This window comes from Glandiceps talaboti, chromosome 16, assembly GCF_964340395.1.
Source record: "Glandiceps talaboti chromosome 16, keGlaTala1.1, whole genome shotgun sequence".
In the NCBI taxonomy this organism is placed as follows: Eukaryota; Metazoa; Hemichordata; class Enteropneusta; family Spengelidae; genus Glandiceps; species Glandiceps talaboti.
Window position 1 is genome coordinate 3408707 of NC_135564.1, and position 60948 is coordinate 3469654.

Genomic DNA, 60948 nt, shown 5'->3' on the forward strand with positions numbered 1-60948 from the left:
CATATATTTCGTTCACTGGTCAAAACCTCTTGGTATACCATCCCCAGGGGGTGGTTTATTGCTTAAGTATTCTTGTATAGGTAATGCTATTTTTGACAGGATATTATATTGCAAAGATATTACACATTGAACTTTTTAGAGTCGCTTGTATGTAGCTGTCTTAATCATTGCTCGATGTCAGACTTTAGAACTAATAATCTAGTGAACATTTTATTTGTATCCTAGGATATAAACATAAAGACATCTGTGAAACCATGGAAATGAATGAAATCAATTATATAATCAATTCAATCAAATAAGCGTAGAATTTGCTAGCCCTCTTTTTGACAGATGATGGGTTTTCCAGACATGTTTATATCCGAAATTAACCTGATTAAAAAAAAGTTAATCTGTTTCTATACTGATAAAGACAAAAGTGTATTAGTGTGCCTTTTAGTAAGAACGAACAATACAGAGTCTGCTGTTATTTCAACAAACATCACTCGTCGTCGTAAACCACAGGCTCTTTTACGGCACCGTACAAAACGCGCCGTCAATAAGTCGCGGAAGAAATAACAGCTCTGGTGTCCGAGAGTGACATCACTAAGTATCAAAAGTAACACATTTAGCCATTAATATTTGATTGCAATTATATAAAAGCTACAAATTATCAATACGTATTTTTGTCATGAAGACTTCAAAAAACGTTTTGAAAGTAGAGAGAAGATGTTGAGGCACAATCTCCCTTGACACTCTCTAGCTATTCTTGATTCAGAGCACCCAGCCGTAACTTAAATACATATATTAACACAATATTACTATGCTAAACAATGCGCACAAATTCCACAATATTCGAAAATAGAACAGACACAGATTGACTATGAAGCTTCCATTTCCTTGCCCGCATAATCAAAATGCCTTGACGCTACGAGATACTGACCCTGTATTAACTTTTGGTTATCATGCAAATAATCTGACTAATCTTGAATATTAGTTCAATCTGTATGTAAATTAAATGTCAATGTTTGTTTAGCAGTTCATGGAAGTGTACTCCGGCTTTGTACTCGCCACTTCTTTATTCTATAGTAGTGTCTGCTAGCAAAAATCATATAGAAAGTCAGTGAGACATATCGCCAAATCTAATGGACTGGTTAATATTTACTTGTCGTTTGCTATTTGACGGGCATAATCTGGAAATGATTGCTTAGGTGGTTGGACGGCAGTCACTGTAATAATGACATTCATGAGAGTTTAAGTATAGCAGATTTTGTACTGTGATAACCCTCAATTGATATCATGTTATACGATTGTATTTCGTTTTAAAACCCTATTTGAATTTTCTTTTAAATGTGTAACGTATTATGTTCTTGTTTACATCAAAGTTTTACGCTTGTTGATTATTTGATAATTGTATCATCATTGTTGATAAAACATGAAATCAATATTAATAATATAAATATGGAATCTATACTCCGAAACACAAATACTTCTAAAAAATGTCATCAATCAAGAAATGGAAGAATTATCGCTATAGAGTATAGTACTTGTATGACACTAAAATATATGGAGACCAGAGCTTTGTATTTATATTACTACATACAACATACTGATTTGAAATTGATTGTGCTCTCGGAAACAATTGATCAATTAAGTTGGAGGGGGGGGGGGGGGTGTCTGAGGCCTAACTAAAAGAAGTTGGGGTTTCCTATCCGACATTTGAACTATTGATCTCGTCCCTTATACAAGTCCCCAAATTGTCACATTTCTTATTGATAAATGGGGAATACCGATTTATTTCATTAATACAGGAAAAGCATTCACAAAAAAGGGGTTTATTTTTGGTATCTTGCTAGCGGCCTGATCACTTCTTCGCCTTCAATAACATTCACACTTCAGTCTTGGTGGTCATTAACCATTACAGGCCAGACTGAACTGACTCTTGAGTCATTTCTGCCATTTAATGTTTTACCTTGCGTTTTGATCAAATCATTTATTTGATGTTTATTGGCTAATATTGAAAGGTTACCTAGTTAGGCAAATTGATTACATTTGGGGTTATAAGCCTTGGGAGGATCCGTATTACTTGATATACGATGCTATTAGGAATTTATTGACCTTCACTTGCCGAATATTGACACTTTTACATTCCTGAGAGTCGCTATTAAATCGAATAAGGCCCAATTTATTATTTGAAAGTTAATTTTCTGACATGTCTGCCTAAAAAGCAAGTACATATATTGTAAAGTCTGAGTTTCAAGGTAAATCTTACTATAATATTTCCATTAGCCAAAGCAAGTGCGTTAAATGTGTACCTTAAAATCATTAAACAAATCCATCAATAAAAGTATCGTTTGTTTATACGCAAACAATCAACATGACTGAAGTTTACGTTTTAATTTGTGAGCGACAATCCTTGGTTGTACGAGTGGCCTATAACCCCTCGTGTCTCAGTAAAACACATTTCACTTTGATACGTTCTTGTGTGTTAAATCGAATTGAAATGTTTACGGGCGTCTATATTTTCTTCTCCATGTTGTATGTCAGTCAGACAGAGATTTGATAGTGTAATATAACTTGGTGTGTTATGCCGGCCTCGGCGTCGGTCATTGCACTTCAGGGTTAATAATAATACGGGTAAAGAAACACGTGCAAACCACGTCATTGAAGTCTGAGTGACTAGCGAGGAAGGGAACGGAAAAGCCTGCATTGCATCCTAATTACTAATTGACAAAACAAATGCAATCGTATTCTTTAAAAATGAGCTTACTTACAATGCTTAATACAAAATCAAAGAATTTTCAATCTCCTTTCTACGTACGAATCGTTTCCGGGAAGAAATCTTATTTCTTTTTTGTGAAGCGACTTTTCGGAGGGACTCAAGGCTAGCTGATAAAAATGAAAGGTTAATTGCATATATATCACACCAGAATCGCTGCTCATGACAGCAATGGCAGCCGCCAACGTATATATGAATATATGAATAATTTCTTTGGTTTAAAGGACACTACTGATCAATCAATATCTGACAGAGATAGATACCAAGGCTTGGTGTCAGGAAATAGGATACTTTGTACTACGAAACGTCAAACGTTTTTACCCAAGTCACGTCTCTGGACAACGGTGATTCAATTATGATTATCATAACCCAGTTAGGCGTCATGAGCTTGTCCATTTGTAGAAAAAATAAAGCATGTGTAGATATTTACAACGTACATATAGCGTTGTTTGGATATTCCTCAGGTGCACGCGGATGTAATAATTCATCGGTTACGACTATAATTTGATAAAAGCTTCAATGTTAGCAGAAATTCACAGATTACAGAGAAAGAATGGCAAGGAACTGCATCTATGAGTCCATTAAGAGTGAAATAATGAACGGCCACATTTATATTCGATAAGCCGAAACTAATTGAGAAAAAGACGTACTATTCGCATCGTCACTTTGTCACAACCACGCCCTCACTTTTGTAAGTTTGGCTAATCATTTCCCATGTGTACATTGGACTACTGGAAACTCAAATATTACAAAAGTACAGCAGTACATTTGTATTCCCACAGCGGAAATTTGGAAATGGAATTGAAATTAGTAAAGCTTTTGAAAATCCCATTTTACAAACATACCAAGCTTGTAATTATTCTAAACAGCATTGGCATTTAATGTGAACTCTGCAGCTAGGTTACGTGACGTACTAAGCAATAGCGATCGGTTGGCATAGCCATAGGCATGCATTACAGCACATGTTGAATATATGATGCAAACTATGATAAGGCCTAAATCTAGTAAAACGAAGTAAAATGAAACAGTTGGGCCATAAAATACTGGAATTTCGGGCTGCGTGTATGAACACACAGTGTTATTTGTTTCTGTATTGTACACACTTATAATTGAGAGATTGAATTCAGTGGTTGAAGAAAAGAAATGCACGTTGCCCCAGCAACGTACGCAAGAACTGTGAGTCCTTTGCAGATAAGCGAGTCTTGTAACTGTTGTAAGAAATTCAATAGGTGAAGTTATCTTAGCTGTACTCAAGAAATGGCTTTTAAGAATTTCGCAGGTTTCTTTAAGAGAACCAAGCTTTGAGTCTTTGTCTATTCGATTTAATTTGAGGCTTGAAATGTATGGATTGGATTGGTTCTAGCAAACTATCGTAAAAAATATTTCACCTGTACTTTATGTGAGTCGTGAAATGCTAATCTGTACTTGTAGGATTGGTTTCGTATATATAGAGTGCTGTTAACTATTGATCATTTGTTTCTTCAAGAATTGGAAGTACATAATGTTGGTCTGTAATGGAGGAGGTACACATACGTTGGCCTGTAATAGTAGAAGTATACATATATGTTGGCTGTAATATTTGCATCAATATCTAGACACGATTTTCGTTTTTCTATTCACCACACACAGGATCTTATTATTGTTGTTTTCAATCTCCGTGTCATAAATTTGTTACATACCAATATTACATTTATAGAAATATTACTTAAATACTATAAAACGATATTTATCATTGATAACCCGGTGTTGCGACAATGAATGATATCCTCGTTAACAATATGGTCTTGTATAAAATTGTAGTGATATACTCGTCTTTCAATACGTTTCCCTTGTTCGAACACTTAGTAGTCGCAATGTACGTATTTTCTAATCATGGTAATCCTGAAATAGTTGTTTACTTAGGATGAATTGGAACAGAAACATATTACTGTATTTTGATCGATTATCATTTTCGAACGTTTCATATTACAATACAGCTGGTGGTGGTGGCGACAGACAATATTCATATGCCTGAACATTCACCCTGTCTGTTTCATGTTACGACCAATTCATGATTTATCTTAAATCATATCTTTCGCACCAACAGGATCTCAGTATCATACCGGAATTTCGAGAAGGCAATTCACTCTGTTTACGTAAAACAATATCGAAAAATCCTTCCTGCAATTCCATTTTGCTGGAAATAGATAATGTGGGAGGCACCGTTTAATAGGGGAAAAGAGTGTACAGTTTAATAATTGCGAAGTTTTAGCCAATATTTGCTTGGATAGCAAAGGTTTGTGTTCCTTTAGTTTTCGGTCACACGTAGGACTCTCATGACTGACATTGCATTAATACATTTACAGCCGGTAAACACATACATAATATTTGAAACTAAACAACGGGTTATAAATGGCCGTCAATTTCGTGTAACAATTCAATGATTGAATATTAAATGTTTGCTTACGTCACTGCGTGTGCACACTTTTAGTGTGTTTAAATGCGAGATAAACACATGTACACAAACTGAGACCTTAGTACATTATAAGTCTAAATCTCAAAAGTGTCATGAACAAGCTGAGTTTACGAATAATGTCTACTCGAGTGAAAATATTTACATTAACCCTCCATTAAACTATTCATAGTATGATGCCAATGTCAATGACGGCATTAAATATCGTCTACTAGCATTGTTAACACAGTTGAAGGCATAATTAGTGTTCCCCCTGGTCATTTCGGTACATATATACTAAATTATGTCATGTATTGTGGTAGTATACCTGATTTGAGTTCTGCTAATAGAAACTGATTTTTCAATATGCTTCGGTAAATAGAATACACGGGGTGCATTTCAATATAGAGCAAACTTTGCCCCTCTGAAGCGTATAACCTCATCGCATACCATCTTATGAACAGTAGAGGAAATGCTCTACGATTTCAAATCTACCCTTATATACATCTGCAAACATAAATGTCCACTTATAATCTACATTGTACATTAATTTTTATTAATGAGAGATTTGTCGGGAGAGAAATACGTATTGCTAGAGCCATCAGTCTGTCACTATCTGTAATACATTTTGAAATCAGATACTTTTTTCTGCTTGTATTTCGTATGTATCTGTTTACATCAAAACAAAAGCCAGATTATCATTAAATTGTACTTACCGATTATTCAAGACTATCTCTAAACTTTACCATATCAAAGCGTGTTCCTGGGCCTAACAGTATTTTTTCAAAGAAATCAATAATCTGTGTACGGCGGCCATATTGGATTCTAAAATAGTTTAATTTTGATTTCATATCACCGATATTTCAAAGTTTGTACGGTTGCCCCTGGATTTTTCTATGATTATAACTGAGAATTGGTTACAGTTTTCTTGAACTTATTAAACAACAAAGTATTCTTTAAGAATTTTATTTTCGATGTGCAAACTACGTTAAAACAGTTTTACATTGCATTTTATACATTTTTTTTCTACAAAGAATCTGACAGGTATACTCTGAGTTCTATATTGAAATTTGGGACTGAATTAGAACTGCCATTGTACAGAGTTGATAAACAAATTAGGCTTTATTCTTCTGTTGGCTTGCTATAGTGCTTATAAAGACGTTTTCTTGACGTCGAATATCACAAGAGTACTCTGAACTGTATTCACGTATTGTAGTGAAAATTGGAGTTTTGTCACTAATAACAGTAATTTATTTAGTTTCCTCTATGGTCTTTGCTATCTTCTTGGTAAGCTCACCTAGACGTGATAAAATCATATAAAATATTTGGTAACAGAGCTAGCAAAGTCTACATAATCTGGTGAGAGAAGAGGGGATAAGTGTCTACGTGTTTTATTGCACAGAGCGATATTGTGAATGATTGACATGTTATGCTCATGTTATATTTATTTACAGGAAAGGAACAGTCTGGAGTGAGTTTGGGGTCTAAAGACCAAACTTGATTTTTCTAAGATGAATTGGGGTTGGTTTAAATTGCTGACGGATTCAATTGCACAGTGCGATGTTAGGAACGAAAGGGATTGACATGTTATGCTCATGTTGTATCTATTTACAGGAAACGAACAGTCTGGAGTGAGTTTGGGGGTCTAAAGACCAAACTTGATTTTTCTAAGATGAATTGGGGTTGGTTTAAATTGCTGACGGATTCTATTGCACAGAGCGATGTTGACAACGAAAGGGATTGACATGTTATGCTCATGTTATATTTATTTACAGGAAACAGTCTGGAGTGAGTTCAGGGTCTAAAGACCAAACTTGATTTTTCTAAGATTAATAAGATTAATTGGGGTTGGTTTAAATTGCTGACGGATTCAACTTCATTATTAGTTACAAGAAAATAGGTCCTTCATCGGACTTTGTCCGTACTTCATACGTTATATTGTATTCATTGGAGTCGTTAACAGTACATGGATAAGTAACTTCGTGTCATGTGTGGTTGTCGTGTCTCGTATTATGATGTCACGAGATGGAGGAGAATATCATGATAAAGAATCGTCCAGGAATACTGGTCACAATATTTACATTTCAACAGGATGTGGAATTCATCCCCTACTCCTCCCAGGTCACAAAGGATACAACGTTGTGTCACGTTGTGTCACGTCACGTCACGTCACACCATACACAGTCGTTGAACGAGTGGCAAAGTGTGTTCACCGTTGTTTAACAGAAACAGTGAACATACTTCGCCACTAGTTCTACAACGACTGTTCATAAATTCTTAATTGCAAATAGAAATGTGATTGTTCGGACTACCCAGTATTAATAACAATTTTTGATATATCAACGATGAAAATGATGATGCATGTCTTTCAGTTCAGTAAGAGTCAACCCACTAACGAAAATTAATTGTTTATCCTAACTCATGACACAGAACTACAGTACATGCTCTCTTGATTTCCATCCATCAAAGTGCAACGTTAGTATCATCGAGTAATTATTCACCCTTGAATCTAAGGACACAGGTTGTCCTGCTGTTTAAAATAACATTTATAAGAGTTCCTTTGGGTGAAATCATCCCTGGCTGCAACATACGCATGTCAGTATTTGTTATGACAGTAAAGATTAAACAAGCGTACATCGGTTAGACTGACCCTGTTCAATGCGCAGACTCCATACATACTCTTTCCTATCACTGATGAAACACGCGCAGACGACATTTCACTATAGATCGACTAACTGGTGAGCAAGGATGTATGTACAACGATGCGGATGTTTTGGTTTTTGTGTTTCTATTGCCGTCTGATTCAAGGGAGAGAGTTTCATCTTGGACTTTTACTACCTTGGGATGGTTTCTGGCCTGTAGGAAAACACGCTGCAGGTGCTGCTTTAGTGGCCATAGACTACGTCAACGAACAAGTAGAGTTATTTTCAGCGCTTCACCAAAACGGGCATAATCTGACGCTAAGTTGGCGCGATGACCGATGTGATGTTGGCGTCGGGCTGTCACAATTGGTCGATTTATGGAATCTCAAAAATAACGATAAACACATTGATGTTTTTATTGGTCCTGGATGTAGCATAATATGTGAACCTGGAGCTCGTTTGAGTACTCAATGGCAAATACCTATGGTGTCTTGGGGTTGTTCCAGCATTGCTTTGTCAAATAAAATTAAATACCCAACATTTGCGAGGACAGTTGCACCGTACATAAAAGCAACAACATTTTTTCTGGAAATATTGAAACATTTTGAGTGGAGTCGTGTGGCAATAGTATCATCATCAGAGAATTTATGGGGACGGACGGCCGAATCTTTAAAGAATGTTTTCTTGGACAACAACATTGAAGTGGAGTTCCATGTGTTTTATACCACGGGGGTTAATGGTACAGGTGACGCTAAAACCGATTACCAGGCTTTACTCGAAGCAAAAGACACAGCTCGCAGTAAGTACCCGTTTGTTAGATCCTTTTAAAACAAATAATAACTGTCACAGTTGATAAATCAAAACCACATACGAACTTATCATCCTTATAAAATAAAGTGATTGCTATGTTACGTTGCAAAAAGGTAAGGCCTTTATATGGATGATAGGATGGTGAACCTAGCAGAGAAAAGTGTGAGCAATTGATTGTGACATCCTAGCTGTCACGCTGAAAAGCCGACCCGACCTCCACAGAGATGTGCGAACATATGATTCAGCTCATATCTGTTGCCCTTTGCTGGGAATATGTCACGTTGGTTTTAGTAAGCTTATCGCCTTCTCTTTATTTTTAATTCTTCTTGTCGTGAAGATTACTATTTTGGACAATTAACAGGCGACTAGTGAATTCGATATTCCCATAAAGATGCCAGGCGAAGAAACATGGGGAGTACAACCACTGACGATATATACTACATTAATGAAGCTACATGCCTACGCTATTGGCAGCACCGCGGTTTCAGCAATGTTTTAACACATTCAACAGATTGTCGAAATTCTTTCAAAGTCAGTGTTTGCAAGAAAACGGGCAACTAGAAAGATCTACATAGGAAGCATAAACAGTTTAAATAATCCAATAGTAACACATATTACATACTATACTATTAAACTTGGGTGAGAGATATGTGTAATGATCGCTAAGGCGTCAGCAATGTAATCGGGATTTGAAGATCATTGAATGTCCCAGAGGTCCTTGATTGTGACATGAAGTTCGCCTATAGTTGTCCTGGTATTAAACTCTATACGAGTGTTAAGTGTAGCTTGACAGACAATCGGATGTGAACTGTGGCAAATGGTCTACTCAGAGTAAAAGCAATGTTGTTCACAAAATTGACTTACTAGAGGTAGATCACAATTAAATAATGGAAACATTTCGTAGGCTACACTAAGCAATACATGGTGAAAGTCAACACGTTAAGTGAATTAATTCACGAAATGAATGAATCAGTATTGGCGAATAGGAAAAGTGATAATAATGAAATTAATGATATCATATATTACACTGTTAAATGTCATTAATTTGTATTGCGTCAGTAACAATAATATATATAATAAATAAAATCAATGTGGCAGTAAAACAGTATGACTAACAATGAACTATGTATAATATTATTTAGGTCATTTCTGATAGCATGGACAGTTCTCTATATCAGCATATACTCTGTACTAGCCGTTCTACTTACAAAGTCACCAAAGAAGCTAAAGACAGTTTTGAGAAATAAATTTCAAAGAGATTGGTTTCAATTTTCAGTTTTTCACAGTTTAATGGAATGATAAATGGCGAAGAGTATCCCAAACAGGTCAGCATGAAATCAATTATCTTGTCTACTATCGGTATATGTTAACATTTAGGGAGGCTGTGTCGTGGGTGGTGCCACAGATACAGATGGGTTCTGAGTAGTGCGTTCTTTGTGTATATGTAAAAACAGTGTCTACCCTTGACCTTGAAATTTGTATATAAACATAGTATAAATAATACCAAGAAGTCCACGATATAGCAGCATAGAAATATAATACGGTATTTCCCGTTGTGGGTTTTAGTTGAAAGGGAATTATCTGTTCATGCCATGATATTATTGTAGTTTCAGATGTTTCGAATTACTGGCAAATAAAACTGTCACCATCGTGTTCATGGAGCACGTGTTATGCTGAGAAATGTATGTTTGAATAATGAAACGCACTCATAATTATACAAAGCACTTCGTTGTGAAGAGGAACATCTGTTGGCATGAACAAAGGAGACAATATCATCGTTGATGAAAACATGGGGGAAAAATAAACGTCACAGGAAAAAATATTCAGAGGCACGAAATTAATACAAGACGATATATTTCCGTCAATGCCGTCGACATTTTGATCCATACTCACGATGACAGACATTTAACCTACTTTAATGAAAGGTCGTGTAAATTTTCAACATGTTAAGTTAATGTTTGGAATTCAGGCTAATAGGTTTACATAGGAACTCTCACTAAGTTTAGATTTGGAACTTCGGTATATATTGAACGACTAATACTTGATATAACCGTCGACATTTAAGATTACTGAGGCTACGACCATTGGGATTACAGTGCCCGGAGCTTCTCCTCATTGATTCCTAGTCCTTGATAATTACTTTATGTACGTTGATCCCTCGAGTCAACGATTCAAAGAGATTGAAACACTATGTCGTGTCTAAACTCCAAGAGGACATCTCTTCTTGGAGTGAATCTGGAAGTTAGCGCGACCGCAATCCTCTTAACACATATATTCACTAGACGATTCTGTTTTTCGACAACACACGTTTGCAACATGTATAGCTACTAACAACAAGTTGTAGGGCTTCGGGTACAAAGTTCTTTCGCATGAAAAAAGTTTTTGAGCAGAACAACATTTTGTCACAAAATGAGTTGTACACTTCAACCTTACTCACGACACTGAATCAATGAAACAGTTAAAACTTCTTTTGGAGAATAAGTAAACTGGAAGCCCGTTAAGTTGAAACAAATAGCAGTCTGGCTTGATGAATATCTTACTAAACTTTGCTTCATTGTATCTTCTAACTCGACAAATTTTTTTACTGACATTGCTACATCATATTGTCTGACACAATAAACTTGATACACAATTATTAAACATCACAATATGTATGATTTTGCGATATTCTGTTACTTGATAAGACTGACATAGCTCACGCAAAGAAAATATAGTAAATTTAGTACACAAGATTTTTGTCACCCTGGATGATTTAAAGAAAAAATGTTAACAAGATATGTGTAGAGCCAGACGATAAAAAGTAGTCAGTGAGATTTTATTTGAGCCAAAAAGACAACGCTTATTTCAAGTGAACCGCTTTCATTGTACACATTAGTTTTCGTCATGGTATACCTCCATGCTGTCATCCAGGTAATGGCGTTAACAAACCATATCACGTATTAAGTCACTACTAGTGAAAACCTCAACAATTAGTGTCCTGCAAAAGTTAATCCATCGTCCGATATGTAAGGTAACAGTCTGGATGAAGCATGGCCGGCACATTGTCAAGTAAAGACAAATTCTTAAATGTGGTGGTCATGTTGACACAAATTCTATAGTGATTCAGATCGTTTGTTCGCCTGTACAGCGATGAGCTTCTTCTTATTTACATTTAGCACTGGCATAGCATGACAGAAGATAATTACACTCTAATGATCTCCCTTACTAAAAAGCTCTTGCTTTTATAAGATAGCTATCATGTTGAAGGTCATCGAAATTGACCTTACCCTTATCTTTCTATCCTAGTTATTGCATTAGTAGCTAAAGGCGTGATAGACACGGTAAGAAACTCTTTGCTGTACACGTACGTGCGTCGTAATGTAGCATGTCGAGTATCACGGACTCGTATCTTATGGCGACGGATATGTTTGTCTCAGTGAGATACTACCTTTAATTTGAGAGAGTTGGTCTGTGAAATTAGATTCGTCAAGGGCTTGTTTATGTCTGCAAGATAAATGTGTACCCTTGAGGACGGGTTGATTTTCAATGTGTTTGATACATTGTATCTGGCAGTGATTAGCAATATCTACATGATCACATTTATCACGATGTCACAGACACAGACGCACACGCTCACAGAGAGACAGACAGACGCACACACACACACACACACACACACACACACACACACTGAAGTTTGTCTTAGTAGACCAAACACTTGCCCCCCCCCCCCCCAATTGCTGTTCACGTGACCCGTCGCAATAAATTACACGTAATTGCATGATAGATGCGACACTAGTTTTCGAAATCTCTGTGCTCTCACGGGAAAATTATACAAGTTTGGATTTTTATTGTTCGTGATGTGCATTTAGTATTTGGGTCGACACAATAATTCATTGAGTATCGCTTGGGACCTATCTTCAAAGAAAACTACATTCTTACATGTTTTTCTCAAAGTCCTTGGTATGAAAGCGTTGATGAAGGGTTAATAACATGCCAATCTTTATGTTAATATTGATGTGTCTGTTGCCAAGTGTAGTGTACTGTCACGAACCTCGTGGATCGACGGACGCACGCGTGGACAAACGATTGATGGTTACATAGCTTTGATATTTAAAACACTTTAGTATAAAAACAGAAACAACATAAAATTGGACGTTGATGACATATGGTGAAGATAAAACATTATTGTGAAAATCGGGATGTGTTGTTGCCGTAGAACAGCCAGGTGAAGAGATTATAAGTTGGCAAGTATTTCGAGAACCAGAGAAAGTGCATCTATACACCACAATTTTCCGCCATAATTATAATGTTATCATCAATACACAATAAAGCGTCATAACATGTATGACTGAAAATTGATACTTCAACAGAGATGACGGCCACCCCGAGAGAAACACCCTGTCGATCTGTTAGCAAAATGATAAAGGCGTTGATATGCCTATATCAAGTTGTAAAACTTAATTCAGACGTGTGCAGGAAAGCTTCAGACATCATAATTGGTAATACCGATAATACATTTTAGTACACCATTATGAGTTATGTTGTGATGGTCATACTAATACGATATAAAACTCTCAACATGAATCACTCGCCTCTGGGATGGCGTCGATAAATCGATAAATGACCTTCTCGTATGTACCGGGCATTATTGTAGTTGTACGTGTACTTTTTAACGCAAAACTATTTAATAGGATCTAATTTTATCTTGCTACGTAAAACATGAATTGTCATTTTCATAGAATCTACGCCCAAGGATGTGAATCATATGTGATGTTGTCTGTTATTTTGTTTTCAATTGAGACGAAAACGGAGTAAAATATCACGACCGCAAAATGGTGGAAACGCCAAAGGGATTTCCTTTCACAAAATATACCAACGAATACATTAAGAAACTATTTTGGACGTTTATACGAAAATATACTATTATTGAATATTTGTCGTCACCAGCATCACATCTCCAAGTCCCCCCTCAGCAAGCATTTAGTCTGATTTAGGTTTGTTATACAATCGATATCTTGGCGTCAAAGTTGTTGTGATGGAAACTTTTTCAATAATGTTTTGTTACACTGGCAAATACGACAAAGTAATTTAACCACTGAAGGTGTGGAAATCTTCGTTTTGAATGACAGGCGAGCCAAAGCCCTGTTGAATGGTGCATCATGGGACATATAGTCTTATTCTTTACATGACTTAGTCACTGTTGTAAACAATCTGTTACATTGAAATCACAAATAATCTAGTCATGGGTATCTAGTCCCTTGCGGACTATTCAACCGGAATAGAACTGTTGTTCGGACAGGAAGGGGACCTCTCCCCTTATAACGATGTAGAACAAGTTATCAAAGTTGTTTCACGTGTATAAAAGCGTGATACTCGTTTTCGTTAAGGATGTTTTCTGTGTTATAGTGTCTTGAGGCAGTTTTCGTATTTTATTTCCATTTCACAGCATGAAAGTTGCATTAACAAACACTGTCACGATGCGTGAAGCGTGCATTGTCTTTTGTAAAAGTGTTCTTTAATGACATAGGAGCCATCAATTGTACTCCATGAGGGATTGCCTCTCGAGGCAAGAAGAAAAAACAACCCCAAATGAACATTTAGTTCAGTAAAACTTATAACAGCAACGATCAAATGATTGCCGCTGTGCACATAGCAAAAGTGAGTTCTTTCTTATTTCAGAGTAACTTGTGGAGATCTAAAAGTTGTCATACTAATAAAGTACACGCCACAACAAAAAAGGAACTAATACCAAATTACTTCATACAATACCCAACACGAGATAAAGCAATAACCTTACTTTCGACCAGCAATCAACTTACACTTTTTCATTTGTCTATCTTTGTATTTAAAGCGTTCCTACTCAGAGAGAAGACGTTACTATCTTTGTAATTTTTATTCATTTGTCACTGTGTTCCAAAAGTTACTGTAATATTTAAACTCTTTTCGTCGAATGATGGGCGGTGGCCCTATTCTTTTGAAATAAATCAATCACGCCACAAATAAGCTTACAAAGAAATTATTGAAAATTAAGTTTGACAAACCATGGTAGAGATAACTATATTTTGCAATTGCGAAGAGTACCAATAGTTCCCTAGCAAAGTTTTTGGAATATAAACAACATATATATCCATATTTGTTGCTGTGAAATAGCTGCCAGTTATTTAGCTATATAAGGAGCTTTTTGTGCTGTGTTTTTTTTCAACGAGTTTGCGAATTTCTGTTTCAATATCATTTTACGAAAATCTTGGCAAAATCTTTCTTCAGGCAAAGATCCATTGGACTTAAAATTAATTTGATATCATGAAGACCGGTCCCAGAAAAGAATATTTGGACAAAAGCAAAAGATCTGTTCATTAAATGCACATGCGAAAATGCTTCCTGACTTTTTTCGATAATGGGTTGATAGTGTTGCCAACAGGAAAGCATTGAAAGCACCATATAATTAACTACGTAATGTAAGATATTAATCCGTTTAGGTGTTATTATTCCACAGTCGGATTAGTGATACAGTTCAAAGCGCATCATGGAAAAACTGGAATATTTGTCATTTGCCTTCAGGACAATACATTACAATCCAGCTTTCCATCTTTTTACGTTCACTAAACAAATTCAGCACAGTCTATATTATTGTAGAGCTGTAGCGGACAGCACGCTATCACTATTCTCTATTGATATCACTGATATCAAATTATGAATATCCCCAATATATGTTTACATTTCTCATTTGAACTGTTTTTCTGGCTGAGATGGCATTCATTATCAACGTTGCCACAGTGACATTGGTTTGACATATGTGTCTATATTAAACCTAAACATTATATTGCAAGTAGTCACAATATTAACGTGTCAATATAATTTCGTCATTTACAGTCGATAAAACTACCAAATGAAACATCTGACCTTTACCTCCAAGTGATCAACACTCTTCGGTATTGAAGAGCGTATTTGTCTTATCAGTAACATTAAATGTGCGTGACGGACTTTTCATGGAAGGGTTATTACCGTCAGATAATGTCCACTTTGCGAATAATTAGAGATGATACCTATCACAACCGTTGGACACTGCATGCTAAGGAAATGTTGTTACATTTAATCTCTAATACTACAAAACTCCATCCATCCATCCGTCCGTTGTGTGTGTGTGTGTGTGTGTGTGTGTGTGTGTGTGTGTCTGTCTGTCTGTCTGTCTGTCTGTCTGTCTGTCTGTCTGTGTGTGTGCGCGTGCGTGCATGTATGTATGTATGTATGTATGTATGTATGTATGTATGTATGTATGTATGTATGTATCCGTATGTATGTATGTATGTATGTATGTATGTATGTATGTCTCTGTGTGTGTGTGTGTGTGTGCGTGCGTGCGCGTATGCGGATATGTATGTATGTATGTATGTATGTATGTATGTATGTATGTATGTATGTATGCGGGTGTCTGTGCATGGATGGATGGATGGATGGGTATGACTTTGTCTTCAAATATCAGTACATATTGTATCCCCTCAACTATAAAAATCATAGTACATCCATACTTTGAACTGTTGTCATTTATTTTGGTGTCAAAGTAACATTCTATTAATAAAAATAAAAGCTTTTGGTCATATTGGAATGATTGACTAGAATACCAAAGTATTTCATAATTGAGGATTGCTATGGCAACAACTAAACAACGAAGCTTAATTTTTGCGTTTGATGTTGATATGTAGTCCGCTAATTCCGAAGTTCAAAATATGTCATACTTTTCAAAGTTTAGGTAAAAGCGTAGCATTTAATGTAACCATTTAAGTATACCTCCATTTCGCATCAATATTTTTTTCTTCTGTTTTAAATTTTTCAGAAGTAATCGACTATATGCTTCGGTAACTTTATGGTATTCGTGAGCTATTTGTAAAAGGTCAATTAGCTGTTTCCCCCAAAAAATATATCAAATTAAATAGTTTTATCTGTTATTTTCGTTTCTATGGCTATGATGCCATAGATTGTTTCACCACTGCTGATGCTTGGTTTAAACAGTAAGGCCAAAATGAATAGACAAAACACGAAATTCGTCCCCGATAATACACAGGTTTAAATACTTGAATTCAATACTTCGTCATATGTTCAGCAAAGGATGAACAACATATAATAATTTACTGAATTTGTTTCGGATAGCCGACCAGAATGTCCAAGTGGAAAGAACAAGGAGTATGGTGTTATATTTCTGCAAACTCCTTTCTCTAGAATTCCAACCAACCTAAGGAGTTTGATGAATGGTTTTCTCTTCATGACATATGATGCTAACGGCTTATCTGGATTTCAAATTAACAAAGCAATAAATAGGAGATATGTCTGGAGTTTCGAGTACGCAATCTTGCCTTTGGGTGCATGTCATATCTCCTGACACACGACATTATGGTTCTTATGGCACCACACATGCAAGCATACACATCAAAGTAGTAGTAATACGGTGTTATAGCAACTAAATGGGAAATCCATGTAGGCATCAAAAGATCCTTTGTAATCCATAAGTTGTTGTGACCACAGGGCAACAAACTCGTAAACATTGGATGATATATAGAAACTGTTATCGTTCTCTGAGGCTGTATGATATATTTTAATGCCCAGTCGCAGATTTGGAAATAATATGGATTACCGAATTTCTTGTAATCGTTTTCTGTCGCAAAAGTTATCATACACAAAGCGATCATAATAGGTTTCTTTTTCTAACGATTCGAATATTACTCACTAAGAATAGAGGAACTTCCCTGTAATAGGAGCAGCAAGAGATGATGTGGTAGTGGCTCTGTTTATCATCGACTAATGTGAATAAGTAAACAAAATACAGACCCATCGTGCATTCAACGCTAGGGTATAGAACATGGTTTGATCTAAATCAGAGCAGGTTTCATTAAATTACACAACACAACACAACACAACACAACACAACACAACACAACACAACAGTATGAGTCAGATCTTTAGTTTCTTGAAGGTAAACAATCACCACGCAAGAAATTGATACAACGTTATATCTACAAGAACATGGCCATATGAACATTTCAGAAAAAATCACATAGTACATATTTTTGAGAAGAACTCCAAGATACCTAATGCCATTCGTAAGATTATTAGAGTTATGAGATAATAGACCAATGAGAGAAAGAATAAACCCTGCCAAGTATGATGTAATTTTCGCAACTGTTACACCGCTGACAGGTTCTCCGCCCGATGAAATAGTAATGAAAAGGATGCGGACGAACAAAATCCCTTTTTATGACGTCTATAACAACTAATGATGTAATAAAAGAACCATTATACATCCAGGAAACGGATTCTTTCGTGATGAAGTGAACTCATATAGAGTGGCAAATCTGTGTCGTATACGAGTTAACGGGTCATCTTGTTAAGTGTTAAAATACACGACTACCCACTTTTCTCCCTTATCATCATGTTTCATCAGAAAGCTAGTAACTATAGTTATTTAATGGATGCTAGCCTTCAAAATAACTTGATTTATTTAAAGTTTATGTGTCTTTTTATTACATTATTACACTAAAGAAAATGAACTTCACTTTTGATGGTCTCGTGTATATTGTAATGCCTTCAAGCGTTCTTGCAAAAAGGCTGAAATTCATTAACCTATAGTTTTTAAGACTAATCACGGGTTATATAACATCAGGTGTTAGGGCTTCTACCTTTTTGTACAGGCGTACTAGTCTGTCTAAAGTGGACTCAGAGAAAGACATGAAATGAATATTTGCTGACAACACATTTTTTTCATGGCAAATATCCAGCACACACGAACCTTAAGAAAAGCCTCTGTTTTAGCCACTTATTAGTTGTTTATATGGTAAACATCGTCGGCTGTACGCATTTCTAGGAAGAAATTGTTTTCTACTAGGAATCAACGAAGTGTTTTTAGATGTAGGCCTATAGTTACATGTAAAATGCAAATGCTGATAATACAAAATACAAATTTTGTTAGAGAACATGTTGAACATTACTACAAAGCCCAATGTAATGCTAAAACTTTAGTCTCCATAGTATTCATCAATATTAAATAACATATAGATCTACCCAAAGTAATGTAGTCAACTCCATGCTTATAGAAATCATACATGTTGTTTCAAAGACTTAAAATAGTGAGTGTTTTGAGTGCATGATTGAATGAATGAAGGAATGAATGAAAGAACGAATGAATAGATGATTGAATGAACAAAATAAATTAATAAATGAATGAATGGATGAATGAATGAATGAATGAAAGATGAACAAAATGAATGAATGAACGAACGAACGAATGAATGAATGATGAATGAACGAATGAACAAAACGAACGAATGAATGAATGAAGTTGACATTAATTTAGTATTCCAGTCTGCTGGTATCGCTTTCGGTAATCTATTTGTTGACATTTAGATAACTTTACTTTGAAGCAAAGAAACAAACATTAGAATAGCCTAAAGGTACCTTTTACCCTCTTTATTTAAACCTAACCTTTTCACGTCATTTGGTTTTGATGTACAATGATCACGTCACACTAATTGATAATGCATTATAACAGTACACATTCTGAATGAAGGTACATATTAATATCTTGTTATTCTGACATTTCTAAAATGATTATAGATCAATAGACTTCTCTACAGCTGTTCGCAATTACTTATCCCTTTCAACCTTTCGTATTAATCTTATGCCAATAATGTTCCACACGTCATGAATTAATTGCGAAGCTGTATTATTACGTAGCTAGTGCAGCGAGAAGCATCGGTAAATGATCTCACAAATGGCTTAACATATGATATACCATAATAACATACATGACCTCAATCGATACATTCTCTCTCACTGTACTTTCATGTCGTGACTGGGAGTGATATGTGATGCACAGGCATATTTGAACGATGTCGACTACTGTTGCTAGGAGACGATATTAGATATATTAGTTGTGTAGTAATCTAGGAGATACAATATGAATGTGTAACAAGTGTTATTATGTAAATGATCTATTCAGAGTAAACATGAAACAACATTATTACTGTATGTATGTATGTAGTTACCAAAAATCTTTACACTTAACGAAACAAAGAGTGAAATTAGTACATTTTAATTTAGCACAGTCGAGGTAAATAACGACACGCTAACATGGATCTATAGTCAGCAATACCTGTTGTGTGTTGATGTTCGCAAATCATCCTTCCTTCTATAGTTGTTATGGTATTAAATACATGTACCAACAACGGCTAGATCAAATTAAACAGACATACTGTACATATTAATGTAAACAATGTAACAACTGTATACATATTTTAGCCGCATTCCCACTGTTTTGTTGGACCAATTATATATATATATAATTCGCTCTACTAACCGTATTGAGCACTTTTATGTGGTTATATCAACACTCAGTCAATTATGTATATATATATATATATATATATATATATATATATATATGAAGCTTATTTTAAACAGCCACGAATCTCACATTAGACATATATTTGTAAGTAATGATTACGCTATAGAGAAAATTGGATTGGCACCTGTATTGGTGTTTTTAAGTTATGATGTTAAGATGAAACTGCACACAATGTTTGCCTTGTATCTGGGTCGTGTCCTTAATCAAATATGTACAGGTTTGTGTACTCATTTAGTGGTAAAAGAAATTAGATTAAGAGTGCTACATCTCAGCAACTAAATCACCTCTGAATATATATACAACAGTGGCTGTGGAATTCATTACTGTTTAACAGCACGTGTTTACACTAAGCCGTTATGTGTTAATAATACCTTAAGTACAAACCTACCTCCAAGGTGAGATGCACTTTCCTATTAAGTATTGCATACGAATGAATTGTGTATAAGCTTTAGAGTTTATCTAATCATGCGAACCCTTTGATAATTGCCAACTTTACTGTAAATTTAAACATTGCACATTAAACACATTTTACCTGAAGCTAAAATCATATTGCCCCATTAACCTAAAACGTTTGAATTGCACAACTCAATATCCTTTGTAAATTGATGGGATAATCTCATCACTAGGGTGATGATCTCCCAGGAATATACAGGGATGACTGACGTGTAGCTATTCAGGAGAAGGAATGACGCATGCTCCCCTTTTTATTTCTTTTAACAATCATACCATGTTGATAATTGTGTCGTAGTATATACGATAATCTAATTACGTATTTACTTGTCAGCAAAAATAATGACAAATGTAACAGGGTCATCCGAGGCCATTGTTGAATGCACATATTCCGACTACACCAGGAATAATCAAGAATAAACCATTCATACAACAATTGGATCAAATAGATATTTATGATATAGTTCGACATACTATTGACCCCACCAGTTATTACCATCTGAAATTCGGTTCTATATGTGCATCTGCACATGTACCTCTGGTCTCATACCATACAAGATTAGTTTCATACAATTGTAGAGAGATATATGTATAAACTGTCTCACATCTTACATTTTGATTGGCCCAAAAGACTGTGAAAGTTTGATTTGTATTTCATGAAATAGTTCTTTGTTATATTATCTTAAACAAATTGCGAATGCAACAATATTGGATCCTCTCTAATGATAACATATTCTCTAATGATAAAATTAGGTATATTTTTATGTTTACGAAAATTGTCTTTCCGCTGTCTTTTGTAGACCGAACGACAAAGGTAGCTATAAAGTGGTTTTCTCCACAATATCTCTGGGGAAGCTTAATCGAAAGACCTCGATCTTTACTTTTAAAACCAAATCCTACAGAGAATGGTGCCTTTCTTCATACCATGATTCATGGATTACATGTTTTAAGTTGGGTTGTATTACAACGACACTGATGCCGAGTAATCGCCCTAGCCATTTATTAAATTGAAATGTTAAAGTACAAGAATTTCATAACTTGGATTCAGTCATTTCAGAGGACGAAACTCAACGATCATGCAAACGTATCGGGAAACAAACTTTCAGTTTGATAGTAAACATTGTGAAGAATTGAATCATTCAAGCGCAAAAACAACATACTTTTTTTCTCATGATTTTGTATGTTAAAAGGGTATACGTTCTTTAGCTTAAAGTAGGAATAATGCAACTACTCATGAAATGTGGGCGTCTTGTAAATGCATATGAAAATCTCACATCGTTTGAATCTGTACTAACACTGTTTAAAATCAAGCGGGAACTTAAGCAATCATTCCAGCCGTTGTTACTATCACGATGACGGCGTCGACTATGTGGTATCAGCAATGGTCATTGAAATAGGAATGGCTCCACAGAAGAAACCAGGAGTATCATGTACATGTCACGCTGTTTATGACTAAACTAGTTTGTGATTTAATTGAACTCAGAAGATGATCCTTAGCCCTCGAGATCATTATTTGGTGTGATTATCCGTAGCAGACGTTTTTTTTAGACGTGCAATCATTGGATTTATATGTGCCTCATCTCTTATCTGCAGCTGCTTCAAATTCGATTAATCGATTTTCAGGTTAGGAACTTTGCACGTTGTAAAGACGGGCTCAGTATAAATTTTGCCTGAAGCAGTTGTGATGTCTCATTCAACGTCATTGCTGTTTTAAAGTTACTGAATTTGAGTTAATGCTATCTCGTTTCTTTAACAAACTTCCATTTCGATGGTAGAACTTTGAAAGGTTTTGACGATAAGATTGTGATTTATTTTGTCGTACCATTAAAGCTTTACATAAATTGCTAGAACTGACATGTTTTATTGGCTTTTGACATATGCTGAGGCTGGGTTGTCGGATGTTAGAGTAAAAAATTTACATGTTATCGGACTATAAATGACCAGCCATATGTGTCTTTTGCGTTGTCGCAAATATGAAAAGACCTTTAAGTTATAGTGCGGTTTTGAGAATTGACTTTACTACATACTTTTATCCTGTTAGTATTAGAATAATGAAGACCTGTATTTTCTTTTGAAAGCTTCACAATTTATATCATTAGAGCTTCACATTTCCAAGCTCTCATTTCAAGCCTATTGTATATATTTGAGCTAATATCAGATATGCAAATTAGGTGTAAGTTATAAGCAAAATGATTAATTAAAGCAATACGACTTAAATCGTGGTATTATAATTCGTGATATGATTTATAGTAAGGTTTCAATGTAAGTGTATAATATTATGTCACATTTCTAATTTTCATATAATTAACAGATATATAACAATGGAATTTGAAGACACATTGTAAGATATGAACACAACCTAGTTTCAGCAACGACATCATATAATGTTTTATGAAACCTTACAATGTAAATTCTATATCGACAGATAATATGCTTTTACTGCTTCGTATCACAATATACAGAGAATGGTTAGACCGGCTTCATCTTTTTCAGTTTTTTTTAGTTTCTCCACGTACATAATATACATTCAATCAGGTTGAATTGATATTTTATGAAGTCAAACATCAATATGGATTCTTTCCGAACACACTTAAGTGTTCTTTCTGAACAATTACACTTAACCTTTTATGTCAATGGGAAATACGGATGTAATAAGAATTTAAGTAGTGTTTGCCTGTGAGTCAGTTGAACAACTTGAATAGGAATATTCATATTTGATATTTACGCCTAAGGTATCTTACATTACCGACACAGCAGCACGAACATGTTTAACCACAACGTCCTTGTAATGTGGTTCAAAGACATTCAAGGAATGGCTTGCCTCTCGCAGCTATTGGTCTTAAATCTGTACCTTTGATATGAAATGTCTGTATCACGATCGTCACGATGCTAGTTTGGTCATCGTCCTAATAACTATTTCACCTAGGTTAAGAAATATTGACATCATGATACTTCTTGACAACTGGTGTCATGTATAAATTAAGTGAGTTCACCTTGTCCTTGGTTGTTGCAGCAAAATCAATACAGCCCATAGCGGAAAAAAATAATCATTTGATTCTAGAAAGAGTATATATGGGACATACGAACATTGCTGTTCACGGTAAGAAATCCTCACAGGTGGATTGAATCCGTCTTGGATGCTTTTTTTGACCTTTTAACAGCTCTGTATTTATGATATATTGCCTGCAACACGCATCGCTTTATTACAGAGCCAGTTTTAAAGACAGCATATACACTATTACTGCCACACACACACACACACACACACACACACACACATATATATATATATATATATATATATATATATATATATATATATATATATATATATATATATATATATATATATATATATATATATATATATATCTCACAACCTAGTATGTACACCTATATATAATTGGACAACATTGTGAAAAACGCTGTAGTAATATGTACATGATAATATGTTGTAGATATGCACTGACAATATAATCAAAGCCACAGCGTACAAAATCATATCTGACATCATACTAAGGTCTAAAAGAATTTTTGGTTCTGGTTAGTGTTTGAATACCCATTTTATTGATTTAAATATAAATTAGTTTTTGTAGAGGGAGATAGAAATTTAATAAAGTTTTGAACAGACATTCTTGAAAGGCATGACGATATTTCCAAGGAAAGTAAGGAAAACAGTTGCACCTGTCATCACCTCACACAAGACATTGACTTCTCTGACTAGGCATAGCAGAAGAAATTTACATACTGACTTTCTATACAGACTCCCTAAGCTGGTGATTAGTTGATTTTTGAAAAGTATTGTGCTCAAAGCACGTGTCCATTTAGTTTTCTTTTTTTCTTTTTAGTCGCACTTTTGGTGCATATTATTCAAATGTAATTTTGCGCTTCAAATGTTAAGAAATATTGATTCTCTCGGAAGTTATTAAATAAGGAACATCCACGAATACACATCAGATAGAGAGAGAAAGTCGAGGGTAAAATATTGTACAGTGATATCATATTATTATTGAATCTATGGTACATCAAAGGAATTTAAATCTATACAGCTGTAGGGAGTGTGAAGAAAAGAACTTGTTTGCTACTATTCAATAACCGTTCATTTTGTCGTCTGGATGGCTTCAACATTTTTTTTGTATTCGATACATGATCGTTTCTTTGTGGACTTTACGATGAGAAATCTACGAAACTCGACATTCTTTGCTATCGACAGTGTTACGTGATATCATGATTGTGTCTAGGGAATTCGGCGATTGGCTTTCTATAATCATGTATAATCATGATACACACGACACAGAAAAATCCGTTATTTGTAAAGAAGGGATTTCTAAAATCTACTTACAGTATGTACAACTAATTCAAAGAAAGAACTGAGGTTAAAAGAAAGAAAAGGTGAAAGGTGAACTTTAATTCCCATTTTTAAAATGGAGAAATCACCGTAGTGTTAAAATACAAGCTGTATTGAGACGTGTTGAAAACACAGATAATGCACATTGAAAGTGTAAGGACCACCGGACAGGTGGACAGTTTCTGTTGACGTAACAACATTACATAGTCAATTCGAATTATTGAACAAATAGCTATCGTAATACATACTTGTCACCCCACGAGACACGTTTTTCTTTGCAAATTCCAAATATTACATATAGAGGTATTCATTACATCATTACAGGGTAGCTAGAGCAATTCCTAAAAGTATTTTTTTTCAGGATCTCGCACGAAAAGAGAGTAAAACACTTCATACAATAAATTAAATATAGACCCTTTTTACATTAGATCGTTATTCACAACCTTGAATTTCACCCGTTCGCAAGATGCAAAATGTGTTTATCTCTTTCACCGTGATATGGTATTCAGCCCCATGATGGCAATTTTAACGTCGAATTCTGTATTAATTCGAACACAGCCGTATGTTAAGTACATTTTATGACTAAATGTGAAATATTGTCACTTAAATAGGCGTACCACAATTGCTTTCTCTATTTCTGTATTCACGGTATATGCCACATTATGATATTATTCAAATCACAAAAGGCACACACGTAGCTGAACAAAGCGCACCCACATCGCCCTTCAATATCTATGCATTTTAAATTTGTTAACATTTCTATATGGTAGAATAATGTGACCATGAATGCAATAGTTAGAGCCTGATTCAGAATGTAAATCAATCTTTGCATGCTTGAATATTAATAGCTCATAGTGTGTAATAATATGTTTTTTTACCAACACAATGTCCCGTGATGGATCTTGATACTTTGTTTATTACTAACATTCAGTTTGGTATTTGTTATTACTCCATAGAAATCATGTGCACTCATTCGTCACTGTCTTAAAGAAGACCAGTTAAAAAAAGTATGTTGTAATATAGCTTCAAAAAGATAATGATGCATGATGGAGACTCCTTGAAGATGTCTTGAGCAGACGTATTATATTGTCATTCAAGAGCAAATTATCACTAAACTGTGTTTTAAGAAACTCTACTCTTCAGTGTGTATTCTTTCGTTGTATTGTTCTAGGCAGTGGTATCAAAACATGATTCCATGAAAGCATCGAAAGAAAAAGTTTGGCATACAATGTTCCTCACAAATTACACCCTTTTGTCATTCTGAAATCAATAAAGGTAGATCATTATACCTACAACAGATGGAACATAGTGAATCGTGTTCCTCTACAATTAAGAACAATGTCAGTGGCGTTTTTTAAACATGCTCACACACTCCACTAATTTAAACTGGCGTTTCCCAAAACTTGGTGATATATACAAATAAACTCGTTTTAGAATTTAATCTCCCTGTATATTGTCATCAAATGATGAGATTCTCAGTTGCACCACTTCACTTCAGGTGCAAATGGTTAAAATAGTCATCAGCACATATTTGTAAAGTCACCCATCAGCCATGCTTGACTGGGTATAAAAAGAAGGAATAAAAGTATTACGAAACCGCGTATCTCAAAATGCTCGAAACCTTCGCGTTTTGCTGTTAAACTGTAAGAGAATTCATGGCCAAGCAAAAGAACAAGGATAGAAAGATCAATAAGTGAATTGCAAATGTATGGAGAAAATACCACTTTAGACATTCAACGCGATTGCATCCGTTCATATAATTCACATGCAACAAATACATCCACAGATCACTAAATCTTAAGCTCCTTGAGGTAAATCATTGAATTATTTCATCCGGGATAAAATGCCAAGGGGTCATTTCAATTTCAACAAATTGAATTGGAAATTATATATGATAAACCAGTTTTTACAAAAAATAAGTTTGACCCCTTCCACCATGGCCACGTGCTCAACGACATCAGGTCACATGATTTTATATACACGCATAAGACTTTGGGTCGTAAAGTTTAGGCTGTACAATTAAAGCACACCCTTCAAATTCGAAGGAAATTGGAAAACTGTCGTACATCCCTGGAGTCGCCAGTTCACTTCTTTTAATCAGATAAGTTTTCGCTTTCTGGGGATTTAACATGACTGTTGTAATTAGTTGATTCGTACCTTGTCATACATGTAATTATTCATCGGCTGAAAGGGGTATGTTCACCCGACTGATTACAATCGTTATTTTCATCCGCTCCAGATGACGATTTCACGATCTGATAACCGGAACATTTACTGCAATGAATTGACGCAAACGTTGCCGCTCATGTCCACTACTGAATAACCATTCATCAAGCAGTACTATAAGTACGTCTAAAATCTTTTGGCTTGGGACCTTTTTTTAAACATGACTTGAAAACTTAAAAAAAAAACCATGACGTTCCAGGATTTCTTTTATTCGTTTCGTGTCTCAGCTGCTATTGGACTGAATGGCAAAGATATTGAAGATTAAGTTAAAAGATAAATGAATACAGCATTAAAAACATCTGCTTTTTTCTACTTAACATGAAAAGTTACCAACACTACATTGTTAGCAGGCGTTTATTTGAATTTCACGAATTTGCTCTTACAAATATTGACAAAGTACAAGAGTTGTTTAAGATATTCCGTTAAAGATACGCTCAGTTTGATAGCACCCAAATTGAATTTAGGAGTATCAAAACTTTGTACTTGGTTTTGATGACGTGTGCATGTTATATCAGGGGAGAAAGTTTATATGAAAACATCAAATATGACTGAATCACTAATTTGACATTTTTTGACCTGTATGTTGATTTTTTGACGTGAATATCATAAACAAAAGATGACAAGTCTAATATTTCAACTCATTTGATCTCTATAAATGATGATTATTTTATCACCAGCTGGAAATATTTCCTTTTCCAATTTTTTCATCAATACTCAATTAACTTCGGCAGTGAACTGAATGTTTTCGCCAGGTGTTAAGACCTCACGTTGTTATTGACAAGAACTTTGAATTGAGAACCTGATCGTGTGCATACGAAAACTGCAACCCCCGTCCGATTCATGGTAGGCTTCGCCATCCGGATACTAATTACATCAATACACTTTTGTGTACACCACTCGTCTCCTTAGACGCTAGTCGTACCCATCAATGTCTACTTGATGTCCCCTGGTTCGTCAATATTCTGCTACTATTGATTCAGGGTCTCAGGTTCTAGTCAACATCCACGTGACGTCATTGACACCTGGAGAACATTGAATAACTGAAGAAGTCAGTCGAGTCTGGACGAAATGTTGGACAAAGTGATATCTCCTGTTTGTGAAAAAACAACATTTACCACTTCAGATATATAATTTTATGGTAATTTTCACAAATATAGGTAAAGGATCCGAGTGACTATTTTGATATATAGTTTTGCAGAGTTATGATCGATAACATGTTGCAGAAAAATTCATAAATTTTTGATATATTTTAATTATGTCACCGATGTCAGTATAAGAATTCACCAATTTTAAATTCATATATTCGAAATGAAATAATATCCACTGTCCAGAATTCGAACAATAACGTCGATTAAATATTGTTAAAGAACTGAAACGAACAGACAAATAACCATAGACGTTAGAGACGCGCTGAAGTTTTTTTATGGTTTTTTGAGAACACTTTAAACTCTTTGTGTAGAGTTCGAAATGGGAAGAGAACAGCCGCGAGAAAATTTGTCTTATCCATTAGACATTACATATCCGCCCCTTGATGGGCCTGTTGCTCTAACCTTTTAATGTCATCCCCCACTGTTACCTTTCAATTCCCATTTTATCACTTGAAGCTTCAAAGCACAGACATCACTCAACGACCAAGTGTCTTGCAGACAATATGAATTTTACCTGCCGAGTTTTTACAATACCATTGTTGCCACAGCTTCTTAAGTCATGACTAAATCAAGTTATATGTCTAAGCTTGTTGCATGAATAATTCTCACAGATATAACCTAAAGAAATGTATAATACATCTTTATGGACCGACTTTAACATTGCATCGACAAATGTATAAGCATTGCTCTGGGTGTAAGAACATGCTATATAACCAGGCAACCATCGCGGCTTAACTTGTGAGGAAGACAAATTTTTCGTACCTGCCATCGTATGGATTTCAGATCTGCAATCTTCGAATTTAATATTTGCAACATGTGACAAATGAAGCATGTCTGGTTTAATCAAAGAGTGAGTTACAACACAGTGTCGATCGATGTCTCTAAATGCATTAGACTATGGTAAATCAATTTATTAACAACTAAGGTGAAACCTGTAAGATTTATATATACGAATTGTAACGTCCCTTCTATATTAATCTTTTTATATCCACGCTTTCTGAATCTTAAGGTCATTTAATCCTTTTATCCGTGTAGAGTAGTCGTGTGATACTTCCATCGTGAGCAAGCTATCGATTCTAATGTACTATATACATTTAACTGGCGTAAGTTTGATTATTCTGCCCACTACAAGACAATATTAGTAACTAATTCCTGCCATCTTAAAGGTGACAAAGACTTTCTATTCATGTGAATTGTCTAGCTGTCCATTGTGAATACATTCACCATTAAATTGATGTATTATAGCATGGCTGCTTTACATGGTGTGTATTCAAAGCTACACGACACGACTTTGTATCTTTCTTAGAGCTATCAGACTAAATTATGCTGTAAATAATCAACACTATACAGAAGGAAAGCTTGATTTCATCAGATAAGCATTAAGTTTTGACACTGCTTTCCAGATAACAAACGATGCAGCTTTTGTTCTGTCACTGCGTGATGGACTCCCACTTTTAAGTCTTAGATAATTCATTGCGCGTGGCGAAGGTTGTGGATAATTTTCTTACAGTGACTCAAAGTTAGGTAAATGGTGCAGTCACTCGGGTTGTACAATCTTTTAAAGTTGTATTAGCTACAACTGGAACGTCTTTTGGAATTGTTTTGGTAGGTACAGTAACTTACTCGTAACTCGTAATGAACCTTTATTGTTTCGCTTTTGGCGCCGTTTGCATTGAACTCCGAAGAACTTCAAGTTTGTTGATCGTGGTTTAAACCTTGGAAAAGAGTAACAAGAAAGAACATTCAAGTGTCCATAGTAGTAGTAACCGATTTGCTATACTTTAAAATCATTGCTGAGGGTAAAATGTGCATTTGATAGATCCTCTGCCCGTTACCATTGTGACAAGTGTTTGCCAAATGAATCACAGAGTTGCAAATTATATTGGCTCTAGCTGGAGTTGGTATTTTATCAGTTTTGTTAACCCCTTCGACATATTTAAGTTCTTGGAATCACCACCTATCAATGTCCCACAATGTTACAGGGTGCTCACAGAAAAGTAATCGGAGCAGTAACTTATTTCTGTTTACATACAGCCATCAAGCTAATGTAAATAGCACCACCAACGATAGGTTAAGAGATCATTCAGCTAATCAGAAGGATAGAACTGTTCCAATTAACGTTGGTTTATTTCCCAACGTGTAAAACGAAGATATTTTGCAAAAGGTTACAGCTAACATGGCTTCAAGTTCAATATATTTAGCAATCCTAAAGTATTCATGTGAGTTCAAATTCTTAAATACTGTTCCTCGACAAGAATACTGAAAATTGTTAATGACCCTAAATGATGTAATCAAGTTCACCATCTTCATTTTACTGGCATTTCCTCCACCTAATTATATACTGCTTATCACAAAACATAATCATTCAACATGGAATGTTTACTTACTTACTAGTATGCCCATGGGTTTCTATGTAATTAATTTTGTATGTACCTCCTCCAATGGAAGTTGAATGAAAGTTATGTTCTCAGCCCTGTCTGCTTTTTACGATATCTAAAAAAACTACAGATAGATTTATATTGAGCGTTGTGGAAAGACAGCCTGTGAGACAAAGACCAATTGATTACATTTTGGTGAGGGTTTGATCAATTTCACTGAAGATGGTATTAAAGCCATTATCACATAAATACGTGCATATCTTCTACTGTGTGACGTCAAACAGGGGTGATTTCAGAGCATATCACCCCTGTTCTACCGAACTATTTTTTCTCCGTACTGTTCGAGTCAATCCTACGCTACGATCAAGTTTATCGTAATAATTACGTGCTTTCAAAACGTAAATGCATACATTACGTTACATATATCCTTGGATGGCATGAGTTTGATACGTAGAAGTCCTTTTATTTTTATTTGATACATTTTATTATATTTAAAAATCACGTAGATTATCGATGTAGCAGCCGGCAAGCTTACTTACGATTTTCCGTCGCTCAGATCTCCGAACTTACACAACCCGAGAAAATATGATTAAAATGACGGCACAAAAGTCGTATTCAGACAAATTCTACTTACGTTTTAAACTAAATTCGATATTACATGTACATCGCAAGGTTATAACCGATAATTTTGGTTGAGAAACCACAGAACCGCGACCGGCCCGACCGATACCATGGTAAGCTTGACCTCGCGACAGGTCACGCGATTATGTAATTTGCATAGCCGTCGGGCTCCAATTTTTAATACGCGATGAAGAATATAGTGCGATGAAAAGATACAGTATTCGTAAAATACGATTTAAAATTTTAGAATAATAAGGGGAAATACTTAGTTATGTGATAAATATATAATTCCATGAAATCAATGTTAGTTTTACGTCATAATGCTCCTCGTATGATTCCGCGAACTACAAATTCTCGCCTACCGGCTCGAATTTGTATTAGTCCGCGGAATCATACTCGGAGCATTATGACGTAAAACTAACATTGATTTCATGGGATTACATATAATAGTAACATGAAAGACGAAAATTTAATAGCTAGTACATAATTTCATAGACATCTTCTATGCGATTATTTTGTACCAAATTGTTACATGAAAGCAACGACTTAATTAGTCTGTTGTTATTCAATAGCATTTTTCGATGAAATCGATGCTTTTTAGTTCATACCTGTAGCTTGATGAAATGGCTTTAATTACATCTTGGTGTATCTTAATTCATGAGAACGTCTGAATGTAGTATAGTACGCTTTTTAATTAATTTAGATTATCAGAAAAGAACATCACAAACCTTTCCATGTAGCATGGAATGTTTACTTATTAGATTTATATCGAACTTTGTGGTAAGACAAGGACCAATTAATTACATTTTGGTAAGGGTTTGATCAGTTTCACTGAAGATGTTATTAAACCCATAGTAAAATGAAAGACGAAAATTCAATAGCTCGTACATAATTTCAGACATTTTCTATGCAATTATTTTGTATCAAATTGTTGCATGTAAGCATCAAGTTCATTAGTCTGTTGGTATCCAATAGCATTTTTCAATGAAATCGATGCTTTTTAGTTCATAAGAATAATTGTAGATGAAATACATGTTTGGTATGGCAAATAAATGTTCATACTGGATCTACTTTTATGTCGAATCTAATTTTCAATTTTGGAAATGCAATTTATCTTAATTTTGCACTTGGTTCTCTATATTTACAATTTCCCCCACAACCACATTTTGACTTCAATTGTCCTTCAAACATGGATCCGGACATCTTCGAATTCCGAGGGACGGGTTTTAGAATTTCCAGATTCTGTTCTCACTATTAAGCGATGCATGTTTCTTTTATCTGTATGAGTCACAGTAAGATACACAATCATACTGTATTGCTATCGTACGTGATAATAGACGTATAGTAAGATTACTACTGACGTATTCATATTGTTGCAAACGCGGAAATATCCTTAAGGCCATTTTCCCCACTCTATTCAAATAACCTAGTTAAGTATTAATTACGGCATTGACCCTCTTTTGTTATTTGCACAGTCCGAACTGCGTGACATGTATTCTCACACTCAGATATAATGGTCGTTTTTATGACGATCATTTGAACACATATTAAGTTAACTTTTATTAATATACTTTCATCGAGTTTATCTAAGCAGCTAAAACATAAATTAGCTGTGTTACAGAACAAACTTTGTGTCACGTGTAGTTCACGTAGAGACAGCAAGTGTCTACATTTGCAGATTAAAGTTCGCAACACTAGGGTTTACTTTATGAGATGAATTGAGAAAATTGACATCTGAATAATAATACTGATAATACTACTACTACTACTACTACTACTAATAATACATATGACATGCATACCATTCGGAGTGTAATCACATGTATTAACTCCTGTGAAGCATATATGTAGCCATGATGGTCGATTGGCAACGGATTGCCTATGGTTAGAGTGGCCGGCTTGGAATCTTCAATTCACTTTTTAAAGCCTTGCACCTGCCGTTTGTTTCTGAATCATGACTAAAGAAGTTTGTAAAATTTGTACTACATTTTTGCCCCAGCGAACCCATCTTTATAAGCGAGGACCTGGTAATATAGAGGTTACATTATAAATATTTCAATCCTATGTGCTTACAACAATGGATTGAATGTCCTCCATGGAGTTGAGGAATAATAACGGGACGATTTGCCACTATAGAGCCGTAAAAAGTGTTAGAAAGCGCTATATAAAAGCTAAAATAATCATAATCATCACATGTATTTAAAAGGACAACAGTACAATAATTTACTTCTTGTTAATGAAATGATGTAAAACTTTTAAGTCTTGGCTCAGTTCCAACACTCTCTCAGAGTCTACTTCATTAGAACCATCGAAATATAACATATGCTTGAAAATACGTTTATACATGAATACGTGCTTTGCGTTAACAATGCCAATTTTTGAAGATGTTCGACGTACGGCAATTGAAAAGCAAGCCATATAGAAGAAAGTCCTGTCCGTCAGAAAAGCAGAATCGCAATATTCAGTACGTAGTTACGTTTTTGTTTTGTGCACATGCGGAAATAATGCAGAATATGTTTCAATAAAAGTCTGTGTTATGCCTGGAAGGCACCATTAAGTTTGATAAATAATGTACATGTCTGTTATGAATACATATTAATAATAAAATTAATGTACAGCAAAATGTACAGTAGATAAACTCGCTTGACTGATTGATCTGTGAACTAAAATTCAATCTCTCAATAGTGAGTGCGCGACTGGTTTAGTTAGCTCTTCTGATATCCTTTCGATCCGTTCCTCAATCCATCCATACATCCGTCGATAAGTTACTTCGTTACAACTAAGTTGTTTGTTTGTTTGTTTGTTTGTTTGATTGATTGATTTTATGTAAACTCGATAAATTGTTGAGCCAAAGGCTCTTCTAACACAATTTTAACTTTTCTTGTATTTTACTCAACTCGGCGGGTAAAATACAGCCTTTCTGTGTTGTCACCGCTACTTATAATTCATGTTTATTTCACATGCTATACTAGGTGCATATGGTCCTAAACAAAAGTGTATTCACTATTTATATAACAGCTACACTTTGTGCATATTGTCAAAATGTTTTGGTTTTGTGATCACTAATAGTATGTATCTATTTTGTATTTGACAGTTTTTATACTGTGTGCATATGGCCGGGATGTGCGTCAGATTCTCCTGAGTGCGTCGGAATTGGGAATGACGAATGGTGACTATTCGTTTCTGACCATGCAGGTGTCATTAAATGCAAGACATGCTGCAAATGTTGGAGTTGATGATGCTAATGACGATGAGGCTGTTTATGCCTTTGAGGGTGAGTAAAGCCTTTAAGTTCAAAACAAATGGACACTTAGATTCTTATGAACAATGTAGGCTCTATAATTATGTAGATATGGAGAAGGTATAAATTTCAACAGATGAATTACCATAATATAGTGATTGATACTGATTAAATTATTAAATACTCTATCCATTAAACATAAAGGACACGACTGAGTTCATACAAATTATGTTTTGCTGCATAGGAATAGGTACCTGTGGTATTCTACTTACTGGAACATACTTAAACATCACTTGCTACTGACACAACTCAAATTTGATACTCGGGCAAACTGCACGAGGCCTAAAAAAATCGTGTGGTTCCGATTACCTTCAATTAAAAAAAGTGCGAGACTTCACAATTTTCTCGATTTTATTATTTTTTCTCGAATATCTAAAAAAAAGGTTTAGGATCGGCACTAAAAAAGCTAGGTTGCGTCGGGTACCCGGAACCAAACCTGAACGATTCGATAACATAACTTATGTCCATGTTCTAAAACATTCATATCCCCTATTTTTACATCAATTGTGCTAACAATGCTTAATGCCGATAATAATGCCTTTGTTTTCATACATCGACATTGTCATTATGTTGCTAAGTATTTACATATGACTATAACAAAATAACCCAGCATGTGTCATTTAGAGACATGTTCTTTGCTTAGCTGTAGATTACTACTTCCCCCGCGAAAATATGGCCAAAATATGAATTCATACAAATGATGTCAGTGCGTTCCTTTAGATCCCTTCTTAGAATGCCATGCAAAAGATTTTGCTATCGAACTATAAATGTTCGCATCAACTGACATCTAATATATTCAGCATAATTTCTATCAACATCTCAGTAAATCCACACTAAGATTGTTATGGACGAGAAACTGCAAAGTGTATTGATAAATTCATGTAATGTCAATTAATGTCTCCTTTAGTACTGTCTTTCATTCCGTAATTCATTTGAAAAGTACCTCGCTTAAAAAGTGAAGAGATTACAGTTGGAAATTCAATTTCCTTAAGCATAACACTTCCTCTCTAAATGTAACGTGCATGATTGCAATCCAGTAATTCAGATGTTTTAAAGAACAGTAGTGGCCTATAAAATGTCGTGCTTTGCGAAGTATCCAATCTTGGTCACACTTGGTGGTGCCAGGAAAATGCTTTCACCTTAATTGAAATGTATAATTGTATCATGATTACAATATTTGCGACTCCTCAGTGAGACTCAAGATTGAGCTAAACAAGTCAAGAACCTTCCAGACAGCTCTTTGAACAAACAGCTATATACTGATATATTGACAGATAAATGGATTAGCAGATATAAATGCCACAGCGATTATGCAGAAGCTCTTCTCTTTTGACAAATTCTAACATAATTTACAATAACAAAGTGATGTTCATATCCTTAATCTATTCTGTACTTTACTTTACTTTAGATACATTTTGAACACGAATACACTGATTCGAATCCATCATCCTCAACACGGATTTGTTCTTCCCCTTTCTTACTTCCTTGCAATTTTTATTTGATAAGACATTTCCTAAAGCGACGAAATCGAGTGAAAACATTAATTTTACATCCAGGATAAGGCCTAATAAAATAAATTGTTTGGTTTCACGCCGACCCAAAACCTATTACGTATTCGAGAAAAAAATAATAAACTGCGAAAATTGTGAAGTCTCGCAAGAAATAGTGGATGCGGAAACTGACATCAACTTAATAAGACAATATAAAACTACTCTTTCAATCTGTAATGGCGGTACGTCTGAGAAGAAACTTATAACACAGAGACCATATAGAAAAGAACGGAAAACATAACTACCTGGACTAGACACTCACATATGAAAAAACTCCAATTCTAAGTACCCCAGCTATTCTAAAATTGAGCGTAATCAGAACCATACACTTTTTTTATTAGGCCTAACGTTGATTAGAATGCCATTTTCTGCAGGAAACTCTATATTAAACGAAGCGTGATTTATGTTTCAAGCAGTCCATGTATGATGTTTTATGAAGTGTCTATCAGTTTCTCTGACAGAAATACTGTTTCGTACGTATGCTAGTTAGTGTAAATGATCATCCACATATCCTGGAGAGTAAACGTTTGCGAAATACTTTAATCTTATCAGGTTTCGAATTTTCATTTCAGTGGATTTACGTTCGTTGTCACAATATATATGTTCCACTGATATTGGACACCATGAATACTGTAAGCTAGGGTATGAATACTGTAAGCTTGATTTTAGAAATGCAATGTTACAAAAGACAAATTTGTCAGAAGCGTATGGATTAGAATTCAAGTCTAGAGTAAAGGTCAACAAATCTACTTGCCTACAGTGGCATATTGACAGTGTCATTGAGACAACAACATATTACTTTATAACATAAGGAAAGGATGTATGACAAAATCATCTGTCTCGTACTGCATCAGTTTTAAAATAGTAATGCAAGAGAAAATAAAAGGGTAACACTGGGAAATTAGTTTACAGTGTAAACTGTACATGCATAATAAGGTAAAAGAAATAAGATCTCAAGCCCCAGGCATATGACCATGATTGCATAGAAACTTTAGTGGCTAGTTCGATACACTCATAAATAGCTTGCTACTTGTACGTGACATAAAACTCAGTTACCATCAATATAACCAGGAAGGTACGTGTCAACGACGTGGAAAGTTGCCTTGGAGGATTCAATTGAAGAATTACATCCATTATTATTCAGTTTACCAAGGTCCACTGTGAATAGTGTTGGCAATAAGCATGTTATTACAGCTTTGGGAGTTTTCAAATACCTATCATTGATGGTAATGAATTTCCTAACTACAGCTAAAGATTAAAATGTAATTGCTCCAACCTTTTCAATTACTCAGCATGGTGTTATGGTAACGGCTTCTGACGTATGCTATACTGTAGAGAACTAACTTAAATAACAAAATATGAATATATTTCTAGAAATAAATGAATTAACAATGGCATATCGCACATTGAATAGGAGAAACCAGCAACAACACAATGGTTGTATGAGAGAGTGAAAATTATAAATTATATACCACAATCTAGATACCCTTCAAACACAATCAACACATGTAAAATACTAATATTTTAGATAAAAATAAGTTTGTATTATCATTGAATAATACCTTTCATATATTTGCGATCGATCAAGAGACCCTTTACAAAACGCCTACTTCTGCAATGATATTATATAGTTGAAAAATAACCCATGAGAGATTATATTGCCATGTTGTTTTGGCATCTTTCATATATCACGTATCATTCTTTGAAAGGTTAGGTAATAATTATAACAAAGGAGATTACTAAGGCGCCTAATCTCTGCAAGCAGAGCTCGAGCTCGAGGAAGAAGTGGATAGATTTACTGTGTGGTAAGGGGAAAAGTGGATTCACAGACACTGGATACTAGGCAATTGCAAAAGGCTGAGACTAATGTTTAAACAGATAGGTCTTGAGAGAGCGACGGAAGGATGTAAGAGACTTAGGATGGCGGAGATCGAAGGGAAGACTGTTCCATGATGTACGGCCTAAAGATCTCTTACAGATTCGAAGGTCTTTGTATATGCCCTTGGAACACCATGAAGACGAGAACCGGAGGAGGAGCAGAGTTGTTTTTATGGAGTATATGAAGAAGCTCATTAAGTTATTGCGGTCCAGAACCCACAGCTGAGTTGAAGTAGACAGATGGAACTTTGTAATGAATACAATAACTAATGGTAATTTACTGTATCATAGACGTAGGCAATTCCTGGGCAATTCTTGAAATATAGCACTTTCGATTGTATTTTTAATACTTGCCTCAATAATGGTATAGGGTAAAATGGAATGTTATCTGAATGGCTTCTATTCTCTTCAAGTACACACCGACAGTACAATGAGAAATCCTAAGCACATCTATAATATTAACTGTTTCTTCGTCCTTTTTGATTAAATTACTACCCTGTTCCTAAGAATGATCTCGTACAGGTTGACTCTGTCAAACAATGTAGGTTCTGCCAGTCACTCAGTCATTAAATATTATTACACCCGTAAGGATGCGACCCTCTTTGGATCAGGCAAATATTATCTGGTTACTAAGGTATGCCAAATAAAAAAAAAGGAAATGAAGAAATAATTAAAGATCAATAAACATCATAAAAAATCGGTCCATTTTTTGTCCGAAGTACTCAGTTTAATCTGAGCTTACCATAAAGGTCAAAGACAAATGTATCTAAAATGAAACTGCTACAATGAATGAGTCACTTAAATATTCGGGGATATCCATTACATGGTATATGTATATCAATCTCGATGCCTCAAATGTGGTGTACTAGACGGTGTCGACAATGGTACTTTATTAACAACAAATATATAATAAGGCAGGGAAATCGGTGAACTTATACACTACTGATTTGAAGCAGGAAATTACGACACTGCTTTAATGAACCATAGACCTCCACTGTCTATGAATGAACACTCCTGCTAAGGCAATTAACAACGTCTGTAAGCAACAAACCTACAATGGGAATTTTGACCCATTTCATACATTCTAAGGTTGTACATTTAAAGGATAATCTGTCCTCACTTATGTAATAGAAATGGATTTAAATTCCAGATCTTTCCAAAATATTTGAAACAGAAAATCCGATATTAGTACAATCGTTTTTATAATATCAAGGTCGCCAACATGTCTATCCCCTTATACAAGTTTATGATATGTGCGATGTTTTGCGAGATATCATTTAATGTTACGTTTCTTGGACGACGCCAGTTTGAATGCCTATCTTCGGATTTTCGGTAAGTTTCGGAAACAATCGGAAGCCAATGCCTTCGGAAGCCAAATTCCCCAACATGACGCAATCTACAAGAAACATTTGATAACTGTAACCGTATAAATGATCATCCTCAAAAGAACGTATGACTCAAATTTCTCCATGTATTGAAATAGTTTTATAACGTAAAATTAATTTAACTCATTCTCATTGGCACATTTTCCAGAACAGCTACAGTGTGACTCATGAGTTTTATTGTCCTGAGGCGATGTAAAATTGTCTTGTACTCACGAAATGATAAATTCAGAAATCATGGATTCGAAGACATTGACTGGAAGGCAGTGGTTTAATGTTTCTCGGTTTTGGAATGGCATTGGTTATTGTCGAATGTGTACTTTAGTACGTGCAACCTTTTAAAATTATTATGCCCTAGTTCCTATTATATGACATTGGCTCTAGGCGTTTACTAATGATTATAATAACTATTCGTTTTCAAAAACTGAGATATGGTTGTTAATTTCACTAGCAATTTATCAACATCCATAAAATTTACAGATAGGGTCAATAACTTTGAAAATGAACTGGGGAACGAGGCATTTGATTTATGCTGATGTAGTAACTGTAATGGATACGAATTGTCGATTTGTCGTCATACACAATGGGAATTCCAATTTTTATCGTCAGAGTGAAATACGGTCTGCATTACAGCAATTTAGAAAGGATATTTTATTAGCAGCCGATTGAATTCTTCAGTGGTTATGATCACAAACCTATAATTCATGACATATGGCAATACAAGGTTAACAACAACTACAAGTGATATTTTAGTCTTGCATCAATGCAATTTTACACGTACCAGTTACAATAATGAATAGGTATGCTGTCATTTACACACTCAAGTGAACAACAGTATGTGGTTTTTGCAATCTTAATAACTTTTAAATCAGGTAATCAGAATGAGAGATCTTCTGATTTGTACATTTCTGAGCGCTTTATTATATTCCGTGATTTTTACAAAGCCCCGTCGTCAAATTTAATACACATAATCTAGTTTGTCATCCGGATATTACATATCTACCCTGTATCAAATCAAACGCATTGTATCGCTACGCTATATTTATCATTGAATGATGACTTTTATTTGCAATTTTGAAAATTGAAAAATATGATCTTTAGTAATACCATATAAATCTCATAAGAGAATACAGCGACTTTCAATTTGAAAATGCTATTCATAGTGTAATTACTCATAATATAGAACAAGCTCTTGCTAAATGAATGTAAGCGTAAGGATTCACAAGCAAAATATTTGGTTACGATTTCAAAACATGTATAAATATCCGTTAGTAAGCGCTTAACTTTTCAGTTGTTTTCTCAATAGGCCCAAGACCAATATTGAGTCGAGGTAATGTGTGTATCTTGCTGTGATTTCCTTAAAAATTCATTTCTATTAACTTGACAAGTTATTTTCTTTCAACAGGGTTGTTAGACGTTAATCTGCTGGAGCCCCACGAAGACCCCGATTATGACGATTTTAAAGTGAGAACGAGAGAGAAAATGAAAGAAGCCCCATTCTATTATGATATGCCAGATAGCGATGAGGTAATTGTATTGATTTATGACATAAACGTTAGTATCTGGATGTTAAAACCATAGTAACTGTTATCACAGTGATTCCCCACGTACGGCTACAATTTAACAAGGTATGACTTCTTCCCAACATATGTATTACCCATAAAAAACATTGAAATTGAATTGAATTGAATTGAAATTTATTTCATCAGATAACAAAAAACAAAACAATAAATAAATAAATAAATAATACATTACACTTTCAAACAAATTGGACAAAAGGAAATATACATGTGTTATCTAATGGGGACCATGAAAATAGTTCAGCAGAACTAGTCGTGTCCATGGCCCGTACATTCAATTTTAGATTAATTCAAATTCATAAATGGACGCAACGAAGAAAATTAAGTCAAAAATGTAACTCCCCATCATCTTGAGTGTTAATTTAGAGCTCATAGCTCATATCTTTCAACGAACCATGCTAGTACATGCACCTTGAAGCAATTCGTATCATAGTACTTCTTAGTTTTAACCTTTACAGATTAATTTGACACTAATACTATACCCTAGCTAATAGGATAATTTGTGCCAGGCATTTTCACAACAATTTATACTTGCATCCTGAAATGAATTTTATTGTTAGCAGTTTAATACTGTATAAAAACATTTCACTCATCTATCAATTTATACCCAGTAATCTACAGTTAATATTCTTCTTTTTATGCTTTCTAGATAATTATGGAAGGGACTATGATATATGATGCCATCTTGCTTTATGCTGCAGCGCTGAATGATAGTCTTTCGGATGGAGTTTCGGATAATGACGGATGGAACATTAGTAAAAGACTTTTCGATAGGAAATTCCAAGGTAAAACGAGAAATAAATTGGTAATCTATTCTAAGGTATCACAGTCGAAGTAACATATTAGGTTGCAGTTTCCCAATTAAAGACTTCAATTTTTGCTGTCTGTTCGACTCTCTGCTTAATAGTTCGAAAATGTATTTAGTTGTGATGAGCAGATACTTCTTTTGACATCACTGTTATATAACTAGCCAAGATATAAATAGGATTGTTCTCAAGAGGAAAGACAGCATGTAAGTATATGTTATTTACCAAATACCATAATTATATATCTTTCTGCGAGAGGTCATTCTTTGATAATAACAGCAAACCAGACGCGAGCCATTATACTGGAAAAAATGACAGAGTTGTGGAACAGTCTTTGGCAAATGACACGTTTATACGCCACATGCGACTACGAATTCGTCATTAAATATCCCGACATAATATCACTTCCATGTTATATACTGTCGAGCCTAGCATCATACATATCTAATGACTATAATGTAGTTGTTTTTAACGGCCATCGTCGGTTGTCTTCGTACATTTTTCATTTGAGGTTGAATTTCTGACTAGTTCCTTCTGACACAAAATACACGTTCTAAAAAGTTGTGACAATGTTAAAAACAATATCTTGTACGGTTTACATTGAATAAGGCAGTCGAAATGCCGTATTTCTGAATATGTTTACGTGGGGGATTTGATGACCACTTGATATAATAAGCAAATAAATGCGACAATTGGAGAAAAATAACTCGGCATATCTGCACGACTCTCGACCAATCAGATTGCGAGATTGGTGACGCATAAGGGAGTTCAAACATGTGAGTTTGTCTTTTGTCGTCTCAAAATATGTATTGAGGTAAAGCATAGCTGAATGTCATTACAAAGATTTATCTCAGTCACATAATAGTTTAGATTATGAGACGCAGTTTGATTAACCACACCAAAACGTCTAATAGAATATTGACAACTAAGTGGCAAGGGATTAGAATTTCCATGTTCTCACACTCGTATCAAAATAAGAGAAACCAATAGTAATTCGACATTGTTGTGAGCTCCGTCATCGTAACCCCCAATGCGTTCCAAATGAAATTGTTAATCCCTATGCAGAGTCATGAAATCTCCAGAACGTCTCTGTAGGTGCTTCCAAGGAGACTTGTCACCTGACTGCATGCAGATGCAATGCAATGGAAACCTTATTGGAAATGAAATGAAATTGAGTCTATAAATCTTTGATAAACATAATATCTATTTCCCTTGTTTGATAATGTAAATATTATAAGGTTATTTATGGTTTAGCTAACAAGTCACAGTTTCAAGCTTTGCAAGTGCAGTGGAATACTCCTTAAGTTCACTGTTGTATCCTTTGTACTGTGCCCTAGTTTATAAAATAAGAATCTAATATAATTATTACTTTAATTAGATTCAACATGATCTCCTTGTTGACCTTGTGTAATGTAGTAAACCAATTCCTGTGTTCACGCTTCATTCACTTGAAAATTATGATTAAAACATGTCGTATTTTTGTACCTTACAAGTCATTTTTGAAGCTTTCGGAAATATAGCAGACTATTTCTTTTGCTCACTGGTCACTCACTCGAAAATGATGGTTAAAAATTTTGTATTCTTTCTACTATACCTTGGTTTATGAAACAGGAATCGAACAGAATTATTATCTAAACAACCGAGTAGATTTAACATAACCTTTACACTAGAAATTCTCCTAAATCGATAACGTCTATATTTCATATCTTTGAGAAGCCAATCCTGCCGTCAACATCTGCTGTAAGGTATTATCAAATTTCTAATACTAATGATTTGAGCTTTTTAATAGATCCGAATTTTGTCTTCTTAGTTTCTGATATGGTTTTTTACTTTACCAGATGGACAGGTGGACATCACATGTTCTTCTCGAGCTCTTATTTCTCACAAATTCTTGATAGAGAGACAGACAGTATCATTTCCCTAACTTTTTCTTAAATTTCTTAATATCTACTTGTGCTTCAATATTCAACACAATTATATCATGCATATTTCCAACATTCCTACTTTATGGAAACCACAGCTGATATATTTAAATATTGACACAAATGTTTAATAGCTCGTTCTATTTTTCAATATTCTCTCCTATGTATATCAATATTTTTGTTCCATTTTAAATGTATAGTCTTTTAGTGGTTACCTCAGAAAAACTGGAAACGTGTTGCGTAAGTGACAGGTAAAATAAATGTAGCCTTACAACCCCTTTTAAGAAATAAAATCAATTATACAAAAGTTTCTGAAGGCGTTAAGAATCATCACAAACGTCAACCATCGAATGATAATTGTCATTAATTTGTCAAGAACATTTCTATACATTTAAATTGTCCTCATTAGTTCCTTTTGGTCATAATATATAAAATATGATACCATTTATGATGTACAATGAGAATATAGCTTAACCATTGAAGGCAATAAAGATGCGCTGGGTAACTAGAGACCGTCCAGATCATTGAGTTGGTACAAAGCATGCTTCATTGCACGTATACGGGCTAACGTAACTATATATATATAACACATACCTAGTGCAATCGTCCTCACGTATGCTTGTTGCTTAAACTAGACTAGTCAGCAATGCCCTTTGAATGAAGCCGATTGTGATTTCAGAGTTCAATATTTACCTTCTCCATTTCATTTGAAGTGTGTTAGCCCAGGTTAATTGTTGTTAAGGCAAACGTGTGAGACTGCAATGAACAGATGAACAGCAAATGTTGTTCGTTATATGGATCGTAACTGATCTTTATATTGATCTTGTTATAGGCATTACTGGTGAAGTTCACATTGACAAAAACGGCGACAGAGATGTAAACTATATGCTTAGAAACATACAGAATGGGTCTTATGTTAAGGTTGCAGAGTATTACTACAGGTAATTATTAGTACAAATACATTTAAATCATCTCTATAGTTAGAACAAGAATGCTTATATTGGGATTGGAAGTTACAAAACACGGGAGGTTATGCACACGTCGACATGGCGATTTCATTACTGACACACAGAGTTAGCCAATGCTGCCTTCCTTGGACTGCTAGTGAAAAATCGAAATTTCCTTCTTCATGCCAGATGAGCAATGGAGTACTTCAAATCATGGTAATTTGGAACGGACTATAAAACACAGTGTTGGATATCATAATAATGTAGTATCTATTGACTTGTATTTGTGAATTGGCCAAACACATGGTTTCTGTATGTGTAAGTCTAAGGAGAGTTATATAACAGTGTCCTTCAACATATGACAGTAAAGTAACAATGTATTACTTTTCGCCATGGGTAACTCTGATTAATGGATGTTAATATTTCTCGCGGTCAGGGGCACTGCTTTGAAATATCACCCAGATGCAATTTGTCTTTTTTACATTATTGGAACATCAGAACAAGCATTAATTCTCTTTCTTGAACTTACTGAATCATCTTGTCTTTTGCAGTCGGAATACTTACGAAGACATAGGTCGCTCTATTATATGGCCATCCGGTCGTACTACACCACCGAGAGATCGCCCAGCTTGCACCGGAGAAATCTGCTCGACAAGAAACTTCGGTGAGCATTCAGATTTAGAGGCTTAATATGTAGGTAGATTTTTATCTGTCACTCACAATATTAACGAAATAATGTCATTCGTATTTTTGGAATTGTTGTTACTTCTTTACAATGTGTTATTTAAAAAAAAACAAGATTATTGCAACTGTGATGAAATCAAACATCGCTATGTTTATTTATCAATTTCTGAGTTAGTTAAATCTTTTGTTATTTTATTTCTATTTGATGTAAATACATTTCGCTAAAGTCACTCTCTCCATACCGTGAAAAGAATGTGCTCTTATTTCACTTTTGAGCGAATTCAAAGAAATAAAAATGTGATTATGTTTCTTCGGATCTATTCTACTCGGTTGATTCTTAGACAAGCGCACAATATTTATCTTCTTACATTGATTTCTTTGATAATGTCAACATACAATATTGTAATCCGTATGGCATATTGTAAGACTAAAACAGATGATCTTCTGAAGAGACGACATGAATTAAAAAAGTAAAATCCATTCGTCTTAAAGGGAATGGTGATATTTTGCTGATTTGAATATATGAACTTGGTTTGCGCACTTTACCAAATATCGGTTATTATTTGTTATAATTCTTAAGTTGGTAAATTTTTACCACAAATGTTATATTAAAGTACTGATCCTCATGTGTGGTGTTTTGTAAATATCAGAACAAATGAGTACGAAAAGTCCAAAAATAAATACAAATCTGAAAGTTTCAATACATTAGATCTAGCACTGCGACGAAATGAATGATCATACTAACAATTTATGCCACATTTAAGTTGTTTCCATGTAACAAGGATCCGACTATAACTTTCTTTTTGTCAGTTCTGTATGTCTATATTGCACTTTTTGCATAAGGGAGAGAAGGTTTCGGAGGGGGAGGCGTCAGTGTATAAAAAAGTATGCTACTAAATAAGACAGACCCTTTATAATAGTAATCTATAATGTTATTCGTTGCAACTGATTAAATGTAAGCTATGTTTTACTTGGAAGACGTTTTCTATCATATTGGCCAAAATGACATCAGACAATGACAGTATTGATTGTAAATAATGTCAACTAACCTAAGACACAAATACACTTATTACCCTACTGAAACGTGTTTTTAAGGTAATAATAATGTGAAAAACGCAAGTATATTCAAAATTCCTATTTTTCAAGGAAACGATTTCTGAAAACGAATGCAAGTTCTGCAATATATATATATATGAATATAATGTGAGTGTGCCAACTTGTAGAAGTTGGAAAAGTTCACCTTATATTTTCAAAGTCGCACTTACATTTCTGTTGACAGATCAAGTCTCAGTTGTGGCTGTAGTGTGTTCCATTATCGGTTTAGGCATCATTGGCGTCATTGGTTATATCGTATACAGGTGAGTTATATCAGCTGTGAACCATACCTGTCGTGCATTTCCATAATATTACATGAAATAAAAGAGATTGAAGTGAGCAGTATACAACAGACAGCGCTACAGTTTAACAACATCATAATACTGGTGAAAAAGGCAAACATCATTGCAATATAATTGCTGCATGCCTTCTGATCATATAGACGACATACCACTATTTGGAACCTCACCCATTGCAATATCATGCTTATATTTTAAAAATACACAGTCACGTTTTATTTGTTTCTCTTTTTCTTTCATGTGACGCGTTAGCTACGTATCCACACGAAGTGTCTTTCCGAGACATTTGCGTTTTTCATGTTTTTGGTAAGGGGAAATCATCCACAGCAACAGCTGCTATTCTAAACCTAATTCAATAGATGTTTATTCACTCAATTCCTCTTCTAATTCTCGCATACTTACTATATATTTAGCATACCCCTTATACTTAGTAATTGTCTTTGTTCAAGCTACCTTTGTTTTTATTCATTTCGAATTGACAATCTTTCAGCCGTTTGTCTGGCTTTGTTGTGCTTATATTTTACGTTACTTTTCTTTCATCAAATAATATTTTCGAAGAAAAAGAGCTATATATTTCAAGAGCTATGATTCTTAGCATGCACTGACTTTGCAACTTGGGAATGTGCTTTTGTGGCTACGTTGTTGCGCGTTACGAATGTTTTTTTTGAATGTTAGGCTTTCTGTTAGATAAGTGTGCGATGGTAAAGAACGACCTTCTCTCGTCCGTGGTTAATTCAACAATTAATGAAATCTAATTTTAAAATGTTCAACCGATCAAACATCAATTGTACTGTTTAATATTAATCTACAGACCAAACGAATTCTGTCTCTAAATCAACATACTAAGGTAGTCTTCAGTAACTGCAAGGTGGGGAGGGTTAGGAGAATTAGAAGGTTTTTATATTGTATATAGTTGCATGAACAATATCAATGCACTCGTATTCACAAAGTATGGGGATATTTTGTAATGATACAGTCGTGCACATACAATTAATTAGTCCCGTAATTTCCTTTCACAAAGGTGGCGGTACTCAATGTCATTTGTGGAAAGCGGAAGTAACGTATTAAATTTTTGATAAAATTCGAAGAAATTTAAGGAATCCATTGTTAAGTGTAAGAACAATTTAAACTTGATTACACATGAGAGCAGCTATTAGACCCTGATTTTGGAACATGTACATTACTGACGACGGGTGTTGTCTCTCATTACGACTCGCCTCATTATTGGACATGAATAATTCCACAAGTGCGAGTACACATATCTATCCATCTAACGTTGTTCTATCGATTTATACAGGAATCGTAAATACGAAGAAGAACTAATGAATAAACTATGGAAGATCGATTACTATGATATATCATTCACATCCACGGGAAGTAAAAGTCACTTCGGAAGCAAATTAAGTCACACGAGTAAGGTAGGAGAAGTCAACTATTTTTAGGTTACGTTGAATCGTATATCGTTATTCGTTCGGCCTGACCGTGTTAAGTAAGTAAAGGATGAATGTCAAGATGCTATTACAGTAAGAAAGTTTCAACCGGTTGCTCACATTTAGTGAAAAAAAACTGTTGTTTATTGGTGTGTGTGTGTGTGTGTGTGTCCATGCGTTTGCGTTGGTTTCTGTTTGTACGCGTGTTGGTCTTTGTTTGAGTGCATGTGTGTTTGTTTGTTTGGTTATGCGTATAATTTTGTGTATTTGTCTCCGTGTACGTCCATAACAATATGACCTTTTTACATAGATCTTTAAATGCATACGGTTTTACAAAATATTCTAATCGCTAGAAATTCAATACAGCAACTGTATGGTGCTTCTGAAACTATATAATTATACTCATTTGAGATGCGAACACGACGAGGAAATCATGTCGTTTAGTTTTCACTTTCAGCCCTGATAGCCGTATAAAACGATTCGCCCTTGTTTTAAAACGGCCGTCGAAATTTGTGACTAAAATAATTGTAAAAATAAGAAACCCTGTCCAGCAGCGATATACTGTTTGTGTTATGACAGGTGACTTGAAATCATCCATTTATAAATGTGTGAGAATTTTTTAGATATCTTTTAGGGCCATTTAACTGACTTGATCCCATAGTATTTGTTCAAGTCTTTCAGCTGAAAACTTGTAAATTATTCACCACCGTTACTTTACATTTTAACCACGATGGCAGATACTGTAGCCTTAAGGGGAAGATTAGAGTGATTGAATTATGAATAGCACTGATAACAGTTGTATTATGGCATTTCAATATCATTTCTTGGTATTGATAGAGACTTCTAGAATTTTCCAGATACTCTTCCACGGGGTGTTATAGTAAATACAAGCTACCATCCATCCACTGCATTGTATTGATGTTGAGACTGTGGCCCTTGTGAATCTTATTTCTGTGCAAGACGTGAAGCATTTGAATTGCTCCAGTCAGTCATGGATTATTAAAAGTTTAATTATCCGCTTCATATATGCTTTGATACCATACCCATTTCAACGTTACAATGCACACGTTCAATTAGATCATTCTGATATCGCTATATAAAATCACCCCAAGACCGTGTGACGTCACAGGTTACAAATCTCCTACTAGAGCAAACGTATCTAAATCCGCCAAGTTGACAATCAGCCTAATGGCTTTAAAAAAGGCTTGTCATTGAACTCATTTGAATAGCAGAAGCATAATAACACTTGGTATGGAGGGGGGGGGGGGTAATTGTGTCAAGGCACTATTCCATACAATTGCTTTGAAAAAAATGTAACACTAGCCTTGAAATGTCATTGGCTGAGATTAGCCTTGTATTTGCATCGCATGTGATCCTGTTTATTTCCGTTACAAATTTTATTTTATGTTTAACTCATATTTAACCCCATGAGTCTTAGCGTAGCTAGAGTAGGTCCCCTTAAGTCCAAAGCAAAACATTGTCATAGTATACCACTCGTTTCATAACAAAGGGACCGTTAACAAAGGCAGTTTTATGAAAGAGTGTTTTCTATAGATTGGAGAATGGAATGAACGCTTAATGCACAGACATGGCTTCAGGTTTCATTTTGCAATCCTTTATCTGTGTTTAAGTTTAATTCATTCGGACAGTTTAACTTGGTAAAATGTGCTAAGGGCACATATTTCAGATTTCAAATGATATTCCAACGTCGATAACGTAAGAAAAATAATTTCAAGCTGATGATCACCAGGGTCTGTACGTGTAATGACCTGAGCCATATGTGCAATGGCATGCACCTTGTTGAGAAAAACAACACAAAGGGTAATTACTATTTTTTTTCCAGTTTATCGCGAAGTTCATATCTACAAACACCAATAGTCTAGACGCCGATAACAAAATATCAAGACGTCTTTAACATGTTTGAATGCTTTCATAGCTGAGGAGTGGCTACAGACAAATGAAATACACATTTTAGGAAAGAAGTGAACACCACATCAAATATTTCACCATGAAAGAACCAATCACACTGACTCTGTAGATACAAATTAAGGGAATGCCTCATATGGTCCTATTATCTACTAGTACTAAGTTCATATTCTTCGTAGAATCTCTGGTGTGATCGATACTTTCATATACGTCATTCAGCCAAAACTTGTCTTTGTTGAACACCCATCGCCATGGCGTAATGTAATGTAATGTAATGTAATGTAATGTAATGTAATGTAATGTAATGTAATGTAATGTAATGTAATGTAAACGTCTTAATCAAATACATCATGATAATGGTATCGGATGATCACGTGTAGAACAAATCATGTAATTCTATAATGGGAGGAAGGGATTTTATATTGCCACTAACAGTATTTTCAAGTGAAACTTAGAACATTTTTACGTGATATTTCTGATCGAGACATTGGACAGATAAGTAGCAGGTTTGACATTTAGGTATGTGTATTGCCTCGATTTCATGTTCGGCTTTGGAAAAGAAATGGAAAAGATACGGGAGCTCGAGGGGGAAAAGAAGATAACAGGGGATAAGAAGAGGGTAGAAATATATGGAAACAACGAGTCGAGTGAGGTCAGGAAAGAAAGGAAGGAAATGGGAAATAAAATTAGCAATGGAAAGGAAGGAGACAGGGTTCGGGGGAAGGAGGAAGAACAAATACTTCGAGAAAGGAATATAATAGACGAGAATTGTAAATAGGGATTGGGAGGAGCTACAGACGTTATAAAAGTTAGAACTGAATATGCGATCACAAAGAAAGACCCAACAGGAAATTTGTTTTGTTTTTTTATCCAAACCGAATATGTCTAAGATGTACTTATGCCACATTACTAAACATTTCTACCTATCTATCTCACGTTTTATGTCAACAGTTCAGTGGAGATACAGCTATACACAGCACTACAAACTCCAACGACGGAAATCAAATGTTCACAAGGGTCGGTCGTTACCAGGGCAACTTGGTTGCAATCAAGCAAGTTCGAAAACGGAGTGTACATGTAACACGCGATTTACTCATGGAATTCAAAGAAGTAAGGAAATGAATGTACAGGAGTACTACAGTGCACAGTTTACTGTCAATGTCTATATATTAGAGTGTTGTAGTGATTTCAAAAGGAAGAAGACACGTCATGACCACCGCTAGTTTGTAAATGTCGCGTCGGCCTTGTTTGAGAGGAAGAACAAGAACAAATTAACTGAATTAAACAGCTAGTGGAAATCTGTTTTATGTGGTATAAATGGTGCACTCAATTTTGTGTTACAGTTCCTCTCATGCATTCAATTTTCTGGTGCAACTCCTCTATTGTTAGTTTTGGCTTTGTATAGTAACACTCCCTTCGTTTGTTTTTCTACTTCATTCTAATAGTTGCGGGATATGCGACATGGCAATATCAACCAGTTTGTTGGTGCCTGCATCGACCCACCAGATATATGCATTGTCACACATTACTGTAGTAAGGGGAGTTTGCAGGTAAGCTATTCGTCAAAATTTACAGTGACTGCACGGGATATAACTTGAATTGTGACACATTTTGGCTAAGGTTAGTGAAGCCTACTTTACCGTTAAGCTAGAATGTGCAACGTGGACAAATGTTCCTGAAAATTAAAGTTATTCAATTCTAACTTTGTTACTGGTCCCTTTTTAAATAATAAACGAAATTTGGGGATTCACTGTCTTGTTTCCAAGGAAAATGACAATTATTATTCCCATACAGTTAACGGAGTGGCCATATTGGATTCTAAAATGACTAGAAATGACACATTCTACGTTAACATGTCTTAAAATTGGAATTGGGACATTTTTTTGGCAATGCTTTGTTAGGTAAAACAATTTACTCGTAATATCGTACACCTGAATTGTATTGAATCACCTGTGGGTGAACGTATTTGGGCTCCGCACAAAAACAGCGCCCACAACGGCGACCATGATATCATCCTGTTACTGCACTATTTACGGATAGCCGCATCACAGTCCCTTCACATCACAGTCCCTTGGACTGTGATAGTGGTACTGTGGCCGCAGTCATGGTGATGACAAGACGTACTACTGATTTATTTACGAATTATAGTTCACGTGGGAGCAAATCGTCACAGACGCGAAATGTATAGTTCAAGTGACTTTCAAACTGTCTGCAAGACAAGAACTCACCCCTTTACATTGTACACTGTACGAGTGCAGTTGGTGTCCGTAATCCATTGGTTAAATTGCGTTAGTGTAGGTTGTCAGTTTCTTGTTTTGAATCCAATACCGGACCACACTACGCACAGTGGCCTTTAAGCACAACAGCCACAAGTAGTATCAGCCAATTCCAGGCCTGGATGCGAAGCTCATGTTTGCTGGATTAAGGAATACTAGTATGTGTATCCGCTTAACGCTGATTAGGTACACAGAAACCTTAGCAGATGTTTAGCTGTCGACATGTAAATTAGCGACCTGTCATCACCAAAAGGTCCCTGACCTATGACTGTCATCACCATTGATCCGAAAGGTCACTAGTACTGTAAACTTAAAAGTATATTCATTCAAAATCAAACTTTCGTGACGTATGTGATGATATATATATATATATATATATATATATATATATATATATATATATATATATATATATATATATATATATATATATATATATATATATATAGTTGAGTCAAGATGTTTTAGTGATAATTTAGTTTGTATATTAAATAAATCAAATGTCAGTTCAACTCAGATAATACGAAGCAAGCATGGAAGTAGAACTACTACTTCCATGGAAACAAGTAAGTCATCATATTTGAACCATGGGGTTCTACTTCCATGCTTGAACTTGAAAAACACATTATCTGAAGTCAAGTTAAATCTGAGTGACACTGACCAGCATTTTATCGAGCCTTTTCTCAGTAGCTTCCACAAGTTTTGTGGCATCTCTTTCCAATATGATTGTATGTGTGTCTTGTTCTCTTCACAGGACGTCTTAGAAAACGATAATATAAAATTAGATTGGTTGTTCAAACTATCATTTGCATCAGACATTGCAAAGGTAAGTGTTATAAACTTGAACCTCGAACTTTGACCTGACCTGATATTGAGGTACATCATTTATTAACGTAGTGGTCGTTGCATAACAGGAATATAAATGGTTTGAAAGAATCTGACACAGTAAGACATTTTGCAATACTGTATGTCAAATTTGTAAGAAAACGAATATATTTTGTTCAAATGGAAATTCATCTGTGTTGGTAAACCATAGTATTCAATTTAACCTGTGATTTTGTATTTGGCCACCGGGGGCGCTGTTTCAGATTTTTATAAGAAATTATTCACGTTCTCTCTGACAGTCTTTCGATTTGTCCCTTTTTTCGTTCAAGGGTATGGCATACTTACACGCGTCACCAATCCATTCCCATGGTAACTTGAAATCGACCAATACACTAATAGACAGTCGATGGGTCTGTAAAATTACTGATTTCGATTTGATTAAATTTAAAGAAGGCCAGACAGAAATTAAATACTCCGAGTATGCGGAATATGCACGTAAGTATTACTAGCATAGTAACCAGTCAGCTGAGAAATCATGTCGAGTGTGGTCTACAAATTATTATGGATATGAACTGAAATTGGTCAATTCCGAAATATGGGTTATATCCCCCTGTTGAGTTCATACAATGATTCCTTTTATATGCTAACTGATAAGATATCTGATGTATATACAGTTTTATGCATCCAACTGTTACTTGTATACTATGCAAGTAATTAGTTATGGAGGCCAGTGAGGGCAACACCTGTTCTAGTCGATTCTCATACTCAGTTCTGTTTATGCTAGTTTACATATTTCAGGTTAAAAGGTCATTTGAAGAAAGATTTGAGTGTTTTCTCAGTTTGACGAGAGAAATGTGAAGTCAAAAATGATCAATATCACACTTCTTTAAAAAATCAAAGTTTGCATTAGGTCAATTATATACATCACTTTACTTATCTGTAAGTATAGGACTGAATATTTTACTGTCATTGTATAGCACTTCACCATTGAGTAATCGTGAACTATAGTGAGTCGTGAACCACACAACGGTGATGTGACTGTCAGATATAAAAAGGAAGACGTCACGTGATCCATGTAGGAAAAAAACCGCGTATTAATTCCTTTAGTTTTGGGATGTGGGTTTTGACCAAAATACGTTTTCATCCAATAAAAACGATTTCAGATTTATCAAAGTAAAAATGTGTCATGATTGTACTTGTACTATGTATACTTGTTACGTATATGCTTGTTTGGGGTAAAATCGAAAGACATTAATCTGTCACCTGGAGATAATGTAACTTCATTTTGCACCAAGAAATACTAGTAGCTCACCCAAACTTTCGCCAGGTATCCACTATGAACTACTAGTATTTCTTAGTGCAAAATGAAGTTCAATTTATGAACATGTACTGAACATTTGCCCAGATATGCCTTCATCATTCTATAATGTAACTTGTTTTACACCTTGGAGTTTTCGAGAAATGGCTTTTCCTTTTTAAATCGAAGCCTTTTGTTTAGCATATCTTAATTTTGCTGATATGAAATTGTCAATGAATTCCGAGCATTATCAATTTTGGCCAGTTTATTTTTAAACGGGTGGGGATCTGAGGCTAAACACTGAGTAAAATGAATTCACTTTTTCAGTCTACATGTTGACGTTGCTCCTAATGCAAATGATATATTTACAATATTTAAATCATTTGTTTTCAAAACAGGGAGACTTTGGACAGCTCCAGAACTATTAAACCTGGATCCCATACCACAATCAGGAACACAGAAAGGAGATGTCTACTCGTTTGGTATTATTTTACAAGAAATATTGGTTAGGGGAGGACCGTTCTGTATGTTTAATATGGAACCACGAGGTAAAGATATACAGATTCATTAATATGAACATATGGTCATGAACGTCAAAGGTTCCATGAACATTTGACTATTATGAATATTAATATTATTAATAATAATAATAATAATAATAATGATGTTAGTTTTTATATAGCCTTCCCACTCTGTGCTCAAAGGCCTTTACAATTTTTACCCCTGGCTCGGATCCATATCGGCACAATGGCCCTTTATACTTCCTCAATTCCATGGGGAGCATACAATCCATTGCCGCCTCTATAAGTATAAGTGTATAGGATTAAAGCATTCACACAGCAACCTCTATCCTACCAGGTCTCCAATTATACAGTTGGGTTGACCGGGGCACAATCCTGGTTCAAATCTTGCCCAAGGACTTTAGCTATTCAAAAACAAACGGCAGCGACAGGGATCAAACCTGCAACCTGCAAATTCCAAGTCGGCCACTCTAACCATTCGACTATCATGATTCCATTGTGATCATGACGTCTCGATAAGATGATGATTTCATGTTTATTCTCCTTATAATACATTCAAAGCTCCCGTTATTTTTAATTTACACCTGTCCTTTTATTCTTATCTTCTATATTGCCATGTTTTCATTATATTTGTTTTCTGCTAGTTCTTGTCACAGTCAACGTTTTATCATTTCTGATTAACTTGTATTAACGATACAACGCGGATTTTATCTGACAGAAATTATTGACAAGGTCAAAGAAGGTCAAAGCCCTTATTTTCGACCAAAGGTTCCAATGGATTCAGGTGATGAAAGAATATTAGATTTAATGAGGATTTGTTGGGAACAAATACCCGCCTTTCGACCAAATTTCAACACCATAACAGATTCCTTGAAGAAAATGAACAAGGGGAGGTAAGAAATTGAAAAGTATTTTTTGTTATATTGTATGTAGGCTGTAAGATACGATGTGTAGAGTTACCTTATCAACAACCAATTAGAGGTTTGCTTATGGCTGACAGACACAATGTATACTACCGTCCGTAGCTGTGGTGTATGTATAAAGACACTTCAGAAGAAAGGAAGAATCGCATTGTTTAGTGTGAATCAAACCATAAGGTCTACATTCACTAACGAAGAAACAAGTACAGTGTTTAATAACAGCAAAGAATGAAGCATATACCACCACAAGAGCTCGGGGATTTGTGTAGAAACGTATAAACGATGCAAATAAGAGCTATGCTAGGGAGTGCAACCCAAATGCCACTCCTAACCGAACCTTATCCCAACTCCTTAGCTTGAATATAAATACGTTCTTATTGTAATATGGATCGCTGGTTTACAATCTTGGGAAACAACTTTTAGTCTAAACTTTAGCAATACAGACGTAAAAGCTGAGAAATGTACGTAATATTACTCCATGTTTAGACATGTACCATCAACTTATGACACGTTTCACTATTATTATTTACCTAGTTTTTTTTTTCACTTAAAGGATCATTAGATACTAGTATTCCCATGGTTACTTTATTTGGTAAGCAGAAATTCAGTTCGTTTACCACGTCTACATCTTTTCAAAGAATAAATCTTTATGTTTATAGACAAACAAACTTAATAGATAACATGATTAGTATGATGGAAAAATATGCAGATCATCTGGAAGATCTAGTGGAGGAAAGAACGCGACAACTTGCGGACGAACAAAAGAAAACAGACGAACTTCTGTACAGAATGTTACCAAGGTGAGATAGTTTAGCGCCCTCTATGGAGAAGTTGTACAAATAAACGTATTATATAGCGTATGTATGTATGTATGTATGTATGTATGTATGTATGTATGTATGTATGTATGTCATTGCGTGCATATATTGACGATATATGTTTGCGATTATATAATTATATATACGTGTGCGCGCGTGTGTGTGTATGTGTTCTTCTGTTTGTTTGTTTGTTTGTTTTGTTGATATACAGCTCTGGATAAATCACCTAGAGACCGCTCGTTTCACTATATTTTTTGCTTTCTTCGCCAACACAACAGGCCTGTGGCAGAACAACTGAAACAGGGTCGAGTTGTGGAGCCGGAAAATTTTGCAAAAGTAACGATATTCTTCAGTGATATTGTGGGATTTACACAGTTAGCGGCATCAAGTTCGCCTATGCAGGTATGCCAAATTATTCCAGATACTAAGTAAATAATAACGGGTGCATGGTAACTAATGTATATTTTTTATTGTGAATCAAGTACACGAAAGTGGGTGCCTCACAACGTGGCAAGCAAAATGCCACTAATCAAAATCGTGTTAGTGATAGTGTTCCAACCTTAAAACCTATCCAGTGACACTTTTAAGTTTACGTCATACATAAAACCGTTGAGAATTATAATAAAACTCACAGTTTAAGACCGAAATACGCAATATTACTATTAAAATAAGTATGAGAACAGACCGTCTGGCAAATCTACATTACATGTGTAATTAATGTCGTGTATATTTTTCGTTTTAGGTTGTCGATGTGTTGAATGACCTTTACACGTGCTTTGACACAATTATTGAGAATTATGATGTCTATAAGGTGAGTTGGAACTGAGAAAATGTCATGCATCATGGTAGAAATAGAATAAAATGGAGGAAGCTAGAGTGGTAGTCTAGGTATGGAAGTAAAAGAGAGCAGTACTGTTTTCATATAACATAGCCTTCAACCTCAGGAGACATGATTTGAATAATTTCATCTGAACTAAATTTTTTTTAGTTTTAAAATTGACACCATAGCCTTGACATTAATCAAATATTTCAAAAATACATAGCTTTGACAAAGACCAAAATCTAAGTTTTTAAGCTGGTTAAAACCATAATTTTGACCTTGTTCTAATGTTTCTGTTTTTAAGGTTGAAACCATTGGCGATGCATATATGGTGGTAAGCGGTCTACCACTTAGAAATGGGTACCGCCATGCAGGTGAAATTTGTACAATGGCGTTAGATCTACTAAGCTCCATGAGGAATTTTAGAATACGTCATCGTTCCGATGCACAGTTACAGTTGAGGATCGGTATACATACTGGTAAGAAACCATTTTGAAGAAGAAACCAGATTGAAATTTCAGAAAAGACACACATGCGCGTACAGATCTTTAACATTCTTTGCGATTAATAACAACAAATCATCCAAAACACATGCCTGTGTCGTTGCCGCTATACCAAATGTTGTAATGTTAAGTTTTCATTATAATTATACTGGTGTATAATGAACAACAATGTCCAATAACCGTAAAACCAGCTAAATATTCAATGTATGATAATATTGATTTACTTTTTCTTAGCATGCAAAATAGAAACTATGAACATATTATTAATATTGATAAACTAACAGCAAATAAACGATGAATTATAAAAAAAAATAACGTCACATCTGTATAATTGTGGTACCTAGGCTAATGGAATATATGTTATTTTTTAATAAAAACCCCAAGGTCCCTGCGTAGCTGGAGTAGTTGGTCTTAAGATGCCTAGATATTGCCTATTTGGTGACACAGTTAATTATGCATCTAGAATGGAATCTAGTGGTGTCGGTAAGTAGTAATATGGTGCAACAACACCCATTATTACATTGTTTGTAAAAATTAAGTTTACCTTCGTCCTAGCATCCTCTCAATTTGATTGTCTCTGTTTTCCGCAATGTCAACTTTCCGTATAGAATATAAAATTGCAATGAACATTCTTAACACCATAGCGAACATATTCATCTTTCATTTCCACTGTAAATTTTAAGTTGTGAAAGCCTCATTTTTTAAATATTATTTTGATGACTACAATGACTCATTTTATAGCTTTAAGAATACACGTCAGTCCGGAATGCAGGGAAGTTCTGCAAAATATTGGTGGATTCCACCTTGAGGTCAGAGGTGAAGTTCTCATGAAGGTACGTTTTCATTTGTCTGGATAACAAAATGGTCGATGATGGAGCTGTTGTCAATGAAAGCATTGCAACTGTGTCTATTTAAATATAGACACATATCATTTTCAAACTGTACTCCTTTAAGCTTATATACGTAGAAATGGCATATCCGCCTGGACATACCATATATATACACACATCGGACCACTAGGTAATTGCAAGAGCAAACTAAACACTTCTCTATTCGCGCAAGCCTTTTTATGTAAGTTAACCCTTTCACTACCAATAAATTAAGTAATTGATTGATTTATTGGTTGATATTCTTTTGATTAGAAAATAATATCTACCATGTCTGTTTTTTTTTTTATTTTGAACAGGGAATAGGCAAAGTCAAGACTTATTTTTTGCTAAGTAAAGATAACTTTGTCAGTCCTTTACCAGATGTAAACAGAGCAGCATCCGCTGAAGAGCACGATTTCAAGTAAATCGTGACTATCTTTCGGCGGTGTGATGGACAAAGAACGATACACTGCCTTTGTAAATAACTCACGTGCTTGGGTTGGCAACCAGATTTAGAATTGAAAAAAAAATTGTATATGATTTTCTTTCTAATCGGGAGAATTGTATCCGAAAGCAAGCGAGCCAAGATTATCTTATGTATATACGGAACAGTGTGGACGTCTAAAACATTAAATTAATGTTCAGTAATTTTTATAATAATAACTCATTAATTGTGTAATAATGACTCATTAATTATGTAATAATGACTCATTAATTACAGATACAGATATGTCTACTTTAAAAAGAACACCGAGCGCAATAGTCCTATTACAGCAAATTGAAAATACCAAATCGCGATAACTAACGATGTGATATAAGCTATTCTCATTCAACTAAATATATAGGTTGGTCCTTTGCAGAAAGTCAAAAGTTTTTTTGGTTAAATTCACATGATCTGGAAGATTTGCTACCAGGCTATATCGTGAGACATTCCAAAGTCTCTGTATGAAGCATCCATGGGGATTTCGAGACATGTTAATTATTACAATTACCGGTGCCTCATGACGTCAGTATTCAAATTAGCTCAGGTGATTTAGGTTATGATGACTGAATTCAATGTTTTACAATGGTGCTTTTATTCACTACTTTTAGAAAACAATGTCATTGATAAAAAAAAAAGACAGAGTACAGTATTTTCAAGTTTGTCAAATCTTTATATAAATCGCTGGGAAAGTGGTCATTTTTGACCACCTTCCATATCATTGATGTAACGGTACTTTGTAAGGTATGATATTTTGTGATTTGGATGAACTGAAGAATTTCGACAATCGCGTTGATAACACTGTATATTTTAACGCCTTACATGTAACACTAAACAGAGTTCGTCTGACTTTAATAATCAGTGGCATAGTTTCCACTTTACTTCTTCTCATGAGATAAAAATGTTATTTTATCATTTTACTTGTTTTGAGTGCTAATACCATCGTCATCATGCAAGCTTGGTGTATGAGAATTATACAAGGAAAGATAACCTGAACGACTGATACGCCAAGCATAATCGACAGTAATCCATATGCAGACCACGTCCTATTTGGAAAGTGTGAAGCCCACTGGGCCCGGTATGTGTTTTGTACCTTTGATAAGCTTGTTTTAGAACTCACAAGAAAAAAATGAAGGAGACTGTGACATTAGGGGTTGATGATAGAATACAGGATAAAATTGATAGAACGGTAGACTTTGTAAGAGGCTTTATGCAGTACAGAATTGTTATATACCAGCTTTGAAAACAGCACGTTAAGTATGTATCGCCAAGACTCGGGTTTTGTAAGGGGTTTGGTGAATGTTATTTGATAAATGATACGTTTTAAAGGCCTAACAACTAGTTGGGTTTAAATGCCAGTCAACATGTATATATATATATATATATATATATATATATATATATATATATATATATATATATATATATATATATATATATATATATATATATAGATATATATATATATATATATATATATATATACATGTTGACTGTATATATAATGTACAAAGTACAATTCATATTTTACAAACAGGCGAACACAAAATATTGTGTTTTACAAAATGTATTGTTTGATAAAAGTTAACTTTGCTACATACCAGAAAGTTGAGAGATCGATAGATTTGAGCTAGT

At 34.9% G+C, this 60948-nt stretch overlaps 1 protein-coding gene across 1 annotated transcript; it reads left to right on the forward strand.

The window, feature by feature from the left end:
* Positions 1-7948: 7948 nt before the first annotated feature.
* On the forward strand, positions 7949-60672 carry LOC144447850 (atrial natriuretic peptide receptor 2-like). Its single transcript, XM_078137970.1, has 21 exons — positions 7949-8627; positions 34278-34457; positions 40700-40821; positions 41524-41659; positions 44435-44543; positions 45101-45213; positions 46513-46591; positions 47925-48045; positions 50935-51093; positions 51429-51533; positions 53014-53085; positions 53414-53579; positions 54780-54929; positions 55621-55795; positions 56482-56622; positions 56919-57042; positions 57383-57451; positions 57765-57939; positions 58348-58446; positions 58705-58796; positions 59150-60672. The coding sequence occupies exons 1-21, from the start codon at positions 7949-7951 to the stop codon at positions 59255-59257; spliced, it is 3174 nt and encodes a 1057-aa protein (XP_077994096.1). The 3' UTR covers positions 59258-60672.
* Positions 60673-60948: the final 276 nt, after the last annotated feature.

What these genes read in the sequence shown, in the direction of transcription:
- LOC144447850 (XM_078137970.1), top strand. Translation starts at nt 7,949, where the DNA reads ATGCGGATGTTTTGGTTTTTGTGTTTCTATTGCCGTCTGATTCAAGGG. An exon ending in AGCAAAAGACACAGCTCGCA is followed by an intron (nt 8,628 to 34,277) that starts GTAAGTACCCGT and finishes TGTATTTGACAG; the next exon opens with TTTTTATACTGTGTGCATAT. An exon ending in CATCAAGTTCGCCTATGCAG is followed by an intron (nt 57,043 to 57,382) that starts GTATGCCAAATT and finishes TTTTCGTTTTAG; the next exon opens with GTTGTCGATGTGTTGAATGA.